The 60,392-nt window shown below is 43.3% G+C and overlaps 2 protein-coding genes across 6 annotated transcripts; one reads left to right on the forward strand and one right to left on the reverse strand.

The window, feature by feature from the left end:
* Positions 1–16,263: 16,263 nt before the first annotated feature.
* Positions 16,264–17,940, reverse strand: LOC117085270 (putative uncharacterized protein FLJ13197). Its single transcript, XM_033213972.1, has one exon. The coding sequence runs from the start codon at positions 17,905–17,907 to the stop codon at positions 17,533–17,535; it is 375 nt and encodes a 124-aa protein (XP_033069863.1). The 5' UTR covers positions 17,908–17,940; the 3' UTR covers positions 16,264–17,532.
* KLF3 (Kruppel like factor 3) lies at positions 17,561–54,879 on the forward strand. 5 transcript variants are annotated; one of them, XM_033213967.1, is made up of 7 exons: positions 17,699–17,832; positions 27,413–27,502; positions 34,241–34,336; positions 42,587–43,073; positions 43,739–43,889; positions 48,619–48,779; positions 50,925–51,414. In XM_033213967.1, exons 3-7 carry the CDS (start codon positions 34,280–34,282, stop codon positions 51,104–51,106), a joined length of 1,038 nt encoding a protein of 345 aa, XP_033069858.1. In that variant the 5' UTR covers positions 17,699–17,832; positions 27,413–27,502; positions 34,241–34,279; the 3' UTR covers positions 51,107–51,414. The 5 variants fall into 5 exon arrangements, with proteins under 5 accessions (XP_033069857.1, XP_033069858.1, XP_033069859.1 ...); XM_033213968.1 differs by having other exon boundaries at positions 27,413–27,488; XM_033213966.1 differs by lacking the exon at positions 27,413–27,502 and having other exon boundaries at positions 17,561–17,832; positions 50,925–54,879.
* The last annotated feature ends 5,513 nt before the right edge of the window (positions 54,880–60,392 follow it).

Raw genomic sequence — 60,392 nt, forward strand, 5'->3', positions numbered from 1 at the left:
TCATCTTTGTGAGTTTATCTGGTTTCCACTCTAGATTAAAAACTCTTTGATGACAGGAACTTTTAAAAACACTTAATTCTACCCGATCTAGGTTGGAATCCAGCAGATATTATAAAGAGATGTTAATTAAATCACTGGAAAACACACAGTCAGCATTTACACCCAACCCCAGCCTTGAAAGCAAAGAGAGTCAGAGAAGGCACTGGCAAATCCAAGTCTCTGAACATTAACAACTTGAGCACAAGTTCTACTCAAAGTGGGAAATAGAGAAGAACTGCAATAACATAGTCCAAAGTGATGCTGTCGTTTCGAAAAGGTATCGCTTTACCATTAACACTAGATAATAAATATCCATCATGCCCTACTTCTGAATAATACCTATTTGATTAATACTGGGCATTTCTTTCCCAAGGCTTCATACTATTCCTCTTGCCGCTTGCTCTTTTTCTTGTTTTTGAGACTGGGTCTTACTCTCTTGCCCAGGCTGGAATGCAGTGGCACAATCATGGTTCACTGCAGCCTCAACCTCTCAGGCTCAAGGGATCCTCCCACTTCAGCCATCTGAGTAGCTGGGACTATAGGCACACACCACCACACCCGGCTAACTTTTCTATTTTTTGTAGAGACAGGGTTTCACTATGTTGTCCTGGTCTTGCACACCTGGGCTCAAGTGATTCTCCCACCTCAGCTTCCCAAACAGGCATGAGCCACCTTGCCTGGCCCCGCTCTTGCTGTTTTTTTGATTGAATAGGCATTTGCCTCAGATAACCAGATCAGCAGCAGGACCGAGAAATACATTTCAGCTCTGTTTTGTGGGCTTTGGCAAACAGTTCATGTGTGTTTGTGCAATCACACGTAGAAGAAATACCATAAAGAATTACTTTTTTAAAATAATCTGATTCTTCTGATTCACTTGATATGAAATATGAGCCAATGTCAAACAAATTATTTTCTCTTGGCCAGGCACGGTGGCTCACGTATGTAATCCCAGCACTTTGGGAGGCCAAGGCAGTTCAGGAGTTCAGAGACCAGCCTGGACACCATGGTGAAAATACAAAAAATTAGCTAGTCATGGTGGCGTGTGCCTGTAGTCCCAGCTAGCTGGAAGGCTGAGGCAGGAGGATCACTTGAGCCTGGGGGTTAAGGCTGCAGTGAGCTGAGACTGTGCCATTGCACTCTAGCCTAAGTGACAGAGGGAAACCCTGTCTCAAAAAAAAAAAAAAAATTATTTTCTCTAATTTAATGGGAAAAAGGAGTGTAATATTCCTCAAGTGACTTTCTAGCCACTTGATCCCATCTTCATATGACCTTTGAAAATCTTGTTGCTATGTTTCTTTTCATATAATTGCATCCAAGCAATATGATAAATAAAGGTAGTTAGGGTGAGGCAGCAGAGTGTTCCTAACCTCACACATAAGCAGGAATTTCAGTCCTTGGCTATTTCAGTAAGCATTCCTCATTTAACCCCCAGTCTAATATTTTTATGTGATATAACAGTGATACCAGAGCGGGGCAGGGAAGTGTAGGGAAGGGAAGGGTGTGGTCCCTAGCTAGAGCTCCACCCCTGAGCCTGTGCCCACAGACCTACATGAGGACAGGCATTTCTGTTTTCCTGCCTAAATGTTGCATTTCCCAAGACCACTCTGGCCTGCCATGCCCCCATCCTGTGCCTATAAAAACCCTGAGACCCTAGCAGGCAGAGACACAAGCGGCTGGACGTTAAGAGGAACATACCAGCGGAAGAACAGAAGCAGCTGGATGTCGAGAGGAACGCACTGGCATAAGAGTACACTGATAGACACTGGCAGGCCATCAACCGGGGGAATGACACAGTTTGGCCAGAGTGGTCGGAGGAGGGCCCAGGCTGCTGAGTGGCTGGACTCCAAGGAAAAATCACCTTCTCACTCTATCCCCCTTCTGGCTCCCCCATCTGCTGAGAGCTACTTTAACTCAATAAAACCTTGCACTCAGGCCAGGCGTGGTGTCTCACACCTGTAATCTCAGCACTTTGGGAGGCCAAGGCAGGCAGATCACTTGAGATCAGGAGTTCGAGACCAGCCTGGCCAACCTGGTAAAACCCATCTCTACCAAAAATACAAAAATTAGCTGGGCGTGGTGGCACATGCCTGTAGTCCCAACTATTTGAGAGGCTGAGGCAGGAGAATCACTTAAACCCAGGAGGCAGAGGTTGCAGTGAGCCAAGATGGTGCCACTGCACTCCAGCCTGGGCAACAGAGCAAGACTCTGTCTCAAAACAAAAAACCCTGCACTCATTCTCCAAGCCCATGTGTGATCCAATTCTTCTAGTACACCAAGGCAAGAAACCCCAAGATGCAGAAAGCCCTCTGTCCTTGCAATAAAGCAGGGGGTCTAATTGAGCTGACTGACACAAGCCACCTACCGACGGCTAAACTAAAAAAGCGCATGGTAACACACGCCCACTGGGGCTTCAGGAGCGGTAAACATTCACCCCTAGATGCAGCCATGGGGTTGGAGCCCACACTCCCCACGACCTGCCCGTCTGCCTGCTCCCCCGAGGGTTTTTTTGTTTTTTGTTTTTTCTTGATACAGTCTTGCTTTGTTGCTAAGGCTGGAGCGCAGTAGTGTGATCTCAGCTCACTGCAACCTCCACTTCCCAGGTTCACACAGCTCTCCTGCCTCAGCTTCCTGAGTAGTTGGGATACAGGCGTGTGCCACCACGCCCAACTAATTTTGGTATTTATAGTACAAACAGGGTTTCACCATCTTGGCCAGGCTGGTCTCGAGCTCCTGACCTCAAGTGATCTGCCCACCTCGGCCTCCCAAAGCACTGGGATTACAGGGGTGAGCCACCGTGCCCAGCCACCCCTAGGGGTTTTGAGCAGCAAGGCACCGAAGAAGCGAGCCCAAGCCACACCCCATCACGTGCCCTGAGAAGGGGATAAGAGAATTTTTCTCCTTTCAATAGGACATCCATTTTTATGTGATGTAACAGGACATTTTACATGAAACTCTTAATTATAATACTTAAATTTAATTATATTTAATATTTTCCTTGAGAAATGGATTTAAATTATACTATTTTGAGTAGAGTTTATAGTTTCAAGAATATAACAGAGGTACTAAAGCAAGTGATAAGCCATAAGGTATAAGATATAAAAATACAAATCCACACTAAATAAATAGTATAAGCATCCTATTTATGGAGAAATAAATTCAAATTTTAAAAGTCATTTATATGGCCAGGCATGGTGGCTCAAGCCTATAATCCCAGCATTTTGGGAGGCCAAGGTGGGTGGATCACGAGGTCAGGAGTTCAAGATCAGCCTGGCCAACATGGTGAAACCCCGTCTCTACTAAAAATACAAAAATTAGCCAGATGCAATGGCAGGCACCTGTAATCCCAGCTACTCAGGAGGCTGAGGCAGGAGAATCGCTTGAACCCAGGCAGCAGAGGTTATAGTGAGCCAAGATAGCACCACTGTACTCCGGCCTGGGTGACAGATTGAGACTCTGTCTCAAAAAAAAAAAAAAAAACCAGAAAGAAAAGAATAAGAAAAGTTATTTATATGGCCAAGGAAATTAGTTGTTAGAATAATATAGAACTGTCCGTTAAGTATAAAAATTGTAACAGAAACTATAAAAAAGACAAAGCCCTTGCTCTAAGTAGCTTATAAACAACTACAAGAGTTCAAGCAAACTAGAAATGTATTTGGGTTTGTTTTTGTTTTTGTTTTTGAGACAGAGTCTTGCTCTGTCACCTACACTGGAGTGCAGTGGCACGATCTCAGCTCACTGCAACAGCTATTCTCCTGCCTCAGCCTCCTGAGTAGCTGGGAATACAGGCATGCATCACTGTACCCGGCTAATTTTTGTATTTTTACTAGAGACAGGGTTTCACCATGTTGGCCAGAGTAGTCTCGAACTGCTGACCTTAAGTGATCCGCTCCCCCCCGCCCCCCGCCTGCCTCCCAAAGTGCTGGGATCACAGGTGTGTGCCACTGCACCCAGCTAATTTTTGTATTTGTAGTAGAGACAGGATTTTGCCATGTTGGCCAGGCTGGTCTCCAACTCCTGGCCTCCAGTGGTCCACCTGCCTCAGCCTCCTGAAGTGCTGGGATTACAGGCGTGAGCCACTGCGCCCAGTTGCTAACTAGAAATGTAAACTGTACAGGGTGGTAGTGGTGGTAATAATTCTAGAGTATAAAAACAATTTAAAAATTTTTTTGGAGAATTTGTTTTTCAGATTTGAAAAGAAAAGGTGAATGATACACATATCTGTTTAAAACAATGACACAGGAAAGGTTTTCTTTAAAATAGGCTAAAAATTTTTGCCTTCCTTTCCTAATTTCTAAAGATGATAGAATAGAAAGACTGTTATCTGGGCCAGGCGTGGTGGCTTAGCCTGTAATCCCAGCACTTTGGGAGGCCGAGGTGGGCAGATCACTTGAGGTCACAAGTCCAAGACCAGCCTGGCTAACATGGTGAAATTCCCATCTCTACTAAAAATACAAAAATCAGCTGGGCATGGTGGCATAAGCTTATAATCCCAGCTACTTGGGAGGCTTAGGCAGGAGAATAGCTTGAACTCAGGAGGCAGAAGTTCCAGTGAGCCTGGATCACACCACTGTACTCCAGCCTGGGGGACAGGGCAAGACTCCATATGAAAGAAAGAGAGAAAAAGGGAGAGAGAGAGACCGAAATTAAGGCTGTTATCTGGAATTGAAATAATAACGTACTCAACAGTGTTGGCAGGGCACAGTGGCTCACACCTGTAATCCCAACACTTTAGGAGGCCGAGGCAGGTGGATTATGGGGTGAGGGGTTCGAGACCAGACTGGCTAACATGATGAAACCCTGTCTCTACTAAAAACACAAAAATTAGCCGGGTGTGGTGGTGGACACCTATAATCCCAGTTACTCGGGAGGCTGAGGCAGGAGAATTGCTTGAACCTGGGAGGTAGAGGTTGCAATGAGCCAAGATCTCAGACACAGCAATTGTGTGTCTGAATTATACAATGCATCTTTGTCAGTCATCTGTACCAAATGGTCTAGATTAAATTAACTGGTTTTTTTTTTTTTTTGGATGGGGCCGGGGGACGGGGGCATTGTTTGTTTGTTTGCTTGTTTGGATCTAAGGGTACTTCTGCAGGTACAGAAGAAAGTTAAGGGAAATACATTAATAAATGTGACTAATTTTGTCATTATCCAAACTACACTACTCATTTGATAACTACCACCTAATGAAAATTGAAAAGTCCTGAGGACAAGAGGTTAGACAGGTACTTTCCAATGCATCACAACTGGGAATATCTTGAGATACATGGCTGGAGAAAGTAAGCTGATAACCTACCAAGAGTATCTCTCCTGGCAGGTGGTGATAAACGCTCCTCAAGACTTCTCCTGTTTCCTCCTGAATCTTGGGAACTCCTTTAAGATGCCCTCATCTTCATAGTACCAAATGAAAGAAAATTAATTGCATTTGAAACAATTTGCCACATAAGAAAATAAACAAACATGGAAAAGGAGACACATTGTGTGAATCTCAGGGGAAATCTTATTTTTCAGATATTGATGAAATAGCTAAAGAAACAAGATACTGATATGAGTTTAGAATGCCATCATCAATTTCTGCTTCTTTTGAATCCATTTCCCTTATCTTTAGTGCAGAAAAAGAAATCGATTAGATACATTACTGTGTAACAAAAGTTGTACTCAAATTTTGAAAGCGTTTTCCCTCCTTTTTTAAAAACTAAATGTTTCTCTTTTTTATAAAGTGAATTTTCTGTATTGTGAAAATACCATGACTACTAGGCAGAACTATATATTTAGTTGTGCTAAAGCACTGATGATTTCTTTTATGATGATATTTTTTAAATGGTAAATATTTCTCATAAACCTGCAAAACTTAAGTGCTAGACTCTATAATGTTTCATAGTTAATAGACCCACTTGCAACAGCAATGAAAAAAATTTAAATGTAAGTCCAGACACTTCATATAAAATTATTGACTGGCTAGGCTGTGCGTGGTGGCTCACGCCTGTAATCCCAGCACTTTGGGAGGCTGAGGCAGGCAGATCACGAGGTCAGGAGATCAAGACCATCCTGGCTAACATGGTGAAACCCCACCTCTATTAAAAATACAAAAAATTAGCCAGGTGTGATGGCGGGCGCCTATAGTCCCAGCTACTAGGGAGGCTGAAGGTGGAGAATCTGTTGAACACGGGAGGCGGAGGTTGCAGTGAGACGACATCGCACCACTACACTCCAGCCTGGGTGACACAGCAAGACTCTGCCTCAAAAAACAAACAAACAAACAAACAAAAAATTATTGACTGGCTAAAATATTCTGGAAAATCTAATAAACTAAACATCATATCGATGTGAGCATGAACATACTATATTTTGTAGATTTCTTGTTTCTCTCATAAGCAAGTAACTTTAAATAGGCAAAGCACACCAAAAAAAAAAAAAAAGTCTTTTACATCATTCAAAGTTGTCCATACTTTCTTTTATCCTCTTCCATTCTTTTAGAATTTTCTGGAAATACAGTATCTTCAAGACAACAGGAAAACAGACTACAATATACATCTAGACATATTTTAAAGATATTCACGATAGAAGAAAGCACAAATTAATGAATAAAAAATTGGATAGATGACATGCCTTGTTTGATGTGAGAACACTTAATAAAAGGTTAAAATTAATGAGCTAAGGGAAGCAAACATGGCTAAAAGGGCTGGTAGCTCTGTAAGGGTGGGGACAGGGCGGGGAACAGAGTCAGGGAGACAAACAGGATGCTGGGAGGTGAGAAATAAGGGTGGGGAGTAGTGGGCAATCTCAAGAGGAACTAACAAGGCCGTTGCTTATAGTTACCCAGAAAACCTTATGAACAATAACAGACAAGCAGATGCAGCTCAGAAAGAAACAGCGGAGCAGCTAGAAGCCCCTCCTGCTGAGACAACGCACCAGACACGGTAATGGTGTTTGGGGGCTGCAGGTCATCTCTCACAGACTCACATCCACAACTGCTGACACCTCTGTTTCCCGTCAAATCAACAGATCCTGGCAAAAGACCCCCAGAGAGGATGAATGGACCTTGATCCAGGAGTATTAATATATTCCTATCTCTTCAGAAATAGGAACTTCAGCTCTACTCATTCTAGTTTGCCAGCTTTTCTATTTTTGGTTTTGTTTTTTGTTGTTGTTGTTTTGTTTTGTTTTGTTTTTGGTGTTTCTTTTTAGCTTTTCCTCTTTGGAAAGGTTTGTCAAGCAAATTCTGTATGTGTTATTTTAAAAAATTCCAGTTCCAAGAACCAGCACAGGTCCAACTAACCAAGCAGCCTTTAATAAGCCAAAGAGTCGGCCGGGTGCAGTGACTCATGCCTGTAATCCCAGCACTTTGGGAGGCCAAGGCGAGTGGATCACGAGGTCAGGAGTTTGAGACCAGCCTGGCTAACATAGTGAAACCCCGTCTCTACCAAAAATACAAAAACTCGCCGGGTGTGGTGGGACATGCCCATAATCCCAGCTATTCCGGAGGCTGAGGCAGGAGAATCACTTGAAGCCGGGAGGCGGAGGTTGCAGTGAGCCGAGATCGTGCCACTGCATTCCAGCCTGGGCGACAGAGCTAGACTCCGTCTCAAAAAAACAAAAAAAAAAGCAAGCCAAACACTCAGTAAAAGATGTTCACCTTCTCTCACTGCCCTCTATTTCTTTTTTTTTTTTTTTTTTTTTTTTTTTTTGAGACGGAGTCTCGCTCTGTCGCCTGGGCTGGAGTGCAGTGGCCGGATCTCAGCTCACTGCAAGCTCCGCCTCCCGGGTTTACGCCATTCTCCTGCCTCAGCCTCCCGAGTAGCTGGGACTACAGGCGCCCGCCACCTCGCCCAGCTAGTTTTTGTATTTTTTAGTAGAGACGGGGTTTCACCGTGTTAGCCAGGATGGTCTCGATCTCCTGACCTCGTGATCCGCCCGTCTCGGCCTCCCAAAGTGCTGGGATTACAGGCTTGAGCCACTGCGCCCGGCCACTGCCCTCTATTTCTAGAGCCTCCCTTTTCACCACCTCCTGCCCCTCTAGACTCAGCCCCCTTCAAAATCCCAAGCAAAGGACTGCACCTCTGGCTTTGAGGTGCTTCCAAACGGCCAACTTGCAAAACTGTGCTTCAGATCCGACACTTAATTATACACAACTTGCCCATTGCCCATTTCTTTCTCTTTCTTTCTTAGCTTTTTTTTTTTTTTTTTTGAGACAGAGTCACTTTGTCACCCAGTCTGTAGTGCAGTGGCAAAATCTCGGCTCACTGCAAAGTCACCTCCTAGGTTAAAGCGATTCTCCTCCCTCAGCCTCTGGAGTAGCTGGGATTATAGACATGCACCACCACACCAGGCTGATTTTTGTATTTTTAGTAGAGACAGGGTTTCACCAAGTTAGCTAGGCTGGTCTCGAACTCCTGATCTCAAGCGATCCACCACCTCGGCCTCCCAAAATGCTGGGATTACAGGCGTGAGCCACCATGCCCAGCATTTTAGCTATCTTTTAAAACACACTTGTTTCTTTTTTTTTTTTTTTTTTTTTTTTTTTGAGACGGAGTCTCGCTCTGTCGCCCAGGCTGGAGTGCAGTGGCCGGATCTCAGCTCACTGCAAGCTCCGCCTCCCGGGTTCACGCCATTCTCCCGCCTCAGCCTCCGAGTAGCTGGGACTACAGGCGCCCGCCACCGCGCCCGGCTAGTTTTTTGTATTTTTAGTAGAGACGGGGTTTCACCGTATTAGCCAGGAGGGTCTCGATCTCCTGACCTCGTGATCCGCCCGCCTCGGCCTCCCAAAGTGCTGGGATTACAGGCTTGAGCCACCGCGCCCGGCCAAACACACTTGTTTCTTATTACAAAAGGAATACATGCTCATTAAAGAAAAAAACACAGAATATTGAAAGGCAAAGAAAAAATATTCCCCCTACTCCTATCACTTGGATATGACCATTATTTTCATTTTCATGTTTTTGTGTATTAGCAAATTTTTTTAATTGCCAGAGTGACGAAGAACTCTCCACTGTTCATGTGGGAGAACCATGTGTTTAATTTTTTCTAGGACAGATCAGCAAAACTTCCAAATCATTTGTGAATGCAGAATGGCTTGCCGCGTTGGGAGACCAAGGAATAAAAGGCTGAAGTCCTCTTCCCAGCCAAGCATCAGGGGAGCCTGTGCAACTGAGCTTTTACATGGAGGGAAATGCTTCAAACTTCAGGGTTTTGGAAGTGTGGGCATGCAATGCACTTGGAACGAGCAGAAAAGAAAAGGTGGCAAGACCACTTCCCTAGAGCACAGTGTACACACACTGCCTCTTTGCTGGCTTAGTCACTAACGTAGAAAAATGCTCACATGTGCACATGTACATGTGCATGTGTGTACAGGGTGGGAGAGAGAGAGATGATATATGTATATATACATGAATAGATGTATGCACCCTTTGCTTGCTGCCTTCTGCTCTGCACTGTTGGAGCTTTATATTAACATTAAACTTCATGTCATTTTTATATGCTATCTAATGCCACTCACCTGCTTAAAAACCTGTGGTTGCCCGATGTCAAATTCCAATTTTCTCCACAACATGGTCTTGGCTGACCTCTCCTGCCTTATCTCGTTCCACTCCTAAGTGACCCAGTTTCCTGTTGGACCCTTTGCCTCCATGCCCTTTCCAGACCCTGAAATCTGATTCCCAGCCCCTTCTGCAGCCATGAAGTTCTAACACAGATGTCACCTCCTCCATGAAGATTTTCAGGATTTCCTGACCAGATGTGATTTATTTTGCAAGATTGTAAGCTTCTTGAAGACAAAAACCAAACCACACATTACTACTCATATTTTGGACAAATACATTTACCTTTTTATCCATTTAGCTCTCATATCATTGTCCTTTTCTAAATTGTATTCATCATATTCTTGGCCAGGCACAGTGGCTCACACCTGTAATCCCAGCACTTTGGGAAGCCAAGACAGGAGCATCACTTGAGATCAGGAGTTAGAGACCAGCCTGGCCAACATGGTGAAACCCCGTCTCTACTAAAAATACAGAAATTAGCTGAGGGTGGTGCACCCCTGTAATCCCAGCTACTTGGCAGGCTGAGGCAGGAGAATTGCTGGAACCCAGGAGGCAGAGGTTGTTGCAGTGAGTCGAGATTGCGCCACTGCACTCCAGCCTGGGTAACAGAATGAGACTCTGTCTCAAAAATAAAATAATATAAAATAAATTTTATTCATTATATTATTATTTCTGCATTGTGTAATAATTAAGCAGAATAATACATATATTCTCTTTAATTCCTTGAATGCAGGGATTATGTCATACATATTTCTTGCATTGTCAGCCCCACCCAAGACCTATGGTAAATGTTCAAGCAATACTAACTGAAGTAGATTAAATTCAAGATTTAAATGCCAATAATTATTCCTTAACATAGAAGAGAGGGCGAGAAACATAAAGAGTCCACCTTACTCCAAAACAGTTGAAAAACAGCCTCATTCCAAAACAAGGGAGGTCGTTTTTCTTATTTTGTGGGTCTCCCATTCTTTACTTACTCTGACTACCAGCACAGGAAAAATCTAGGTAGTCTCCAACTCAGCAAGAGGTTGCAGTCTCTTTGTATGTGTAGGACATTGGTTTGGAAATTATAAATCATTTCCCTTTGAAGTCATAGTATAAATAATGTTTTAAGGTCTCTGACAGGTCTCCAAAAGTTGACTGAAACTCTCAATAAAGCAGAAATAATATATTTTCAATAAAAAGTAGGAAATAAAACTACTGACATATTTTACTTGCAAAATAACCAAAAAACAATGAAACACACGTGATTTTTTTTTTTTTTTTTTTTTTTTGGAGATGGAGTCTCGCTCTGTTGTCCAGGCTGGAGTGCAGTGACGCCATCTCGGCTCACTGCAACCTCCATCTTCCGGGTTCAAGCAATTTTTCTGCCTCAGCCTCCAGAGTAGCTGGGATTACAGGTGCATGCCACTGCGCCCGGCTAATGCTTGTATGTTCAGTAGAGACAGGGTTTCACCATGTTGACCAGGCTGGTCTCAAACTCCTGACCTCAGATGATCTGTCTGCCTCAGCCTCGCAAAGTGCTGGGATTACACGCATGAACCACCACACCCAGCCCAAGTGATTATTTTTGAATAATCATGATTCAAGGAAAGCAGATTTAACTATAGAAAAAGGAGGATATCTTCTAACCATTCTCTCCTGGTGGCTATCATCCACGTTTCTCAGAGGTTTTTTGTTTTTTTGGTTTTTTTTGTTTTTGGAATTAAGACATGACTTGAGGGCCTAAGTCTTACTCTGGCCATAGCTCTGAGTAATTTCAGGATCCACATGGAACCATGTTTAACACCCCAGTCACTCTTTTCCCTCGTCTCTTCATCTTCAGGGATCTTCTCCACTCCCTTCTAGTTCTCCTACTTCCACAGGCACTCCCTGGACCACACCATCCCCTAGGACTGCTTCACCTCTAAATACTAAACTTACAGGTAGTCCCCATTCTCTGACAACTCACCTCCTAACCTTCCAGGTGACTCACTCCATTATTCCCAGACATCTATTTGGAATCTTCAATCTATTCGGAATGTCCAGTTCACCAATCCCTTGGCTATTTCTCTACAGCCTTATCCTGTTTTACCCCTCTGACTTAGATCCCAAGAACCAACATTTCCACTGTGCCACTGTCATGGCACTGTCCTGCCAAACACAATCCAAGACAACTGTCCACCTGCACTAGAAATGCTAAGAGCTTCTGGGGGTGGGGGTGGATCATACATCTAGTCTGATCTTCACCAGAACTCATGGTCACCTAACTCAACCTCAATATTTCCTGGCAATTCTAAATTGGATGGATGGATAGATAACATAGGTGGAAACTTGTAGAGATGATGCGGAGAATCTACAGACCTTTTGTGATGTTTTAGAGATGGATAATCCTTAGCCTAGCATTTCTAATTTTACTTCAAATCATATAGCATTGTTTTCATTTAAGGTAACTACCTTAAATTAAGGTGCTACCCCGTAAATTCACAAGCACATGACACTCTTCTGCCTTGGTAGCTCTGTCTGTCCTCAAATGAGGAGGAGAAATTCCCTGGGAAGGAATACAAAAGCTCTAAAGTAGATTGGAGAAGAAATAAGGAATCTCAAGAAAAATGTATTTGTGTAGCAGGAAGAGACTGTCTGAGATGGAATATATTGTGATGTAAGTCACAAAAGAGAAAGTGGAGGTTTGCGGTGGCTTGTGTCCACTAGCCCCTGAATCCATTTCAACATGGTGTTATTGTCCTGGGGTAGCTTAGCTGTCATACATTAATCAACAAATACTTATGGAACACCTTCTGTTTGTTAGACACTGTTTTAGAAGCTTGAGAAAAAGTGAAATAAAACAATATCCCTGCTCTCACAGAGCTCACATCCTAATAGAAAAAAAGGTAGCAAATAAACAAAAAAAGAAAGGGGTATTTTTAGTTAGTGATATACAAAAAAAAAGAAAAGAAAATAGGACAATGACTAAACAATGAATGGCATATTAGTCCTTTTCATGTTGCTATAAAGGAAACACCTGAGGCTGGGTAACTTATAAAGAAAAAACATTTATTTGGCTCACAGTTCTGCTGGTTGGAAGACTGGGCATCCAGTGAAGGCCTCAGGCTCCTTCCATGCATGACAGAAGGTGAAGGGGAGCCAGTGTGTGCAGAGATCACAGGGCAAGAAGAGAGCCAGGAGGAAAGTACCAGGCTCTTTTTTTTTTTTTTTTTTGAGACGGAGTTTTGCCCTTGTTGCCCAGGCGGAAATGCAATGGCACGGTCTCAGCTCACTGCAACCTCCACCTCCTAGGTTCAAGCGATTCTTCTGCCTCAGCCTCCCAAGTAGCTGGGATTACAGGTGCCTGTCGCCACGCCTGGCTAGTATCTGTTTTTGCATTTGTAGTAGAGATGGGATTTCACCACGTTGGCCAGGCTGGTCTTGAACTCCTGACCTCAGGTGATCCGCCCACCTCGGCCTCCCAAAGTGCTGGGATTACAGGTGTGAGTCATCACACTTGGCCCAGAGATCTCTTTGTAAGAATCAGCTTTCTTGAAAACTAACATAGGAAGTGCTCATTTATTCCCCATCCTCAGGGAGAGTGTTCATCTATCCATGGAGGATCTACTCCCATGACCGGAACACCTCCCATCAGGCCCCACCTCCAATGCTGAGGATCAAATTTCGACATGGGATTTGGAAAGGACAAACATCCGAACCACAGCAAAGAGGAAGGGGAGTATGTTTTAAACTGTGTGGTCAAGGAAGTCATTCCTGAGGTAACATTTGAGCTGAAAACTGAATGGTTGTAAAAAAAGAACTATCCACGGCCGGGCGCGGTGGCTCAAGCCTGTAATCCCAGCACTTTGGGAGGCCGAGACGGGTGGATCACGAGGTCAGGAGATCGAGACCATCCTGGCTAACATGGTGAAACCCCGTCTCTACTAAAAAAATACAAAAAATTAGCCGGGCGATGTGGCGGGCGCCTGTAGTCCCAGCTACTCGGGAGGCTGAGGCGAGAGAATGGCATAAACCCGGGAGGCGGAGCTTGCAGTGAGCTGAGATCCGGCCACTGCACTCCAGCCTGGGCGACAGAGTGAGACTCCGTCTCAAAAAAAAAAAAAAAAAAAAAAAAAAAAAAAAAAGAACTATCCACATGGAAATCAAAACATTGGCTTTCTCTCACAAATACAAGATGGCTACCACAGCTTCAAGCATCACATCCTCACCTAACAACTTCCAGAGCAGGTCTGGGGATTTCCTTGTATCAGGAAGAAACAAAGATTTCCCACAAAACCTCTAGCACACTTCCCTTCATGTCCCACTTGCTAGAACTAGGTTGCATACCTACCCTCCAACCAGTCACTGGCAAAAGAGACTGGGATTGGCTGGGAACAACCAGGGTTCCTCTGCTGGGACCTGGCATGGGTATCCTCCACTGAAGATAGACTTCCTACACCTAAACCAGACTGGTCTGCCGTCAGCAAGGGAAAAGGGCAAAGCAGCTACCACAAAGATCACACTTGAGATGGTCATGCAGGCTTTACTGAACACCTGACCGTGTTCCAGGCACCGTGCTAGTGTTAGGAATTTTAAAAAGACCCAGGCATCACTTTCACTATCTCACTCCATTGCTTAAAAGCACTCAGTGGGGGTAACTCCCTCTTCCCTCCTCTTCACCATTTCGAAGCCCCTGGACTGATGGAGGTATAGTTCATGGCAACTTGCCTCCCTGTAGCCTCCGCTCACCTCTTCAGCTCAGAATGACTCCTCCTTCCTCTCAACTCATAAACCACATTTATTCCTTTGACAATTCATTGAACATCTGGGCCCTGGGAATACATTTTTGCTGAAAAGACAAGGTACCTGCCCTCATGGAGTTTCCAGTCTAGTGCCACAGAGAGATCATTAAATAGCCAATTACAAGAATGAAAAGTGTTACAAGAGTGGAAATACGAGGATCCACTCCGATGACCCAAACACCTCCCATCAGGCCCCACTAGATGTTACCAGAGCACCTCAAGTTGTCCAAAGGTGCGGTGAGAGAATACATATTTGGAGAAAATGTCATTTAAGCCAACACTGAAACGATGGATAGAATTTAGGGAAATGGGAGTAGAGGTCAGGTTGGGGGAGAAGACAAGGCTTTTCTACCTAGAAAAATGAGCATGTGCAAAGGGCCAGAGGTGGGAAGACAGAGTTAGAAGAAAGGAACGGAAAGAAGTTCAGCATTGCTGGAAAACAGTAGGAAGGGAGAAGAGGGAGAAGTGTCGGTAATGACCGGCAGAGGCCAGGCCAGCAGGGGTGGAAAGTTTAGGACTTCATCCTATGGGAAGCCATTGAAGGGACTGACATGATTAGGCTTGCATTTTGGAAAGGGCACTCTTACTCCCGTGCTCCAACGCCTTTTTCACGCTTCAGCCATACTACAAACAGGATGACCAACAAGACACGGTGGCAACAGGCTGGGCCAGCATAGTGGCCAGAGAGTGGGTAGTGACCAAGAAGGTCCAGGACTCAGTGAATCGTGGGCTATGCCCTGCTAGCGAGAAGAAGGGCTTAGGGGCTTCTGTTTTTTTTTTTTGTTTGTTTTTGACAGTTTCACTCTGTTTAGTGACACGATCTCAGCTCACTACAACCTCCATCTCCTGAATTCAAGCAATTACCCTGCCTCAGCCTTCCTACACAGCTAGGATTACAGGCGTGCGCCGCCATGCCTGGCTAATTTTTGTAATTTCTGTAGAGAAGATGTTTCGCCAACTTGGCCAGGCTGGTCTCCGACTCCTGGCCTCAAGTGGTCCACCCAACTCGGCCTCGCAAAGTGCTGGAGTGAGCGACTGTGCTCCACCCTGTTGGGCACTTTGAAGAATGATGGTGTCCTTCACTGAGCTACCCAGCACTAGATAGATTCATTTCTGACAACTTGCATTTGAGCAGCTTCCCACAGGGCACCGAACACACTGTGTTCACTAATTAAGTTTTTAAAATGGCGTTTCTTCTCCTTTGCCGCCTGCCCCTTCCATATCAAAACCACTCCCTTCTTATCTTGGGCCACACTTTTCTCCAACAGGCCTATTTCGCTCTTCCCCTTTGCGTCCACACCCACATGAACAATGTAAAAAATATGGTTTATGTGCTTCGAGTTTTCGTCACTGTGTCCCTGGAGAAAAATCCATACTTCTTTGAGCACCTACTACGAGTCAGTTCCACCAGGCATTCCTAACACGGTGTTCCGCTAATGCAAACCTTAAGGCAGCCAATCAGACATTTAATGATGTCAGTGATCAATAAACGGCAATTAGTAATTGACACGAATCCAACTTTTTTTTTTTCTTCTGGAATGTCTTTTATTCATTATGAAGAAAAAAAACCTCACACCCTTTACATTTTAAAGATGAAGCTTACGGGACAGCACGACGTCCCAAGAGCCGGTGTCAGTTCTGGGTATCCTCCACGTGGCCTTTCCCGGACTTGCATTACTTACAATATGCGATTTCACTACTTGAGGTTACCGGGTACTAATTTTACAACACTGTGTAGCTACATGAAGCGGCTCGGAATATACTTTAACACTCTGTTTTAAGCACTACGATGTCTGGATGAAGCAGCAAAGCGAGATGGGTCAACTTAAACGGCCTTTAAAACATCTTGAAGCAGTAACAGGCCATACACCGAAGCAAGGGCAGTTTTAAACATTACACAGGACTTAAAACAATGGAACCAATTTGTCCTTTGTTCTTTTTATTACATTCATTATTACATTAATACTGTTTAAAAAGAACCCCAAAAAGCATTAAACTTCCGTACCAATCTACACAAAGTCCTCGAAGGGGCCTGGCTTGCACCGAATGCGCATTTGTGCCACCCCATTCGCTCGCAGCGCCCTGAAGCCCACTGAGCTTAGGGCGCTAGGTCCCTAGAAGCAACTTGAAATGAGGGGGTCGCCAGGCCAGGCCCTCGTTCTGCAGGGGAGGATCCGACCAAAGTCTGCGAAGTTTCCAGGCAAGCTCGGCTGCGCAAATGCCGCTTTTTAGCTACAGCTGCAGGCCTGGCCCGTAGGAGGTTTGCCCTGGGGGTCTCCGGGCCTTCAAAGAAAAGTCCCAAGAGGCGCGGGGCCCCGCCTGGGCCGCCAGCCAGGGGGACCAGTCGCCCCGGGGCATAAAGAAAGAGCGCGCCCACAGGGTGTCCCCTGACCCCGGCGACTCGGGGCCAGGGAGGCTCGGCGCTCCCCAGCGGCCGCTCTTCCCCTCCCGAATCCGCCTGGCCCACCCGCTCCTGCACCGCGGCCGCCTCGGCTCGGCTTTTCTCCTGCAGTGAGCTGAGTGCGCTCAGCCGAGGAGGGGCCGCGCCGCGCCGGCCGCGGGGCCCAGCCCTTCCCGCCGCGCCCGGGGCCGCCCTTCCCGCTGGAGCCGGCTGATCGATGGCCCTGGCCGCCCGCGCCCCCCGCCTCGGCTCGCCCGCGAGCCCGGCTGTGTGTTTTGGAATCGGCGCAGCGGGCCGCAGCCGTGTGACGCCCGGAGCGGGCAGCGCCGCCCTTCCTTCCCCCCGGGCTCGGGCGGCGGCGCGGCGCGGCGCGGCGGCGGGGCCGGGCGGGGCGCGGGCTCCGGAGCGGAGGGCGCGGGGAGGGGACGCGGGCGGGGACACGGGCGGGGCGCGGGGCCGGGCGGGGGGCGGAGGCCGCGCCGCGCACGCCCAGCCCCACGGCCGCGCCGCGCCTCGCGGGACAGGTTGGGCCGGCGGGGCGGCGCCGGCTCCGGGGAATAATGACTGTCTGTCAGGCCGTCCCCGGGTGACTGGGCGGGGCGGGGCGGAGGCGGCGCGGGAGGCGGGGGTGGCGGGGGAAGGGCGCAGGGCGGGGTGCGTGTTTGCGCGAGTGACTCGGCCGACCCCTCCGGCGGCTGCCTCCACCCAAGTGGGTGGGGACCCGCCCAGCCCGGGCGGCCGTGGCGGCTCCCTCTCCCCTCCCTGACCCTCCCACCCCGGGTCCCAGCCTCTACTTACCCCGCCAGCCCCGGGAGGCTCGCAGAGCGAGCGGCGCCGGCGTCATGTGACTGCCCGGAGTTGGTGCCAGGAGCCAGAGGGGAGCCAGGAGCGGAGCCGCGCGGAGCCAGGGCCCGAGCCGGAGCGCAGCGAGAGCGCCCGCCGCACGCGCGCCCGTCCCAGTCCCCTGCGGCCGCCGCCGCCAACGCCGTCCGGACTGGAGCCCTGACATTGCTGCGCTCGGGGGGCTCCAGGCAGCCCGGATCGGGGCCTTTATTTCTCGTCGGCGGCGCCCCGCACTGCGCCTCGCAAAGTAAGTCCCGTCTCCCTCACCTCTGCTCCGCACCCCGGCCCCTGCCGCCCCCCTTCTCGGCCAGTCTGGTTTCATTTTTTCCCCTGGAGGGGGCCGCGGGGAATGGGTCTGAGGTGCAGCGCTGGTGTATGTGTGGGGGGCGCCTGCGGGCTTGGGAAAGTGCGGCGGCTCCACTTTGCCGGGGTGGGGGCGGAGAGCGAGCAAGGAGGAGGGGGTCACGGGTTCGCGGTGGAAGTGAGGGGTTGAGGCGAGGCACCGTGCGGACCCCGGGTGGTGGGGAGCGGGACCGCAGCGCCCGCCGCCGTCCCGGGCAGGGCGCGGGCGGGGGCTCACCTGTGTGGTCCCCGGCCTCCTCCCGCCCGCTCACGATTCCCTCCAAAGCCCCAGAAATCTCCGTGCTCTCCGCGTGTGGCAACGTTGTTTGGAGAAAGGTAGCGCCGAGGCCGCGCGCTCCTGCTCCTCCCCTTCACGGTGCCCCCCCCCCCGCCACCACATCCCCGGATCCCGCGTCCTTCCCCTCCCCGCCCTCCGCCCGCGCCCCCCGCCGCCCCCCTCTCTGGACACTCCGCGCGGCCGCTTGCCCGGCAGAGCAAACTTGGAGCAGCCTCCGGGCCCTCTGGAAAGAAACTTGGGGCAATTGGGATTGGAGGCAGCATCCCATTCTCGGTTCTGGAGCCCAGGAGCTGCCAGGGCGTCTGGATCCTCCGGGGCAGGAGAAATGAGCTGGCCGGGTTTGGAGAGTCTTCCTGGGGGCATGGAGAGAACCTGCCGCAGTGCCTGGAGCAAGGATTGCAGCGTGGCTGAAGGCGGAGGACGCCTTAGGCAACTGCCTGCAGCCGAGCCTGATGGGGATCCAGGGACCCATGGGACCTACCTAACATTTCGAAGTGGCTTTCTTAGAGATGGCAGATAAGACTTGGAATTGTCATATTCATTTTTGGGGGCAGATAGCTACTGACAAGGAGGAGTACTTTTCTGGTTTAAATGTTATAGCAGTATACAATAATACTAGAAGAATGTGAATGAGACTTATTTTTAATAAGTCGAGTTAAACGGAAATTGGAAATTGCTCACCTTCTTGTATTTCACTAAAATAAACATTTTACACTTAACCACTGAATTTCTTACTCAGAATTTATGTTTCCATTAATATCACCCAAGACATTTTAAATATATTGATTATATTCTCACAAGAGTCTGGTATATGGGAAAAAGTATGAAGAGGTATTCTGACAAGTACCTGAAACATGCCAGCAAAATCAATTGAGGAGTAGGCCAGTTGTTCATTATAGGTTTTTCCACACAGCAGTTTTGTGCTATCCTTTTCTGTATGAATTTGAGGAGCATTTTTATAAGAGAAATTCATCTGGATGATTTGCCTCACCCTAGGGAAGAAGACTTGCTTTTAGGGGAAAAAACAATCTGCTAGCATTACTATCCCAATTTTTTGGAGTTAGTGTTTAAGGAAAGTGTCCACGAGTGATTTCTTCTGGTTTGAAAAGAGGTATGTTAGTTGACCTTAGGCTGTTAATAGAAACCTGAAATTAGATGTTTGATTAAATTAAACCCCCTAGAGAAACTGATTTCTTCATTTCTGCAGTCAGTGGGCTTTGCTGCAGAACTATTTATTAGAAGAAAAAAACCTAATATACTATCGGTAAGTTCAATGATGATACATTGTAAAGAACATTTAGCTTGCATGAAAGAGAACCCAAGTATAAAAATCTCAACATGGGAATAACAAAGAAAAGGAGCTGCTTAGACCACAAAACCTTGTCAGGTACAAAACAACAGAGTTTTGCAGAAAGCTATTGTTTTATTCACTGCAAAGTTTCTAAATTAAAACCCAATCTTCTTGTTGCTATGGGCACTGTGATGCCTTTTTTTCCCCCCTTTTTTTCTTTTTCTTTTTTTTTTTTTCCTTACCTGTACTTAGTCTGCACACACCACATTCTTAAATCTCTGATAATGTAAGCTTGAGTTAAACAGTCCTGGCTAACAAAGTAAAGAGAAATAATGGGAAAGGAACTGTGAATGGATTTTACCATCTTAAAAATAACCCAAAGGGAAAGTAGACATTTTAGAATTTCTTCTAGAAATTAGTACTCTGGTGTACAGATTTTATAGTAATTTTTAGACTCAATGTCAGGAACAGAATCACATTCTTAAAAGGTGAATTTCTGTAAATGTGTGTATATGTTGAACAGATGAGCAGTTCTGTGAAAAAAATGTGTATAACTGCATTTGAAAAAGACAGTGAAAATTTGGGGTTATTCTAGACGTCCCATAGTCTGTCTTGGAATTTAGTTCTGTGACTAAAGGAGGCTTACAATTGCTCCAATTTTGGTTCTGTGAGGTACCCCAATTGTTATCTGAATTCCTAACAGCAGTGCTCTATCTTTTTTCCTCTTGATGCACTGAAGCTGAACCATAATCATTACCCTAACTCGGAATTTGATCAGAGCTAGGGAGTAGCCATTGGAATGGGGCAGAAAGGGACAAAAGAAATCAGGAGGGAGGCTAGTGTTCGTTAGGAAGGTCTCTGCTGCTTGAATATGATAAAATCACATTTCACTTATGATGTTTACTGTATGTGGCAGCTCTTATTTGTAAATAGGGCAGGTCCCCTGTATAAAGCTGGTGTTATTATTCACACCCATAGAACAAACACCTCCACCCCCCTGTTGTTGTCTTAAAAAACTCCAGCTGCTCATGAATATAGGGTCAGGGAGGGCTGGCTAAATGTTTCTCTGTGCTTTCTCTCCAGCACAGCCAGCAGAGCTGTTTCCTGTTCTTTGTTTCAAGGCTGGGGTTTGCGTCATACATTCCAAGTGGCATATGTGTGCTCTTTCCTGTTTCAGGCTGTTTTCTGGTAGATCAGTAGCCCAGACCAGGCTGAGGTCCCTGCCCCTAAACTCTGTATCCCCACCCATGGAGTTATCATGTCTCTACACACTTGATATTGCTTAAGACGCCTGTGTTATGTCATAATGAGAAGTCAGTTAACCTTTTTACGTACACCCTTTGCTCCACTGCATTTGTCTGGGTGAATAAATGCTTTTACCTTTTTAAATTTTTTATTGCCAGATTGTGATTTGGGGAAATTTGGGTCCATCTTGGCAAAGAAACCTAAAGGAGTTTTGTTTTTATTTGTTTGTAATTCTTGTGTTGAGGTGGTTAGGGTGTTAAGTTTTAAGATAGGCATTTTGCCCTGAAGCTGTCAATTTCAGATCAGGATTAACACCTTACAGTTTAGAAGACCTAGCGTTATCTGAAAGATGTGGCCCACCCTCGTTCACGTTTTAACCCAGGCTGCTCCAGGTGGCTTCCGTGGATGGAGGAGAATTTAAGTAGTGTTGGCAGCCTGGCCTTAGTTGAAAGTCTTGCTTATGTTTGGAAGGAAAAATCTTTAGCAAAATCACTGAAGCAAAGCATAAGACATTGAGAAAATCCCAGGATTATTTCTTTTTAAGGACAAAGATTTAAATATCAGGATAATATTTTAAGGACAAAGATTTCACTGTAGAATATTCTACATATCATTTCCAACCCATTTTTAAGAATTAAAAAGCTTTAAGAAAAGGAGAACTGGCAATAGCAAATTCATTTGCTGATAGATAGTTTGGAAAATTTTAATCTATTTTGAAAACAGAAGAATACTCTTATTTTTGTTTTACAATAACATTTTTCATTATTTTTTAAATACTCTGTCAGTTGTGGGTTAATGAATTTCTGGGATAATTATTTAAGACCTACCTTAATATTAGTTTTCTGTTGGTTCTTGAGAAACTAAGATTTAAGGAAATATTTGGTTGAAAAAGAAAAGTTTTAGAAAGTGCTTTTGTAAACTTGGGGATTTTTTTTTTTTTTTTTTAATGGAAAGGAATCATCTACAGCATCTCCGTGGAATTAATTTCAAGAGTTGCTGAAGCAGCAAATCAGGCCCTCTGCTCCCCCAGATTGATGATAATGGTGCTTTAGTTTTAAATGTCACATTTCACCACATTCTTTATGTATAAATGGAAAGTATAAAATATGATATTAAGAGAGTTATTAGTATCAAATAGTTGGCTACTGATACTTCTATGAAAAAAGCTGGGAGTTTTGGAAGTCCCAATAAGTTCTTTCTCCTTCGGGAAAAGCAACTGGAAATACTAAGCTGACCTGTAGGACAAGAGGCTTTTAAGCCTAAAATTCATAAGTAACTCAGATTGAAGCAGGTTTTTGTTTTGTTTGTTTTGGTTCCAGAGTTGTTAACAATCTAACTAGGTTTGGTAAAGAGTATTTGGCTTTCCCCAAATTCTTTCCTCTCCCTTTTGCAGGGAGATGAAGTGGTTAATAGGGATAATTAGGGTCTAATATATTCTATCAGAAAAAAATTCTACAAGCTTCTAAATGCTAAGCTGAATAGTTGGGGAAAATTATACTATCTTACAGTGTCTATAATTACCAAAAAAATGGGAATAAGAGTTTTATTTGTTAACCATATCAATCATGATTCCTAATTTAGTTTCATTGTGTCTCCATCCCCCCTTGAGATACTTGCCTTCTTAATATTTTCAAATCAACATTTTTTGCTATAAAACGACAGATTTCTTAGGCAGTATTTCTTGTTCTCTGCTTTCACACCCAGTTGTGTTTAAGAAAAATAAATATACGCAACTTCATTCTTTAAGTTACTAGGAATTGCATTATTCTGGAACTTGGATTCCTTCTGAAATGCTTCATTTATCATTGGTTCTAGCTTTTTAAAAAAACGAATCCCTAGAATCTTAAAACAGTTGATATCTGGTTTGCTAGTATGTGATACTCTAGTCAGAATTCCTCTTGGGAGTGAGTTGGAAAAGGGTTATGATGGTCGCTAGCATTCTCATTGTCAAGACCACTCTGTTCCTTTCTTAGACCATGTTTCTCATCTTAAGCAGTCATGCCCAAGCTGGAGACAGGAAACCAGACAGCAGTCTGCCCTGATAAGGGACAGCATTGTCTGAAGGCGGGGATAGCCCTGCTTTTCCCCCCAACTCAGTTCTCCTTCCTTGAAATTTAGTAGTCATAGAAGAGGCACAACGCTGTTGACAGTTTCTGAACCAGAACTGGGATTCATTTCTTCCAAAGCAAAAAAACAGTGTCCTCCGCCCGGCGCAGTGGCTCATGCCTATAATTTCAGCACTTGGGGAGGCCGAGGCAGGCGGATCACCTGAGGTCAGGAGTTTGAGACCAGCCTGGCCAACATAGCGAAACCCCATCTTTACTAGAAGTACAAAAATTAGCCGGGTGTGGTGGCGGGTGCCTGTAATCCCAGCTACTCGGGAGGCTGGCTGAGGCAGGAGAATCACTTGAACCCGGGAGGCGGAGGTTGCAGTGAGCCGAGATTGTGCCTGAGCAACAAGAGTGAGACTCTGTCTCAAAAAAAAAAAAAAGGTGTCCTCTTAACTGGCCCTGTCCTAATTCTGTAATGTGACCATATTCAATGGAACAGTAAGAGAAAAAAAAAAATGATCTGTGCATTTTGTATCCGTTGGTCAGAGGGTTTGTAGTAAAGTTCTTTCTTTAGCAAAACAGATTCCTGGAGGTTTTTGAAAGTCACTCTATTGTGTCAGCAGGCTGAATTCATTATCATTTCTCCATCTAATTGTTTAGAAGGGCTGGAGACAGAAGAGAGCAAGTTAAGTGGCCCTCTAGCCCATGCATTTCATGTAACCCCTGGGTCTGGCTCTTACCCTGTTTCCTGTAAGGGGGCGCTCCCTGAGGCAGGCCCTTTGCAGGAGGACCCAGAATTGCCCTGCTTAGTCTGGGACATCCTCAAGATGGTTGCCAGTCTCTGGAAGGCTTGTGGATCCTGCCAGGGATGGCCCAGAGCTAGTCTCAACCCAAATCAGTGGAGTTTGACCAAATCTGGACATAAGAGATCAAATGGATATTGAGGTCAGTGGATTCTACTCTGGAGAGTGCCCTGCGAATCAAGTGTGGGCTTCTTTCTCCTTTGGCCTATATGCTGTTCTTTCTGCTACCACTGTTTAAGTGTAATCACTGAAATCTACTCCTTTATCTGTTCCTGTACTTTGCACCCCAGTACCTTCCAAAGCTTCACACTCCAAAGCCTCGTTCATTTGTAAGATCAAGTTCCTGTTCCACTGACTTTCCAAACCAGGGAGTTTTTCTCTCCCAGGCTCCCAAAGTTTTCACGTTTACTTTGCATTTTAGAAGATGAGGTTTCAGGCTGGCTTCACCAGCCGCTGGACAGAGTTTCCATGTAGGACACCTGGTGTACCATCATTCCAGGGCCGTTGCCCTTAGTTTATCCTAGCATGTGAGAAGTGTCGTTTGACATCCATTAATTTATTCATCTCACAGGTATTTATTGAGTACCTACTTATTAGAGCTAATCTCAAATTATGTGCGTTCATTACTCTGAGTTATGCCATAGGATGGAGTAGATCTGCAGTGATCTAACCTGAAAAGGCATTTTGAAATCTTAATTGCCTACTGGAACCTCCCCCTGGCACTGCTTCCCATGGGCCAGTGTGGCTGTGCACACCCACACCCTCCCTACTGGGGAGTGGCCCCAGCGTTAGGCGATTTTACCTAAAAGTCAGTCCCACAGCACAGGCTCTGAAGCAGAACAGAAAGTGCCCGGGTCTGCAGGCAGACACACTTCTGTTCCTGGCTGCAGCTCCAACTAGCTCTGTGAAATTGGGCGAGTCATTTCACCTCTGTTCCTCCATTTCCTCATTTCTAAAATGGGATGAGGACCTGACCCTTCCACCTTTGTACAGTTATTATGAGGATTTCCGTATTTACTTGGGTCAAGCTGCCAATTTTTCTCAGCAGTTATATCGACAATGCAGGTGCACTGGCTAGGAAGAATCATCGCCTAATTTGGGGTCTTCAGAATGTGTCTTTTGATCTTGCATCCAAGTGTGCATACTGAGACAGGGCGGGCAGCAGGAGCCAGTTGGAAGGGGTGGAAACTCACTAATGTGAAAAGACTGTCCACACGCTCCATCTTCTCTGGGGACCAACCTGTTCACAGAAATCACTATCCCGTACTTACTGTTGGTGGTGTAATGTTGTCCTCTGCCCGGGGAGGTGGAAGAGTGGTGTGCCAAGGCCACCAGTCTTAAGTCAGACTACCTTAGGTTCAAGTCCTGGCTCTACAAGTTAGCAGCTGTGTGATATTAGGCAGGTTACTTGACCTCTCTGTTTCAGTGTTCTTTTCAGTAAAATGGAAGATAGTAACCACTTCATTGACATTAAACAGCACCTGGTGATTACCAAGCATGAAGGTGGTGGTGATTGGCAGGAAACCTGTGACATCACTTAGCCCCTTGCCTTCCTTGATCCCTTTTCAAAAACCTATGTTTGCACACACCCCTTCCCCCTGCAGTTCCCTCCCACCTGCCTCCTCTCCTCCCTTTCTCGCTTTCTTTTTTCTATTTTAGATTTTAAAATACAGTAGAGACCTCGACACTAGACTTGTTTAGAAGACCTCACTGAGTGAATAATAATAAATTCTTTGAAGATGGTACTGGTAAGGTCTCTGGAGTACACATGATGGGCCAGGCTAAGGTTAGGGGCAATAACTTTTTCTTAGAAAGTTTGGTTTACTAGCTCTCCCTTAGAGTTAGGCCCTTCACCCCTGTTACTTGTTTAAGGGAGGTTTCAAGTGCATTCAGAGGGAAAGGGAGATGATTGTGGAACTCCTACTATGAGCTAAGTGCTCTTATGTTAGTTCCTTAGGCTTGACAGAAAAACTTCATTCAGGGGACAGCCCAGTCTCCTGTGGGGAGTGGGGAGGGAGCCCTCTCAGGAAGGCTGAGGCCTGCCTGTCTGTCCTTCCCAGTACTGCTGGCAGCGTTGTGAGACGCACCACTGGGAAAGCTAAAAGGCCTAGCCTATCTAGGTAAGAAGAGGCGGCCTTGGATCCCCCAGGGAGCAATCAGCTGGCTGCGGAGTGGGGAGGGCCTTGAGCTGGTCTTTGAAGAATTAGGAGGATTTAGATAAGCCGGAAGGGGAGGGGGCATTCCACGCTGGTTGCCCAGCATCGGGGCCAAAAATGAACAAAGGCCTGGGGGTGGGCAGGGCAGCCAGCATGAAGGGCACTTGTTGGAGCAGGGGGCAGCTGGTGGGGAACGGGGTGCCAAGCATGGGTGCCTGAGCCCACTGTCAGACCCGGGGAGAGCGCGGGAGGGAAGTTTGTGAGCTGGGAAGGACGGGATGAGAAGAGATCTGTGAAAAACACGGGTGGCAAGGGGCGAGGGCTGGACTGGAGAGGCTGAGGGAGACCAGTGGCGGAAAAGCTGCAGCAACGCAGGTGGGAGGTGCTGAGGGCCTGGCCCCCAAGGCAGGAGGGGAGAGCAAAGAAGGTGAGGAAGGCTTCAGAGATGGCCTCTAGGTTTCCATGGTGAAGGACCAGAAAATAAGGCCAATGGGAGGCGCAGAGGGGGCAGCCTTAGAGGCAGGAACAAGGAGGAGTAGGGTTGGTTTGGGCCACGTTGATATCAGTGGTTCAAAATGCTTTTCTTTTCTGCTTATTTTTAAAGGGAGAGGGCAGGCTTCGCTCATGGTTTTGTATTCAAAGTTTCAGTGGCTCCCCGGGAGGAACTTCAGTGGAGAATCCTCAGGAGTGGAGGGAATGATCACAGCCCCACAGTTCCTTCTGGTTATTTTTAAGGTTCTAACCATCCCTGTTCAGGCCGGAATTTCCAGGAACTGGCTGCTGCCCAGAGCCAACTGCTCCCTCCCAGCCTCCCACTCCCTGCAGGGTGGGGCCCCATGGGTGGAGGCTCCTTAGGGTGGAGTTGGGTGGGTCTCCAGTGATAGGGAGGGCACTGAGCAGAGGCAGATGAGAGGCAGCGTGGCCTCAGCAGCCCTTCTGGATTTGATTATATAACACTTCACAGAAGAGAACTGTGAGGGCTTAGGCGAGGCCTTGTGAGATATGTACACAGCAGGATTAGACATTATGGGTATTTTTCAATTTATCTTGGGTTGCTTGCCCTTAAAACTAAAACACAAAATTGTCAGAGAGCATAAACAAGCGTGTAACCCTAATAGGAAAATGATTCGAATTTGCTGCAGTTTCTCTAAGAAGGGTGTGGAATGCCACTAGCCAGATGGCCTTGAACTCCCGAGGGTAGCATGGGTGTGGGTGTCCCCACCCCCAGCCCTGCTTTGCTAGGCCTCAGTTTGGAAACTCGGTCAGGCTTTTGCTTGGTTGTTACCTTTGCACCTGTCCTTATTGACATGCAAAATCAATTGCTTCACTTGGTCTTTCCGAAGTACAGGGTGTGGGCAGAATCTTATCTGAAGCCATGTCCTGTTTGGACAAGTTGGACTTGCCTTGGCAACTCTCCATAGGGTGGAGCAGATGGGTGGAGGCAGGAAAGTAAAATTGGGTGGCTTGTTAGCAGAGAGAGGAGAGAGGGTGGGTTGTTTGCTCACTGGATCATTATATTTCATCTGAAACGAAATAATTAACTTCTTTGCCATTTACAATATACATTAATGCAAAATAACTAATTCATGAGGGGCAAAGATTTAGAAACAACCCGTGGAATTTTTCTCCTTTTCAAACCAGCCATAGAAGAGTAAGACAGGTGAAAATCGCGGAGTGGCATGAACATTTCCAAGAATGTCCGGGTAGGAATTTCCAGGCAGGAATTTCCAGGTAGGTGCCAGTGCTTAGCTTTTCTTAAGGGAGCCTCCAGCTTAATGCCTGCTGACATCTGTTGCCTGTCCCCAGTATTTCTGGCCAGGGCAACTGCCCTTAAATAATACTTGAGCCATTGGGGGATTTTGAAGAATTGGGGTAAAGAAATGAAGAGAGAAAAGTTTCTCTGGAAAGGAAGTTTAGCTACAGGGATGTTGCTTGCCTGCCCAGTTTTCCTAGCCAAGAATTACACACACATGCACACACAGCCTTTTTTTTTTCTCTCTCTCTCTCCCTTTTTTCCCCTGAAGTTCCTTTGGGGAGTAAGGGTGGGGGAAGATAACATGTTTTCTCTTTTAAAAATCCAAAAACTTAAGAAGAGTTGAAAGGGACGCTTAGCAATGGTGTGTTGGTGTGTTGCTCGTTACGGCTAGCCTAGCCTAGCCTAGCCGAGGTTAGCTGGGAGACGGGAGTTGTGCTTGGAGGAAGGCAGGTGATTTGGAGCCTCAGGGTCAGCCCTGAGTTGGGGGAGATAATGCAGGGACCTTTTGAGGATTTGTGGGAAGAAATGAGGGCACGGAAAAGGGAAGAAATAGGGAGATGAGAAGGAAGAACATCAGAGGCAGGTCTTGCTCTAACCCCAAGAAACAGGGAAGAAACTCCTCCTGATATGTACACGTTCTCTCTCCACCTTCCTCCTCCCTCAGGAAGGGGCAGGCAGTCATCTGTAAGGTCGTCTCTGTAATAAATCATGCTCTAGCCTCCAGGCAAGCTGCTTTCAGAGGAGGTTTAGTAACCCCCTAACCTCGACTTCCATGAAGGACTCTGTGTGTGTGTTTCTAAGCCCTGCAGCTCACCTGCAGCCCTACCCCCCACCCCATAAAGCCATTGTGCCTAGTCCTCCGATACTACTGGATAGGGCTCCAAAGCAAGACTGCATTACTTCTGAAACTTCATGTCAATGATTCACCAAGCTTTTTAATCTGTAATCACTCAGTCCTGCATTTTGACAGAAATTTGACCCTTATTTTAACATCTGAAAAGTCAGAAGTGTAGGTGGAAAGAGTGTGAAGGGAAATCCGTTTCTCCTTTTTGAGGACCATTCATTTTTATTGGCCTTCCTCTGCAAAATAACACAGCTGGGGAAGATGGCATTTGCTCCAGTTATGGAAAATTATTTTGGCAGTGGTGATGTTCCAGTAAATTTTTGCTTTTAAGCACCTCAATAACTTAGAATTTTTCATAAAAACAGTTTTGCCCTTTTTTTCCTCCTTTTAGATGCAATTTTGTTATCCTGGTATTGCTTAGTTTAGCATTAGAATGTATTTCTAAGGCTAAGACTAGCTAATGTATTTCTAAGGCTAGCTAAGCTAGTTCAAATATAATGAAGATGTAAATGTGTTTATGATTGGAAGATAGTCGTCAGAAAAAAAATAGAACCACATTTAGAGCCTCCTCTTCTCTGTGATACTCACATAAAATGATTAATAGAATTCCTGAGCCTGGTTAAAACCCACTAGGTTTAAAGACCCCGAGGTTGGCCAATTGGATTGATTTACTGCCGGTGTCCTGGTCTCTAATGCCTGTTTTAGTGCGCCACCTACTGGTTCTGCTTAAGATTGCCGTCGGTACTGTATGATAGATTTTCTAAGCATTTGTGGTTTACTTAGCATTCTTTCAGAATGATAATAACCCCAGTGCACTGAGCCGCCCGTGGGTACTAAAGACTGCCAAGTTTGGGGACCCTATTTCTTCCAGGGCTTAAGTTACTTCTCAGTTATGTGGAAGGCACTTTGAAGACTTTACAGTCACTCTTAGGATGCTAGATCAGAACCTGTAAACAAATCAGTACCAATGACAAAAGTGGTCCCTCTAGTCAGAGATAGGGGTGCAAAGTATAGAAATTTTTTGCAGATACATAAACAGAAGCCTGATTTCTGTTCATGTGTTTGATTCTCTTTCTAAATTTGGTTTCTTCCTAGCTTGGCTTCCCTGTCTTGTCTTTGTTAAAAGTTTTGATTATAGAAATAATAAACTTACACCTATAATCCCCGCACTTTGGGAGGCTGAGGCGGGAAGATCACTTGAGGCCAGGAGTTTGATACCAGCCTGGCCAACATGGTGAAACCCCGTCTCTACTAAAAGTATAAAACTTAGCCAGGAGTGGTGGTGTGCACCTGTAATCCCCGCTACTCAGGAGGCTGAGGCAGGAGAATTGCTTGAACCCAGGAGGCAGAGGTTGCAGTAAGCCGAGATCGTTTCACCGCACTCCAGCCTGGGCGCCAGGGTGGGACTCCATCTCAAAATAAAAATATATAAAAATAATACACTTTAGAAATAGAACACGGATGTATAGAAAGCTGTCCCACCCACCACCACTCTCAAGAAGCTCCTGTGAACAGTTTCGGGTATGTGGTTCCAGGCGTTTTCTTTGCATGTCCTTAATCTTCTTGTTTCATATTCTGTGACTATCACTAAAAGCATCATCATTTAAAAGCTATTTTAGAAGCTACCAAATTGGAAACAGTGCTTGTAGACGTGTGAAATAGTGAGTTTGATTCTATTCATTGTGATATTTGAATTTTGCACAGATCTTTTTTTTAACGTCCAGGATGCATTATTTAGTTAGGAGTTTCAAAATTAGGTATTCTAATCCTATCATTCCTTCTTTGTTTGTTAACTTAAATACTTCTGTAATGAGAATATCCCTTCATCAACATTTGGATTACTTTGAGGTACATTTCTGAGCAAATAAACATACCTTTGTAATTATTTTTTAATAAAAGTAAATCAGGTTTTGTTAGTGCCAGTGTTTTTGTTTTGTTTTGTTTTGTTTCTTCTTTTTTTTTTTTTTTTTTGAGACCAGAGTTTCGCTCTTGTTGCCCAGGCTGAAGTGCAATGGCACTATTTCAACTCACTGCAACCTCTGCCTCCCGGGTTCAAGCGATTCTCCTGCCTCAGCCTCCTGAGTAGCTGGGATTGCAGGTGTGTGCCACCACACCCGGATAATTTTTTATATGTTTAGTAGAAACGGGGTTTCACCATGTTGGACAGGCTGGTCTGGAACTCCTATCCTCTGGTGATTTGCCCACCTCGGCCTCCCAAAGTGCTGAAATTACAGGCGTGAGCTACCGCGCCTGGCCAGTGCCAGTGGTTTATACTAGACTGTGTTTCTCTTAGGATTACAAGTCTTGTGTTTCCTTAAACTTAGGTAAAACAAAAAATTAAAGAACAATAGTGATTTAAATAATGCCTTAATGATAAAAAGATGTAGCACGTTAATGTGTAATTCATTTCTAAAAGGATTCAGTAGTCGTTGCTGTGGCCATTAGACAAAGTCATTGAAAGCTATGTGAGCTAAATGGTAGACTTAGAATTTGAACGAAAAGGAACTCCAGAGCCCATCCTCTTAATTTATTCTGCTGTGCTGCAATTAGTGGTAGTAAAGAGTGCAGGGTAACATGAAGTGTGGAGATGCTGGCCTCGCTCAGAAGCTGCTGTTGCAGTGGTCCAGTTGTGAAGTGGCAAGGCCTCATATGAGACCTCATACAGGATGTAGGCAGCTGTTAACTTTGAAACCGAATCTAGTCTGAGTGTTATTTAAGGGTGGGAGATAGACCTCTAAGGCTAGGGTAAGTTAGCAAAGAGGCAAATACCAGACATTTTTGCTCCGGAAGTTGGAACCAACACATTTAGTGTCGTGTGTACAGAATATATATACAAATTTTATGTGCATATGGATATAAATTAGGGCAAAGGGGTGTGTGTGTGTGTGTGTGTGTGTTTTAATCTCATTTGATAGACCGAAATCCTTGAGAAGTAGATAACGGAGGCATGCTCTGCATTTTACAAATGATCACTCTTGCCCCATGGCTGTGCTAGTTTGCAGTCTGCTTGAGTCTCAAAACCATGGCTCCTTCCTTATACACCTGAGAATGTGAATGCTTTAATTTAGAAGCATTTGCATCAAGATACTGTCTAGTGGGATAGATGAGTCTGGAAGAGTGAATTCAGTGTAAAAAGCTGGGGGTGGGGAGGTGGGAGGCTGCCACAGGGTGACCAGCCGTGAGTCAGGGCTGCTAAATGATCTGACCTCATTGATGTAAGCAGGAGATCTCACATCTTTTGTTTATGGTCCACTGTGAGGCACTGGACAACAATTCTTAGAACCATGTTCATCTGTACAGCTGCTAGGCTGGGAACTGGTTAATAATAGATCCCAAGACACAAAAGCGTTTTCATCCCTCATTATGAAATCATCTATTTTTCACTGGCTGTTGCAGTTTGTTCTTGCTGGAATACATAAGAGGGTAGTAGCACCATTGATTTCAGCAGCTTGGTATCAAATTGTATTTGCAGATTACAATACACCCTGTGATGTAGGAAAATATAATTTTGAAGTCAGGGCCTTATGTCGAGTTATTGATGAAATTCACGTGTTGTCATGAGATTGTCATGAGATTGAAAGCAGGCTTTCTTCAATGAATCAACAACGAAGCACAAGAACTACATAGTATCACTTCCATAATTGTATGTGAAGATATCTTAGTATAACCCATAGAGCACCAACACAACAAATTATAGGATTGCTATCGTGGAGGTGGGGATGGGGGTTTTTAACACTGAAATACAAGAAGTAATCCAGAACCCGGGATTCCTGCAGCTTCTTCACTCTAGAACTTGTTCAATTTGCCACTCAAACCGGGGTGATCTATAAAGACCTTAACTCTAACCAAAGCACTGAGCACTTAAACCAAATTTGCCTAGTGAGTGCCTGAAGTCAGTTTCTGAAAGTGTGTCTAGTAGCAGGACAGTGTTTCTGTAACTGAGGCTGCACATTTGAACATTGAGCAGACTGAATATTTTGTCTTGTGAAGAAGCAGTTGGCTTGCTATAGATTAGTGTTAGAAGTGGACTATACAGAACAGAAGAAAATAGAAGGGATGTCAAGCAGAGAACAACAGAAGAAAAGGACAGGACAGGATCAAGATCCTTTACAATAGGCTCATTTCCTAATGAGGAGAAATCTGTGTGAAAACAAGCTAATATTCTTCATATGTGAAAAGTGCTTAGAAAACAATAAGAAGCGGTGAGGGGTGTCAAGACCTGAGTAGGCATTTCTCAAAAGAAGAAATCCAAATGGTCAAGTAAAGCTGAAAAAAAATTAACTTCAATAACCAAATCAATTTAGAATAAAAATCATTTGCCATTTTGAGACTTAACAAGTTGGCAAGGTGTTTATCTTTTACAACAAGTGATAACACATGTTGCTGGTGGAGATTTGGGGAAACAAGTTGTATTTTATTTATTTTTTATTTATTTATTTATTTTTGAGACGGAGTCTCACTCTGTCGCCCAGGCTGGAGTGCAGTGGCGCGATCTCCACTCACTTCAGCCTCCGCCTCCAGGTTCAAGCAATTCTCTGCCTCAGCCTCCTGAGTAGCTGGGATTGCAGGCATCCGCCACCACACCCAGCTAATTTTTGTATTTTTAGTAGAGACAGGGTTTCACCATGTTGGCCAGGCTGGTCATTAACTCCTGACCTCGTGATCCATCCTCCTCAGCCTCCCAAAGTGCTGGGATTACAGGCGTGAGCCACTACGCCCAGCAACAGGTTATATTTTATTAATGAAAATAATAGTTCGTTTTTGCCAGATGATGCATCAGGCACTTTGGGAAATGTACGTACTTCTCATCCAGGAATTCCCCTACAGAAAACTTATCCTAAAAATTAACGGTGTGCAGGAGGAGATATTTAAAGAGGCTCATTGCTGTTTGTAATGGCGAGAATGTAGAAGTAACCCTAAGTGCCCAGTAAAGAGGAATGCGTTAAGTAAACTGATGTGTTCACTCAGTGGCACGGGGGATTTGATGGTGCAGAACCATACTTACTGAAAAAGAAACGTTTTCACAATTAATTGTTCAGTGAAATGATAGGTACTAAATAACATATACACTGTGAGCCCAGTTTTAAAGAGGGTTTGTTAGAATAAAAATGAAATTTTAATGATGGTTGGCTCTAGGTTTTCTTTTTGCTTGCTTTTTTCACCCTAATTTTTCTGTGACTAGCATCAGGGGAAAAGGGAAGGTGTTTAACAATCGTATGTAATCTGAATCTCTAAAGAGTTGCACAGCAATCCCAGGCAAGCTTTGCTGCTTAGACGGGGCTGTACATAATGTTCCAGAAAAGTCCGGGTTTATGTATTGAGTTAGAAATGTTGGTTGGCTCTCATCTGGTTATGACCATGGAGTCTGGTTTTAATTATGTACATGGCATCTTTCATAGGTAAGGGAAACAAACTCCAGCCATTCCAGGGGTAAGGGAGAAAAAGGGGTAGAGAAGTGGGTTGAGGAGTATTATATTTTATTTTATTATTTATTTATCTATTTATGTTTCTTTTGAGACAGAGTCTCGCTCTGTCACCCAGGCTGGAGTGCAGTGGTGCCATTTCGGCTCACTGCAACCTCCGCCTTCTGGGTTCAAGCGATTCTCCTGCCTCAGCCTTCCGAGTAGCTGGGATTATAGGCGTGCGCCACCAGGCCCAGCTAATTTTTGCATTTTTAGTGGAGACGGGGTTTCACCATGTTGGCCAGGCTGGTCTCAAACTCCTGACCTCAGGTGAACCGTCCGCCTCGGCCTGCCAAAGTGCTGAGATTACAAAGGTGAGCCACCTTGGCCAGGCTATATTTTATTTTTACTAGTTTGTATTTAAAGTAACCTTGAGATTTAGATGGATACCTTGTTTTGTTTTCTAGGCCTAACACCAGAGCACCCTAGAAGGTTTAACTAAAAGAATGCTCATGTTTGACCCAGTTCCTGTCAAGCAAGAGGCCATGGACCCTGTCTCAGTGGTAAGTTTTCCAAAATTGAACACCTCGCCTTATTTTTTCCAAGGGATGATAACATTATTGTGTGTCAAATTATTCCTTAAAATCATGGTCGGGTATGGTGGCTCACTCCTGTAATCCCAGGACTTTGGGAGACTGAGGCGGGCGGATCACCTGAGGTTGGGAGTTTGAGACCAGCCTGACCAACATGAAGAAACCCCATCTCTACTAAAAATACCAAATTAGCCAGGTGTGGTGGCACATGCCTGTAATCCCAGCTACTCGGGAGGCTGAATCAGGAGAGTTACTTGAACCCAGGAGGCAGAGGTTGCGGTAAGCCGAGATAGCAGAGATCACGCCATTGCACTCCAGCCTGGGTAACAAGAGTGAAAGTCCGTCTCAAAAAAAAAAAAAAAAAAAGAAAGAAAAAATCACTCATTACTCGACAGGCATTTCATAGGCAAACTTTTCTCAACACCCCCAGGTATGAGTGAGCGAAATACTGTCCTAGCAGCTGTGGGTCCTTTAGTAAATGGGATCTGCGCTTCCTTAAGACCTGTGCCCGGCATCGCCCTAGGATGTGATCAGTGTAGAACTTAGGCCATCGGCGAATCCTCTCATGACAGAAGTAATTTTACAAAAATTCCTCAGCCCTTTCGTGTGTAAAAATATATTAAGAATAGGATGATTTGCTTAAAACCCAATGACAACAGCCATATGGAGCTATGACTATATGAGAGATGACTGAGGGAAGCCAGTGAGAGAAAGAACTTGGCAGTGAGGATGGAATCTCGTTTATTTGGAAGAGTCTGGCTGAGTGGGAATTACGTGCATTGTCCTTTTCAGCACCTTAGCCCTAAGCCAGCCCCTCATGGGAGCCAGGCCACTGGCTGCTTTTAGGCCACCAGGGACTAGCAAGGAGTCTGGGGTTTCTGCAGGTACAACACCATTGCCATGGAGGTGAGACATGGTGACGGAGGAAGGTGTCTGACTTCAGAGCAGCGAGTGGTTTCAGCTTGAGGGATCTGGTTGAGTGAATATTGAATAACAAGGCAACGCTCCCACTCTGTCTTGCTCTTTTCTTCCACGGGCTTGGAAAATATTCACAAGGGGGAAAACTTGGCCCGGGTTGTGTATCTGAAGGTTGGTAATGACACGCTTGCAAAATTAGATCATCCTTATGCATGGGCTCTGGAGGTTCCTGCCAAAAATGTTTATACAAGACATGGGGGTCACGCCGAGGCCCTTGGAGCTGAGTTGCCATGGATATTACTAAGCCAGTAAAGTGTTTACCAGTATCTATAATGCAAGTTAAGGCAGAGGGGCTTTAAGGAAATAACATTTGCATTCCAGCGTGATAACTGAATAACCAAGTGTCTGAATATGGTAGCAACTGAGCAATAAGGATTTTATTAATCAAAAAACTAAATTACTTTTTTTTTTGAGATGGAGTCTCACTCTGTCGCCTAGGCAGGAGTACAGTGGTGTGATCTCAGCTCACTGCAACCTCCGCCTCCTGGGTTCAAGTTATTCTTCTGCCTCAGCCCCCATAGTAGCTGGGATTACAGGCACCTACTACCATGCCCGGCTAATTTTTGTATTTTCAGTAGAGACTGGGTTTCGCCATGTTGGCCAGGCTGGTCTTGAACTCCTGACCTCAGATGATCCACCCACCTCAGGCTCCCAAAGTGCTGGGGTTACAGGCATGAGCCACCACTCCTGGCCAAACAACTAAATTACTTTGAATGTTATTCGGTGCTGTCGTTGTATTCATCACATCCCCATCCCCGGCATCACTACATGATCACGTTAGAGGAAAATGAAGGTACAAAATTTCCTCATTAATTATATTCTTGAAATAGGAATAGGTTTTTAGCACTGGAGAATATGATTCATTTTACAAATGGTGCAGAGCCATCATCAGTGAGGCATTTCACTGTTCAGTGTACTTCAGTACTTTTAATCAAGCATGAAAATAAGGCTCAAGAGTAATATAAAGCTAAATTGAAGATCCACATTGCTAAATTGGTGTGATATATGTAATTAAGTGCAAGGAAATGCACTTAACCGAAAAAAAAAGTGGAAAAAAATGAATTTGAAGTAACTATTAAACTTGCATTGTTGTAACGTATGAATACATGAAGTTAAAATATGTAGGAGTGATTTTGCAGTTAATGGTCTTTTTCTCCTTCATGTGCTAGATTTCAACTGCAACTGACACTTTTAGAATTTAGTTTCACCAAGTTACTGTCAGTCCTTCAAAATGAAGATTGTTTTTTTTTTCTTGTTTTGGTTTTAACTTTATTCAGCAGGAAGTATTTTTTTCTTAATTCAGTGCAACCTCAGTTAACAGAAACATTTGAGGAGTGGGGTGTTAAAATGATTTTACTTAAAAAAATTGAAAAGCTTTTGTTTCCACTCTTAAATCTTCAAATTTCGTCTTTCCTGCCTTCATATGTGAAGTATATTGAACCTAATTTATTATTCCTTTTTCTTTTTAATTCAGTCTTTGACCTGAAGGTCAAAGTCTTTGGCTATTCAAGTCAACGTTGTAAACATTAAGGCACAATAATAGGACATTTGTGAAAATATTTTTAATTTCTACAGATGAATAAAAATATTTTATGGTAACTTATTTCTCCCCCTCTTTCCACCCCCTAAAAGGATAGCACAGCAGAAACAATTGCTTGTTTGCGCTTTTGCTATAGGTTAGAGAAAGTGAGGACATGTCATTTCCCTCTTAACCACATATAAGCCCTCATACTGTTCTCCACTAGCCTTGGGCTTTGAGGCTTGGGGTCACCCTGTTAAAATTTGCAAGAATGAGGAACAGAGTAGACTCTGCCTCCCCAAGTCTGTGCCTTCAGTCTCTGCTATTTACTGTCCACCTGGTCTTGGCAAAATCACCAGCAGCTCCCCGAACTTCTGGTTTTTTAAAAAAAAATTATAAAATATGAAATTATAAAATATGAAAAAAATTATAAAATGTGTAAAAAAGATGCACATGTACATAAATTGTTTTTTTACCATTTCCCAAAAGATTGATAATTAAAGGATTTAATTCAGGAAGTGAGCAAGGAAACAAATTGTAAAAAACAAAACAAATCAAAAAACAAAGTTTAAAGTATTCTTCTATTCCTGTGGAAAGATTACTTTTGAAGAAAGGATTAATAATACTCTGTCATCTTTGGTCATCTAACAGACCGACAGTATAGATAGGAAAGTATGTCAAATCAGTAACTTCCTCTGCTCTGTTCTAACAGAAACATTTCATGGCTTTTTCAAGCCTGGTAGAAAGAGAGCTTTCTACCTCTGTTTGCATGGGGGTGCATGCCATTTGCTGTTCCCAGAGTGTGTGTTTATACATGCATCACGCCTTCCTGTGCCTGGAACCCTCTCTTGGATGAAGATTCTTTTGACTTGCCCCGTCACGGACATTCACTTTTTTTCATGTTGGTGAATAGCGAAATAGAGATTTCATCCATGTTTTAGTCATTTCATCCACTGAAACTGTCTTATAATGGAAAACTCGCCAAAACTATTCCTAATAAAATAAGAAACTATTGCAATTATCACTTTAGCATAAAGTGATAGTTAGAGCTTTGGGAAATTATCCAAACGTTGTACCTCTTTCCCTGTCGCAATTAAAATCATTTTTTTTAAGTTCAAAATAATTGGCATATTATTCTTCACCTTATCAGTAGTAAAAACTTGCTAAGAGAGTGTGTTGATTTACTACACATTCATCAAGTATTAATTGAGCACCTATGCCAGGCCCTTATCACCTCACAGTACAGTGAGAAGCAGCAGTCAGTAAGTGCACACTGTGCAGGGGTGTGAACATCTGAGTGCATGTTACAGATGGAAAGAAATTTTTCTTATGGCAGATCCGTGGTTTTGTTGGGGGGGGTGGTTTGTTTTGGTTTTGTTTTTGGTTTTTTTTTTGTTTTGTTTTGGTTTTGAGACAAGGTATTGCTCTGTTGCCCAGGCTGGAATGCAGTAGCGAGATCACTGCAACCTCAAACGCCTGAGTTCAAGCAATCCTCCTGCCTCAGCCTCCCGAGTAGCTGGAACTACAAGCAAGCACCACCATGCCCGGCTACATTTTTGTTTTTTCTGTAGAGAGGGGGTCTCACCATGTTGCCCAGGCTGGTCTCAGACTCCCGGCCTTAAGCGATCCTCCTGCCTCAGCCTCTCCAGGTGCTGGAGTTACAAGTGTGAGCCACCATGCCTGCCCCAGCTCATTGTTTTAAGCCCTTATGATCCCTAGTGGGGTCCAGAAGCCCATGTCTGTGTCTAGTCTTTGGACTGCTCTGCTCCAGGACACAGGGTCTCTTGGACTAAGCAGCATGCACAGAGGGCACTGGAGGTCTATCCATGGCCAGAGGCACATTTTCTGCTTCATCAACACTTGTCTCTGATTTGGATTGGGGGCCAGTACAGCCGCGCTTGTATGCATTGCTTTGATAGAACATAGGAACTGGCTGGAACAGAGGGGAAGGCTGTTACCGGGTTGTACCTGCCCAGGGCACACACCCAGCCGTGTCAGTCCCTACACAGCACCAGATTGTTGGAAGCTGATTGCAAAAGCTTGGGCGCTCCACCCAAATAAAGTGAACCAGTTTAAGAGGCCACATGTCTTCACCCTTTTGTGAGGCAGTTGGGCTGGAAACAGTTAATTATCTGCCCAGAGTTGAGTATCTGTGACCAAATGTGTCTCCCCACAGTTAGTCTTGAACCTTACAGTAATTGCACATCCAATAGAGGGAATGAGGGCATTCATTTGAGAACAGACTTATCAGCAAACTGCATAATGTTGATAAAACTTAGCTTTATGTGTGGCTTTTTCTGTCTTAATAGCTTGAGAAACCTGAGAATGTTATTAAATTTGCAAATCTGGAGGTTCTAAATTCCTACTCTCCCAAACCTCACCCCATGCGTAGAAAAATCCAGCAATGACAGCAATAAAACTATGTCCTCATTCTGCTTGCCGTTTAGCTGCCAATAACTATTGGCATTAAAATCTAGGTCATAGGGAGGTCTTGGAAGAATAGAGCTGAAAAAAAGGGAGCAGCTACATTTTGGTCAATAGAAACAATGCTGCCTCCCATTTCCTAAAGTTATTTTCCTAGTACCAGAACCATTGCCCTATGGAGAATTATATAAAGCACATTAGACTTTAGGACTAGGAGAAATCATTCTCCTTTCTATATTTAATTACTCCCTGAAACTCTCCAGTGTACATGATTTATAGTGGTTTTTTGTTGTTGTTGTTAATGAACCTTGTGCTTCTTTTAATAATACCCATCTTAATATTTAAATTTAAATATATTTAATACTTAATGTTGCTATGTTTTGGACCTCTTGTGTTGTTACTGTGCATGCCTGGCTTTAAAGAAAGGTAGAGAATCTTTTCTTTTGATCCTTGATCTATAACTCAAAGCTGTTTTTATGCATATTGTGTTTTCTGATTTTATATCCTTCATATTCTTGTTTTTAAGCAGTATTAGTAGTGAAAACTGGCTGGGCGTGGTGGCTCATGTCTGTAATCCTAGAACTTTGGGAGGTTGAGGCGGGCAGATCACTTGAACCCAGCAGTTCGAGACCAGCCTGGACAACATGACAAAACCCAGTGTCTACAAAAAAATACAAAAATTAGCCAGACATGGTGTCACGTGCCTGTAGTTCCACTTGCTCCAGAGGCTGAGGTGGGAGAATCATCTGAGCCCAGGAGGTCCAGGCTGCAGTGAGCTGTGATCGTACCACGACACTCCAGCCTGAGTAACAGTGAGACCCTATCTCAAAAAAAAAAAAAGAAAAAGAAAATTATTTTTCTCTCCTTTAAATAGACCTTTAGTATATTTATTTTCTATCTCTGTCATTTAGAACATTGCTATTCAAAAGCAAGCCTAAGTTCCCTCGCTCCACTCCCAGGTAGTTCAAAATTTGCATTTTAATGAGTGCTCCAGGTAGATGGATGTGCACAGTAAAGTTAGAGAAGCGCTGGTTGGGAGCAGTAGAGCCCATGACAGTGGGCATCTCTTGTATAAGCAGGGACAAGAAGGGGCTTCTAGTATGGCATGTGTATAAGCTCATTGTGTAGGTTATCCCATAACCTCACAACCTCCTGGAAGATGGGGATTCAGAACAACCTTAAGAAGTTTGCCATATCCTCATAGCACCTGCACTCCTAATATTTAGCTAGTAATTTTTCTTGCCTTCTTTTATAGAATTGCTTTTTCACATAATAAATTTATTTTAAAAGCAAACTTAGTACCACTACTGCAAAATATATGTGTAACAGTTTTTTCTGACACATACAAATAAACACGTAACAATTTTAGCTTAGCCTGTGCTCATCGTACACCCCACCTAAAAGCATCTTAGGTACACCTAGAGTGATGTGCACCACGCTGCAGGAATCCCTGTTCTAGGAAGTTACACAGATTATAACGGTCTGGATAAAGAAAGAAAGAACAGAAGATGACAAAGCATGATCTTAACCATGAGGACCTGACATCCAAACCAGATAAAGATAAACACAGTTATGGGATCAAAACTTTCACTAACTGGCTCCTCCGTGGCAAGCCTGGAGCAGGGACTGGGCATCTGGAATTTTAAAAACAACATAGATGATTCCAATGCATAACCAGCCGGGGATTCGCCAGATCTCAGTAGGAATCCCCATAAAAACCACTGCTGCCCCACGGTTATAATTCACATTAGTGGCCCCTAGAGGGGTCAGGGAGGCCCAGAAATTAATAGTGCATTTACACTGTTTAATTATGAGGCACCATTGGGTTTTCTTGGTTGCATCCCGAGTTAGTATTGCCTCTAACTCATAAACACAGGATTTTAGAGCTGGAAGAGAAGCACAATATGTTGTTTATCACTGTCACTGTCAGAATTCAAGTACAAAGAATTTTCTGCAGGTGAGCAGGCTTGACGTGCAAAATTTCAGTTTCCCTAAACTGCCTAGTAAAGAAAATGGTGTATGTTGAGTTTAATTTTTTTTAATTAAAAATTAGGTTGCATTCTACAAAGAAAATTTACAACAGAATGTTAGTTAGGGAATAGAAGTACTTTCGGTGAACTCCATGGTCAAGGACAGTGCCCATTGTGTGAAATTATGATGACTGGTTTGTATTTAAAGCTGGCAGATGCAGGTCAAGTTATCCTGATATTTTAAGAGAGAAAGGTGTTTGAAGATAAATGAGGTCAGTTGTGGACCAGATCTTGGGAAGGAAACAGACTCTTTTGTCTGTTCTGCACTCTGTTTGTGCCCCAGCCTCATTTGATGGGCAAGTAGCAGGGTATAGAGGAGAGAACACGGGGCCTCGGCTTGTGTGAATGACTTTGAGCACTGCATTTCCTTATGTGAGTCATATCACGTTAGGTGTTTCTTATAGTTCTGTGTCATCCACGGACTTGCCATTCAAGTCTACAGCTTCATTCAGATTCTGAATAAGAACATTGAGCAAGTTAGGGCCAAGGACATCATTGCCCCAGTGAGGGTGGCCTTCAGTACAAAGGTGTGTACGGTGACTGACCCCCTCCTGGTTTGCCTGAGACTGTAGAGTTTCATGGGATGTGAAACTTTCAGTGCTGAAACTAGCACAGTTCCAGGCTGACTAGGATCGTTGGCCAGTCCTAGGCATGGATTGGTCAGCTGCTGAAGTCCATCAAACGAAAGGTACTGTCTATCTTGCAGCCCCATTCTTGCTTATCATACACAACTATGATGAGAAATCAATGTCCTGCCGAAGTTGAAGACACTACTTATCCTGAGAAATAACTGTCCTGCCGAAGTTAGACACCAAAGCTAGAGAGCAATTTCTGCTCATCGAGAAACCCCACCAGAAAAGCAACCAGGTTGGTTTGGCTTGGCTGGTTCTTGGTGAACCCCAGCTCTGACTCCTAATGATAATGGCCCCCAAGCCTGTGCTGTCACCTGTCTTAGAATTTTGCCAGGTATTGGCCTTAACGTCTGACACAGGAATCATCTTAGGATTAAATTTCAGATTTTTCATGTGCAGTAGTGACCACATTGATCTTAGTTTTAATGTTTTTGAGACTGCCTCTCATAGCATTTTTAATGTTGTTGAGACCACCTCTCTGAGCATTTTTTTTAAGGTCAAGTATATATCGAAATCTAAACTACTTTGTAAAGCCCATGTAATTGTTAAGCGCCTTGTTAGCATGTTTTTTAGATTCATGTTTCAAGTAAATGGACTTACTTGGCTGTTGACACATTTTCCTTTTCTTTTCTAATAGTCATACCCATCTAATTACATGGAATCCATGAAGCCCAACAAATATGGGGTCATCTACTCCACACCATTGCCTGAGAAGTTCTTTCAGACCCCAGAAGGCCTGTCACATGGAATACAGATGGAGCCAGTGGACCTCACGGTGAACAAGCGGAGTTCACCCCCTTCGGCTGGGAATTCGCCCTCCTCTCTGAAGTTCCCGTCCTCACACCGGAGAGCCTCGCCTGGGTTGAGCATGCCATCTTCCAGCCCACCGATAAAAAAATACTCACCCCCTTCTCCAGGCGTGCAGCCCTTCGGCGTGCCACTGTCCATGCCACCAGTGATGGCAGCTGCTCTCTCACGGCACGGAATACGGAGCCCGGGGATCCTGCCCGTCATCCAGCCGGTGGTGGTGCAGCCCGTCCCCTTTATGTACACGAGTCACCTCCAGCAGCCTCTCATGGTCTCCTTGTCGGAGGAGATGGAAAATTCCAGTAGTAGCATGCAAGGTAAATTCCGCCACCGCTTCATGCTGCTGCACTTGCTTAGTGTACCGGCGCTTCACCAGATGGGCTGGGTGAGGAAGCCCGGGGGCAAGAGCTGTTGAACTCTTCAGAGGAAATACTCATCTGCCTAAGGCATTTCCTTTTCTTTTTTCCCCCCCTAAAGTGTTGATACTGGAAGAGGTCCCAAGAATCAGGCTGTCTGTTTGATACCATGAGATGATTACTTTCACTATGTAAGAGTCAACTTGGGGACAGAAAGAGTCTTGACTTTATGTTGCTTTCTTGAATACCTACATGGTTCTAAGTACAAAAGGCATTTAATAAATACTTTTTGATCGTGGTGATAACTAATAGCGATCAAAAGCCACCTTGTTTACCAGCTGGTCATAGACAGAGGACTATGGGGTAGAAAGGAAATAATCCAGAATTATAAGAACGAATCACTTCAGGGCTGGTGTTTTAGAATCCAGGTCCCTATATTTGCTGCTCACTGGCAAAATAATGGTCAGGAGAAGCGAGAATCTCCCCCAGACTTGTTCCTGCTATAATCTGCCAAAGGCAAATAAATCTGTCATATCTGTGTTGTAGATAGGAGCTATGCAGTAAGCTTTGAAAAGCTGAAATTGGTAAACTGTACGTGGAGTGACTTTTCTATTTTTATTTTTTAGTACCTGTAATTGAATCATATGAGAAGCCTATATCACAGAAAAAAATTAAAATAGAACCTGGGATCGAACCACAGAGGACAGATTATTATCCTGAAGAAATGTCACCCCCCTTAATGAACTCAGTGTCCCCCCCGCAAGCATTATTGCAAGAGTAAGTATATTTAGGCCTACCAAGCATTTGCATAGTAGCGTGCATCTTGGAACCTGGAACGGAAGCACAAGATTTCACACGTGTGATGTGGTGTGGATGACCAGGAATGGCTTGTAGTCTGTGGCCGCCACTGGTCCGGTACCACTGGTCAAGATGGGAGAATCTCTCCAAAAACAATATGCTGTTACACTGACAAAGTTATGACAAAATTTACATCAAGTTTTCATTGAATCGGTCATCCGTGATTTTGCACCTTACCACATGAATTATTTTTGTTGTTTTTTTTCTTTTCGTTCTTCCAGGCTATATATACTTAGTTTTTCCATGATGAGAATCCTTGTATAGATTAAACTTGGTGTTCTGTGGATCAAGTAAAGTTTTCATATGGATACACTTAGTCCTTACAGAGTGTATAGTATCCTGTAGAATTGCTATCCAGTAGGAAGGCTGTGCGGTATTGGTCAGCATCCAAGCACCTGAATGGTCGTTTCTTGTAGGTCTAACATGGTATAATGTGGTAGTGCCACACACAGGTTCAGCAGCCTCATTTATGGGATCCCACTGTAGATAACCTTGGCCTCCACCAGTGATTACACTGAAGGCTGGGTTTGTAGTTGGTAAGAAGATGGCCTTCAGGTCCAGCAAGGATCCCACCTCTACTCTCTATCATATGTGTGATCTTGGACTAGTCAATTAATTTACTGCCCCCATTTCTGTTTTCATTATTGATTGTAGTTGTAATTGTCTTGTGTTACGGTGCTTCAACATTGGATTCAGCAGCCAGCTTCCGAGTACAAAGGCAACGATTACCTCCATAGTGTCCCTCCCATCATCCTCCTGCATCATTTTCCTCCACTTGAATAAATGTTCTACCCACCTTTCTCCTTGATCTTCTCTACACCTCCACCCCGCTCCCTCTCACAATTAACTCTACAGCAGAATGTGAAATCTCTGATTTTAGAATAACTATTTTATGGGTAACTTCAAATATATCCTAGTTGTATCCACATTCAGTTCGGGTAGGTACCTTCATAGTAGCTCATGGATTAATTGTCCACTGCACCCAATCATAGTCATTTTTGGTTTGGGTTGTCATATGCTCGTCAATAGATGAAGACGAGAATAACTCTTAGCCAACTGCATCAGCAGTAGGGAGAGAGTCTCTGATGGAATTATATTTTATTATTCCTCACAATTGCATAGTGCCCTCTTCCCTCAAAAAAAAACCTTCCCAGATGTTTTCAAAGGAATTATTTCATTCCTCCACAACAAGCATGTGAGAGTCAGAGCAAAAGGCAAACGGATTACCTGAGACATTAGATAACTGACCAATAATCACACTGCTAACAGTTGAGGGGCCCTGGGCTTGATCTCCTGCTTCCGAATCAGGGCTTTTCCTGTCATCTTGTCATATCCAACCTGTTGCATCTGCTCATGCACTCAAGTGAAAGGAAAAACATAACTAGGCAAAATGGATACATCTTAAAGGTGGAATTAACTTTTTTTATGTTGAGAGATGTTTCTGGCAAGGTAACTAGCAACATGGCATGCACTTACCGTTGTTCCTGCACCGGTGATGAAAAAGATGCTATAAAACTAAATAAAGCCAAGTGCCTCCATAGGGAGGGTCCGTTGACTGGACAAGTGTTATTCCAAAGTCTGGGTTATTGTGAATTGTGGTGTAAAACATTACAGAAGATTTGAAAGCAATATTCTGTGCTCTGAATGCTGCTCAAAAGAAAATACTTTTCTCTTGTTTTAAGTACTATTCTTTTGATGATCTCAAGCTCAGTGGCTTTTAATGATTAATGAGTAATATGCTTTTTTTAAAGCTGACCTAAGAATGCATTCTGCTTCTCAAAAAAATGCAACAGATGAGCCACAGCTGGGACATGTACTCTTTAAGTAATGTTCTCACAGGTGTGATTAAGTAACGTCTTGGAGTATGCCCAGTAGCAGCCCACGTAGGAAACCAGCTAGCCAGGAAAGAATCACTTGAAACTAGGCACCCAGTACCACTGCAGTGAGGCAGCCCCAATAATATTTGCCTTAGGAAACCCTTCCTTTCCAGAGGTAGACTTAAAAGTATAGGTTTGAAATCCATTTGCTTGATCGTGGTGTTACAGCTTTAGGATTATTTATAAAGGCAGTCAAAGGTATATCAAATTCTTTTTGTTATAGATTTACAAAAAGATTTCTTTGTTCTAAATACATAAAGCTATATTTAGAACAAGAAGCATAAGGATCAGATTTCCCTATTGAGTTGTGTATGTGAATTATAGCAAACTTAGGAAGGGCTGACTCAGCTCAAAACAGTGGACAGATACCTTATATGTATTAGTTCTCTAACTTCTTGGTTATAATAATCCCAAACCACCTCTTTGAAAGTGGGAGTGGAGACCAAAAAGTGTGAGATCCCAGGACTCTTAATCTAGCTTTGGCCTGAAGCAACATCAGTCTCTTCAGAGATGTGGCAGCTAACCGTGCTCAGAAGGTTTAAGGGACAGCTCAAGCAGAGATATCCTGGTTTGGGGACATCCTCAAAAAACTCATGAAATTAAACAACTGTGGGGTACAAAGTTACAAATAGAGTACTTTGAACCTCAATATTCATGGCTACCATTTAGTAGCTTTATCTTGGGAACAGACATTGTTCTGAGATATAACCTTCTGAGATAACATTATCATCATCCCCAGTTTACAGAGAGGAAACTAAGACGCAGAGAGGGCGAGATCTTGTTCAGGATCACAGAGACTGTCAGTGACAAAGCTGGGATTTGTAACTGGGGCCCACAGCCTTTCGGTGCAGCTTTATATGTAAAATAAACAACTGGAAGGGGCAATCAGAATTACTGCACAGAAACCGTTTGATTCCCAACCCATAAAATCCAATAATTGGGAGAGATTTCTAAAGTTGTCTGAGAAAGATAGTCTCCCAGTATCCCAAAGATACATGAAAGTTTTATAGATAATAATTAAATTTCTACCCCAGCACTTTATTTCCTGAATTTCTTTTAATGGAGATGAAACATTTTCATTAGATGGCATTAAAGCTGAAAGTTAAAAATAAACTGAACTTTTTCTTTCTATTGAAGGATTTTAAATGAATAATTCAGCTTATAAAAACTCTGTGAACCTCTCACTTTGCTGTGTTCTCTACTATTTGTTTGCACATTTATATATATTTATATATATAATTGAAGTTCTTGTTCTTTTCCCCCTCCTGTTTTATGTTCACTTTTCCATGTATCTAAACTTGGCCTATCCATCTCTACCCCCCTTCCAGGTACTAGAGTAGGAAGGTGACAGTCAAAACTGAGTTTCCTTTGCTCATAATAAAGGATGAGAAGTAAATAAATAAATAAAGCATAAGTAAGGTCACTTAAGAAACACATCTTTTATTCATTTTCTAATCACTTCTTAGCATGCCTGAAAAAGTTACTGACAAGGGATGTGTATTCAAATATTTACCAAGACAAGTTTTATATCAAGAGACTCCCTTTTGATTTTTATGGATAAATCTTTTTTATTCTTTTTTTAAGCTCATGAGTTAGAGTGTTTACTCATCAAATTCTTTTTTTCCTGTTCACACATCTTTTTTCTCCTCAAACACACTTGTGCAAAATATTCCTGTATTATATGGAACATTTTAGGAGTTATAAATTTAAATATGAAAGAGAAAGAAGTCTTTCATTACAGTTAGAGGCCAACAATATACACTTGTGATATATCAAGTAATTAGTCATTAGGAAAGTGAATGAGCAGAGTAGAACATTATAATTACTTATATTAATCAGCAGGGAAAGCCTGAGGAACATAACAGACTTTTCCCAGCTCTTCCTCCATCTCCCTTTTCTCTCCACCACCTTCTTGCTGAAAAAAAGAAAGCTTAGATTATAAGATTTTTAACAGGATTTGGTTTCGAATCCACCCAGGGAAAGTGCAAACTCAGAAATGAGAGAAATCAGGTGTCCCATGGGGGAGATGGCATCACTTGAGCCAGCATCATGGGTGACCACAACACTGCATTGAAATTCTCCCTCATACAGGAATCACAGTGACAGTGGAGGCTTGAGTTTGTGAAGACAGCAATGCCAACTTTTTTGTTGTTATTTGGAAGAGCCGGCATTTGAAAACTGCATGTGAATTGGCAGTCTCAAAGGGACTCCAATTAAATGCCAATTACATAAAGGTTAGAAACGTAGATATACCCTACAATGTGGTTTCCTGAGACTTAGGAGTTTGATCTTTTCCATTTTTCCCTAGCCAACAATAATGAAAATCAGAGCAGCCTGTGAAAAAATACAGTGTTCAGCATTGCCTAGAACCACAAGATTCTATAAATAGGCAAAAGTTGACTGAGGGAAAGAGCCTCCCCAGCACTCGGCGCCTGCCTCTAGCATAGCACTTAACCCTTCTTACTGTCATTACTTATCTCCATGTCTGTCTCCCCCTAGAGTGTGAGCTCCTCGAGGGCAGGAACCCTGTTTTTATTCATCTTTGTGTCCCGGTGCCAAGCACAGTGCCTGGCTCATGGTAGGTGCTCACTCAATGTTTGTTGAATGAATATAGCAGTGCTTCTTGGGTTGATCAGCTAATTTCTTTCTGTTTATTTTGTCGGGATTTTTTGTTTGTTTGTTTTTGCCCAGTGTTGTTAATGCTTTTAATAGGCTGATGAGAAAGGAAGAGCGTGCTCTCAACACTTTGCCTGTAACCTTGGCTTTCACAGGAATCACCCTTCGGTCATCGTGCAGCCTGGGAAGAGACCTTTACCTGTGGAATCCCCGGATACTCAAAGGAAGCGGAGGATACACAGATGTGATTATGATGGATGCAACAAAGTGTACACTAAAAGCTCCCACTTGAAAGCACACAGAAGAACACACACAGGTATTAGAAACACCAGACCCACTTAATCTTTCTTCTTAAGAAGTATTAGAATGGAATGCAAAGGTTGTTACAATGAAAGGTTTTCAGGCATCTTAAAAGTTACCATAGTCATCTCCAGATGTGTCGTCTCCAGATGAGTTGTGCAGAATGAAGATGTTGCTAATGATTCACCTTGGTAATAAGTTAGAATAGATTCAAAGTAATCCCCAAAACAAGCCACTCACGATCACTTGCAGTTCTGTGCTTTCTAGCAAAGGAGGGAGAAAGGGTTGGAACCTTTGCCACTGGAACGGGAGCGCTTTCACAGTCAAGGATGTGGCCTTCCTACAAGCTATTTCACATACATGCATTGTCAATTCATGAGAGCCAAGAGCAGTCTTTGTGCAGCACAAATTAATGCAACAGTTTAACACAAACAATTCAAATAGAAGACTGTCCTTGAAGGAAAGAAAGGTGAAGAAATGTGGTTAATATTTGTCTTCTAAACTTGAGGAAGCTCTTATGCCATTGCCTACCATATTTGTTTTAGAATTTCTTCCATCTTGCCCAATACTGAATATAGAACATGAGCAGCCGGATCATACAAAAGTCATTACATAGCCAAGAAAAATGTGAACTTGGTCTCAGTGCCAAATGTTTTGGTAGTAAAACATCTTAAGGAAATAATACAAAAATGTTTTAACAGCCAGATGCAGTGGCGTGCACCTGTGGTCCCAGCTCCTTGGTAGGTTGAGGCAGGAGGATTGTTTGAGCCCAGGAGTTCAAGTCCAGTCTGGGCAACATAGGGAGGCCTTGTCTCTAAAAAAAAATTTAAAGTGAAATGTTTTAACAGCCTGATTGACTATTAGTAGTGTTGATGTATATACAGGCTCATCTCACCTCAAACTCTTTGATGTGAAATTCTAGTTTGACAGCAGTTTGCATCTGTGTACATTTTCCTTAGCAGTGTAGGTTGCTTTTCTGAGTCTTGCAAATCATTTTTACTCAGAAGATTTACAAAGAGGAATCTGAGGTTTGGAAGAGAAAAGGGAAGGAAAGTGACAAAATGGAAGTGAAGTTTTAAGTGAATCCTGGGAGGAGGCAGAGGAAGCTGACACCCACAGAGAGAGCTGAGGGTGATGGCTTGTGTCTACAGCAACGCCCAAACAGCAGCGCAAATCGATGATTACTGAGGGCATTGTTGGGGCATTAGTGGGACCCAAGAGGTGAATATTACCAACTTCCAGCCTAAAATTAAAAAGACATTGAATATTTGGGTGACACTTTAGATATAGGAAAAAATGCCTCTTTGTGTGTGTATTCTGTACCAGGAAGCAGGTAGTAGAAATCCTAAATATCTCATTCAAATGCCAAGGAATAGTAATCCCTCAAGGCTTCTAGAGAACAAGGGGTGTTAAATGGGAGTTAATTTGTCATACTCATGACCCTTATGACTAATTTAAAATGTAAGATTTCCATAACAGCCTTTTTATTTGTGAGAGTCTCCCATCATCCTGGTCCTCCCTATCATTTTCTCACAAGGAGCTTCTGTTCCTCATATGTAAATTATCCTTATCCTACAGGAGGGGGTTGTAAAAACCTGGCTCAGGACAGATGGGGAAGAATTTGTGTATTTTAGTGCCCCTGAATTAGAGCATTATAGTTAGGCGTAATTGTTATTGACTAAACAAGAAAGTAAGATGTTAATCCCTAGCAGATATTTCAATTGTTAGAGACTTCATATTTTTAGAAATCTATTGAAAAGTATAAGAAAATCCCACAAACTTTCAATTTGGAGTTCCCATTAAATGAATAACACTGCATATAATTAAGCTCCCAAGCAGGTTTAAGATTTGGGAGATATGCAAATACAGATCACCATGTATTCATTCACTACTTGGTAGTCCCTCAGAATGGATTTCAGTGACTCTGTGTTTTAAGAACTCTTAAAATTCTCCTCCCATTTTTTTTTTGGCAGAGAGCCAATGAAACATTAAGCTATTAGTTCATTTTTTTCTTGCTTGTCCTGCAGTAGTTTATAGTGCACTGTGTTATTGAAGAACAAATATATGAACGTATCTTGGAAATATTATTTGTCAAGCATTAGCTCAAAGATCTTTACTGCCTTTACAGGCAAAAATAGCTCTTTTCTTTTTCCTTTTGCAGGAGAAAAACCCTACAAATGTACATGGGAAGGATGCACATGGAAGTTTGCTCGGTCTGATGAACTAACAAGACATTTCCGAAAACATACTGGAATCAAACCTTTCCAGTGCCCGGACTGCGACCGCAGCTTCTCCCGTTCTGACCATCTTGCCCTCCATAGGAAACGCCACATGCTAGTCTGATCGCCTCTGTGTCCTGCCTCAGCGTGACTCCCCACTCACCTGGCTCTCTCTCTGTCCTGCCTCCCATTATCTAACACATTTTTTACATGTACATTTTAATTTGATTCAGCTGGTCTGAATCTCTGAATTTATATCATCCAAAACTTCCATATGGTCAGTAGTAGATGTTCTCTAATCCTCCCTCTCCTTACCACGGGTCAGACCTAAAGAATGTGAACACTTTTTTTTTTTTTTTTTTTTCCTGGGGATGCTAAGCAAACCCTTCTTATAGATACGTTTAATGTAATAAGAACAAGGGAACATGTAAACTAACATAACCAATTGTCAGTTCTCCATGTATTCCTCAAAAGAATGTCAGAGTAAATGTATTAGAAATACAGTATCCAGACTGCTAGTCCTTGCCAGAGACATTCTTACCTCTGCCCTGTGATATTTTATGCTTGACAGTGAAAACAAGGGTGGCCCCTTGCACCAGTTAGCTAGAAGTACAGCAAGATTTCAAGCTAGTGCAGTCACCTCTTCCATCATCCTTCACAAATCTTGTCAACCTGGATCTTAGACTTCATCTGAATCAAGTTCTTTGCCCTCCTTTGTGCCTGCAGCTCATATGGAGGTCTTTGCCACCAATGGGAGATGAGCCCAAACTTTGGATCTAGGTGGGTGATGTGTAGTGGTTCAAGGGAAGAGTGCTGTGCTTTCATAGCATGGAGTCGGAGGAGAGGGCCATTGAGCAGTGGGGAGCAGAAGAGGCAATTCCTCCTGGGCTAGGGGTTGTCAATGAGGTTTGAACATTTTGTTAGCTGTGTGCAGCATTCCCAGAGCTTCAGTCTCTGTGCATTCTCAGCTTTGCAGAACCATGCTGCAAAGCCATATATCGATGGGGTTATCCATGCAACTATCTCCATTCCTACAATGTCCTTAATATGAGATCATTAAACATTGATAGTAGGGACTCTGTGGAATATTTGCCCAGTAATGGTAAGAAATCTTTTGGGTAAGAGTATGGATGGTTCTTCTTTTACCCAATCTGCTTATAGCTTTTTTTGTAAACAGGGAAATGTTGAGTGGTACTTGTATTCCCTTATCAAATTAATCACATAGCTTTTATACAGAAACTCTTCTGTGTGAGCTGTAAGGTGCCAAATTTGCTGTCACTTGTATTCATGACACATCCCATAAAGCATCTGCTAATGCTTTCAGAGAGTGATTCAATTAAGACCTGAGTGACACTATTTGTAAATATAACGTTGTGAAGCACACATACCTTTATTTTGGGAATTTATGAAAAAATATAGAAAACCACAGATCAGGGATTCATATATGTAGCTCAAAAATTCCCAAAAGTTTACTGTTAGAGCTGGCAGTTTCCTATCACTATTTCAGTGTCAGAACAAACTGAAAATAATGGCTCGTGTTTATGTTGAAGATAAATAGCACCATTATTGGGGGAAGTTATTCAAAAGCAGGCTTTTGAGCACCATAGTCTAAATGCCAATAAAAATAATTCATTCATAGAAATGTCATTGGTCCTAACTTTGAAGAAAGTGAGCAACAATAGTTAAATGTGGGTGCATATAACCAAATTCCCCTTCATCAAGAATGGAGGAGAAGAGAGAAGAATGAAATCCTGAAGATTCATCCCAGCCACAACTCAGGATCCAACACAACTGTAACTGGGAGGAATACATTGTTTGGTCATTTTTAAAACATCTGTGAATGAGTGATTCCGGAGGCCTGTGAATTGTGTGGGGAGCTTGCTTTGATGGCACTATGTTAATAAAAGTTGTAGGGACTGTGCACCTAAGGCTAAGAGGTCCCACTCATCCGCCCTGTGAACCAGCTGTAAAGAAATGTAGTTGAGAAATGCAAAGAAATGTGTTATCTTGGCACTTGGGTTTGATTTTCCTTTTTTTTAAAGCACTGCAAAATTTCTTTAGGATATTAAAACATCCTAATTGGGCTGTTTTTTTGTTTTGTTTTGTTTTTCAGCTAAAGGTAAAGAGAATTTTTTTTTAGCTAAAGTTTTTCTTTTTTGCAACTATGACATAAATTGAGTGATAAAATGGCTCTTTGAAAAGTAGATATTGTCTGTATTGTAAAAGCTTAGTCATATTCATGGCAAAGTGTTCATTTCTTGAGATGGTTCTTTCACAACACAAGAATCAAGATGGAACGCAAGGAAAACACTTTTGTTTTTGTTTTGACTGAGGTAACCAGTTTATGTGTGTTCCAATCCATAGAGAAGTGGGGAAAGGGTGAGAAAGGATCAGATTGATCTGGGATCAGCTTGGAGCCTGAGTTCAGCCTCATGGGCATCTCATGGAATTGATGCATTTGCTGTGGCATATTTAAATTTTGTTGAAAAGATTTTAAGCAAGACCTTGCAAAGACTCTTATGTTACTGTTCAGCTTGCTTAGATTGTGTTAACAGTTCATTTAACAAAGATCCATTTTAACTCTGGAACAAAAGCAACCCAGAGCATCCACTCTCTATTCCCATGCTGGTCGATATGCTTTCATTACCAATTGGCCCTTACCAAACTTTTCTTATATATATATTTGTATTTTACTATGATAGTTGAGAAATTTAGCCTCTTAGTCATTTTTAGCTGTTATTGTGGAAGACCTCAAATACAAGATTAGATGCCCTTGAACATGTTTTAATGATGTGTGTCATGTTACTACCAATGGCGATTTCAATCGCAATATTTTAAATTGATGAGAATGATTTGTAAACATGAAGTTGCTATTATGTAAATTCTGTTTGTTATAGAGTTTCTTCAGTTGTTACCCAAGTGTCATCCTGGAGAAGTCAGAAGAATCAGAATCCATTGTATTTTAGAGTTATGTGAATCTACATGATAAATGGGCATTAACATTCTAAATTGCTTGGTTTGGAGACTGTGTTAGCAGCATAGCTATATTCAACTAGGGAGATGCTAAATACACAGAAGTTTCAAGAGCCTTGGAACAGAATTACAGGGGAACTATATATGTATATGTATATTTTATTAAACACCCATCTGCACTATCAGTATTGCACTAATGTGGAATTTGAAAGACTATTTTGCTGATACTGTATATCTGCGCATCATTCCTGATTAGATTGTTTTAAAGACAATCTGAAAGATCTAAGGTTTTAAAATAATTTGGTTTGAAAATACACAGTTGTCTTGAAGGAATTGCTGTCATACATGAAGTTGCTCCAAGCTGTGTTTATTCTCTTCTTGGTCAAGGTTAACAATTGCTAAATGATCGCAAATTCACCTAAACAATACATTTACAAAGCCATCTTTACATGCATTAAACGAGGGCTACAACAATATTGTTTTACAAATACTAGCACTTTTTTTCTGTTATGTACTTAGTGTTAGAGGGTCAAAATAATCTTTCTGCTTAGCATCTCTTAAACCATACCTGCAAATATAGCAGGATTATTACATTTACAGTACTTTAATACTTGTATAAACTATGCAGAAATTTTTAATAAAGTGTAATATATTTTATAAGCTAATAAGACTGAATGGGTAAAGGTTTTTAGCATGCATTAGTATACTTGCAGATACTGAAACATTTTGGTAATCTTTCTTACTAAAGATGTGAATGTTTAATGTACCTTCTCTGTTTCTACTCTGTAGTCCAATGGGAATTCAGTAATGACATTTTGTCATGTCAAACTGTGAACATAAATTTGTACTGTACAGTCCTCATATACTATATACAGTATGCAATATATATTATATACTTGTTAATAAAACCATCAGAATATTAAATGTGATCATGTGATTACTTCATATGCAGTGATCACTAGAACAAAAGTTACGGAGCAATTTAAGAACCCTCGCTTAGAACTTTACTTACTCTGATGGGCAGTTATTGTTGATGGAGGGACAGAAAAATAGATCTAACTGGAAGATGAACTAACGGAATTAACTCAGCCCTCAAGCTGTGTCCCTGGTTTTCTGAAAATAGCCAACAGGAAGTCTTCTAGGCTGAAATCATAAAACTGCAGACAATCCAGCAAAAATCTACAAACTCACCTAGTTGATTCTTGAGATACTTTGTGTATTTGTTGTTTATGACCCCCTGTCTGCTTCCAAAAAGAACTTGCAGTGTATTGTATTAAAAGACATATGTGTATAATACTTAAAACTTTTAGAGTAAAATATCAAGACTCTCATGTTGGGGAGTGGGGAACGAGGAACAGAACAGTAATACATTAAATAATTCTGGATAAAAGTATTATTTTTCAAGCCTTTAGTAACCATGTCCATGGACACTGCATTCTCCAACATCACATGAAGAAGAAGTAGTTTCCAATAGGGATTTCGAGTTGAATTTTTGTTTTATTTTGGTTTGGTTTGGTTTGGTTTTGGGGTTTTTTTTTTTTTTGAGACCATCTTGCTGTGTTGCCCAGGCTAGAGCACAATGTTGCGATCTCACTGCAACCTCCACCTCTTGGGTTCAAGCAATTCTCCTGCCTCAGCCTTTCAAGTAGCCGGGACTACAGGCGCAGGCCACTGTGCCCAGCTAATTTTTGTAATTTTAATAGAGATAGGATTTCACCATGTTGGCCAGGCTGGTCTCAAACTCCTGATCTCAAGTGATCCACCCACCTTGGCCTCAGAAAGTGCTGGTATTACAGGCATGAGCCACTGCACCCAGCCAAGGATTTAGAGTTCTTTTGTTTAAGGTAAATGTAATTACCTCTCCTCTTCCCTCTGCATCCCTGCAATGTAATTGAAACTGAGGCTAGCTTGTTAGACTTCAGCAGTTGTCCTCCAGCCTGGATTTCATTTTAGCAAAACACAAGGTAATGTCTGGCCAGCACTTCCCACATGACTTAGTTTCACAGGTTGGAGATGGAAGAGGTTTGGGAGAAGACTAAGTTCAGCCTTTGGGGCACTCTCCAGCCTTCTCTGGGGAGAGCTTCTCTGCTTTTACACCAAGGTAGTTAACTGCAAGATCAAAAGCAAGTGTATGTGACTATAAATCCTAATGGAATACTGGCTTGAATTAGTTCAGTTGACTGGCTGTAATCCTTCCACTACACTTCTTTTTCTTTGTCTTTTTTTTTTTTTTTTTTGAGAGTCTTGCTCTGTTGCCCCGACCAGGGTGCAATGGCGCATTCTTGGCTCACTGCAACCTCCGCCTCCCAGTTTCAAGCAAGCCTCCTGCCTCAGACCCTCTAGTTGTTGGAATTACAGGCACGCGCCACCATGCCCAGCTAATTTTGTGTTTTTAGTAAGAGACAGGGTTTAGTGGAGACGGGGTTTCGCCATGTTGGCCAGGTGATCCACCCGCCTCAGCCTCCCAAAGTGCTGAGATTATAGGTGTGAGCCACCGCGCCCAGCCAATCCTTTCATTATATTTCTTATGCATGACTTGACACTTGCTGAGTTCAAAATAAGATCCATCCATGGCCGGGCGCGGTGACTCGCGCCTGTAATCCCAGCACTTTGGGAGGCCGAGACGGGCGGATCACGAGGTCAGGAGATCAAGACCATCCTGGCTAACACGGTGAAAACCCGTCTCTACTGAAAATACAAAAAATTAGCATGGTGGCGGGCGCCTGTAGTCCCAGCTACTTGGGAGGCGGGGGCAAGAGAACGCGTGAACCCGGGAGGCGGAGCTTGCAGTGAGCCGAGATCGTGCCAGTGCACTCCAGCCTGGGCGACAGAGCGAGACTCCGTCTCAAAAATAAAATAAAATAAAATCCATCCTTCTAGGAAGAATTGTTACAAGCTGGATTCTGCCCAGGTAAATGATCAGGATGGTAACAAATGTGGATTCTATAAGAAACTAAATTCTTTGGGGGAATGGTTGAACAAAGTTAAGATGTTCCAAACAAAAAAAGACAATACATAACCACTGCCCATTACAGTCAGCCCTCTATCCATGGGTTCTGCATTTGCAGATTCAACTCAGGGCAAATAGAAAATAATCAGGAAACGTAAAAAACAACACTACAATAATAATGCAAATAATAAGAACACAGTATAATAGCTATTTACATTGCATTTGCATTGTATTAGATATAAGCAATCCAGAGAGAATTTAAAATATACAGGAAGATGTGCATCAATTGTGCAAATACTATGCCATTTTATGTAAGGGACTTTAGCATTTGAGGATTTTGGTATCCCTGGGGGTCCATGCGTACTGACGATGACTGTATTTTAAATGCTATCGGGTTAAGAAAGCAGGATTAGGAGGCTTGCTGGGGGCCAAGTTATCAATTGTAATCTGAAAGAGAAGAAATGGCTATGTTCAGGGAAGGATGGTGCTAAAAGATAAACTTGGGCACATTAAAATCTTAAAAGAGTTTATCTGAGCAGACAGCAATTCATGAATCTGGCAGCACCAGTTGCAAACAGTTGCCTGATTCAAAGAGACTGAATAAGCTGTTCTCAGAAGCAAAACAAATTATTTGATGGTTGAAGTTGAAAGTTGTAGTTAGAGGTTAGTTGGCAGTTTCTGATTGGTTAAGATTGTTTCCGTAGGCTGTGATCATTCACTCTGATTTGGGTTTTTGTTTGCTTACACAGGAACCCAAGGCATGGGAGCTGTCTCAGCCTAATGATCTCCCAATTCAATTATCAAAACAATGGATTGAGATGGTAGTAAATACATATACACATAGATGTAAAAGTTAAACTACTAGAGACCTGACTTGCCAGTGTGTGCACATAAAACTCAACAATGAATTATTCTTCAAGTGTACATTCATTTTAAGAATGTAAACGGAACCTGTTACCATTTCCTATTGTCTGAGCAGATCATAGTAACAATAGTTAGTAATAGTGCAGTATTTAGAAAGAGTGACTCCGAAATTAGAATAACATGTGCTATAAATTAGAATTATTTTTAAACTTATGGGGAAGTGGGAGGTTGAGTCTCACCAAGTTCAGGTGTGCTTATTGGTTTGAGAGCTTCTGCTCATTATATCCCTGGTTTTGCATTCCCACAGGCACCCTGAGTGGTGGGGTTAATAGAAAACGGAAGTTGGATCTTCAGCTCCTGGATCATGGCTATTTCACACTGCATACACTTAATGCATTCGGTGTTTCTTCCTTTTCTCATGATTCAGGAACTCCATCAGTCTATAGACTTGGTGTCTAAAGAACTCAGAGAGGTGGCTCTTGGGGACTTTCAAGCCTTGCTGATCTGCTCCAGAAGAGATATCACCTCCTGCTGCAAAGTACAAGAGCTTGCCTGTCAGTTACACACTTCCAAAGCTATGTTCATGTGATCCCTCAACTAAAATAATATCCCGCCCACACATTCACCACCAGAATGAGATCCTCATGGCTGAGCTGAGACTTGCTCGTCTTTGTGAAGACATTGTTAGATGGTAGTTTGTTTCTGAACCAAGCTAGAGTCCACTAGTCCAGTGCAATAAGGCCAAACATCCACACCAAGGTTTTGCAGCAGGAGAAAGGAGGGCATTTATTTGCAGGGTGCCAAGCAAGGAGAATTGGGCAGCTCATGCTTAAAACTCAACCTCCCCCGTGATTTTTAATTAAGCAAGGGTTTTTAAAAGCAAAGGTAAATTTCAGGAAAGCAAAAGTTATAAGCAAAATCATAAATGTATCCATGGAGTTTATACATTGGTTTGGCCTAAAAAGATGGGATATCTTGAAGCGGGGCTGTACAGGTCATAGGGAGATTCAAAGATTTTCTGACTTGCAATTGATTAAGGAAGGGAAGATTTATCTGAAGACTTGGAGTCAGCAGAAATGAATATTAGGTCTGGCCCATGGGCGTTACTTCCTCCAGGATCCTCAGGAAGAACTGTAGAACAAAGAGCTGTGGTCAGAGCTCAGTCCTTAGTACTCCCTTATCTGAGATCTACATGCCAGCAGATGGCATTTTCCATTTGGTGGAGTTCTGGGTTTCTGCAAAGTAACTGAGGGACATGAGTTAAAATGTTATCTTTAGTTTCTACAGGGAACCAAACATCTTGTAACTCTAACTTCCTTGGCTATTGTTTAATGCTACTATTACCTTCTTGCTTATCAACTTGCTCATGTACTTCTCATGGCTAGCTAGGTGTCTGAAATTCCCCTTAAAGGAACCCAAGAATTTCTTTTATTTCCATTCTTGAGGGTCCAACAGGCCCCTGAGGGAAGCTGGTACTCCATCTCAGTTTATGGAATAGGCGAGCCTGAGTTCTGCTCCTACCTCTCGCCCTAACCTCTCTCTCACCCCTTCACAGTCAGCTAATCACTTCTGAGGCCACTTCTGGGTCTTTTCTCTCCTGTCCATTGCTATTGAGCTCCTGTGTTTCTCACTGGGGCTAGTACAAAAGTGTCTTCACTCTCTCACTTCAATCATTCTCCTCCACCAGCCACCAAAGCCATCTTTCCCAAACTAAGAGCTGACCATGTTATTATGCCCGTCTGCTTAGAATCCTTCCATGGTCCTCACTGTACTGAAGCTGGTTCTTCTTAATTCAGCCCTACCCCATTTAAAGCCTCATCATTCATCGTTAAACTTTTGTTTTCATTTTCCTGTTTTTTTCTAAGAACCTTCAAACACTTCGCATACTCAGTGAGTTTGATGGGTACACAAGGCATTCAGGGAGATACCAAACTCTTACTCATTTGTCAAAATCCCACTCAAAAGTTACCTATTCTTTGAGTTTTCTTTGAATGAACTCCACTCACCCTCTCTGCAGAGATAATCTCTCCCTACTTCTTCTTCTTCTTCTTTTTTTTTTTTTTTTTTGAGATGGAGTCTCGCTCTGTCACCCAGACTGGACTGCAGTGCCGTGATCTCGGCTCACTGCAACCTCCACCTCCCAGGTTCAAGCGATTCTCCTGCCTCAGCCTCCTGAGTAACTGGGATTACAGGTGCACACCACCATGCCTGGCTATTTTTTTTTTTTTTTTTTGTATTTTTAGTAGAAACGGGGTTTCACCATGTTGGTCAGGCTGGTCTCAAACTCCTGACCTCATGATCCGCTCGCCTGATCCTCCCAAAGTGCTGGGATTACAGGAGTGAGCCACCACACCCGGCCCTCTCTCCCTACTTCTTTCTGCAGCCACATAATCCTTGAGTTTCCCTCAATTTTCAGCACTTATCACCCTGCATGGTCAGTCCATCCAGCTGTCTCCTTCCTTCCCTAGATCTCAGATCATCCTAACATGATTCTCTTCTGGGTGTCCAGTGTCCAATCCCCAGCACCAGGCACAAAGCATGCCTGGGTGTGTGTTGGAAAGTGTGCTAGGGAAGGTGTGTTGAATGAGCAAATGGGCACTAATAGCTAACATTAAGTGAACAC

This window comes from Trachypithecus francoisi, unplaced genomic scaffold (assembly GCF_009764315.1).
Source record: "Trachypithecus francoisi isolate TF-2019V2 unplaced genomic scaffold, Tfra_2.0 Lachesis_group1, whole genome shotgun sequence".
Lineage (NCBI taxonomy): Eukaryota > Metazoa > Chordata > Mammalia > Primates > Cercopithecidae > Trachypithecus > Trachypithecus francoisi.

Excerpts from the sequence above, each read along its gene's own strand:
- LOC117085270 (XM_033213972.1), bottom strand. The coding sequence starts at position 17,907 with ATGAAACCAGACTGGCCGAGAAGGGGGGCGGCAGGGGCCGGGGTGCGG.
- KLF3 (XM_033213966.1), top strand. The coding sequence starts at position 34,280 with ATGCTCATGTTTGACCCAGTTCCTGTCAAGCAAGAGGCCATGGACCCT. Across the intron at positions 34,337-42,586 it reads CCATGGACCCTGTCTCAGTG|TCATACCCATCTAATTACAT; the intron begins GTAAGTTTTCCA and ends CTTTTCTAATAG. Across the intron at positions 48,780-50,924 it reads ACACAGAAGAACACACACAG|GAGAAAAACCCTACAAATGT; the intron begins GTATTAGAAACA and ends TTCCTTTTGCAG.